Raw genomic sequence first — 72,089 nt, 5'->3', positions numbered from 1 at the left:
GTGGTGAAAACGGGAAACTCTAGAACAGTGTTCCCCCCCCCCCCCCATTAGGTGTTTCTGGGAAGTATGGAGAGGGAGTGTGATGTCACAGAACCATGGACACATATGGCATTTGTAACTATTTAAACTTAGTGCTAAGTCTCATGATGGACACAAAGACATCCTAGAGGACTATCACTATGGAAGCATGGGCTCATTTAGGTGTGTGTATGTGTGTGTGTGTGTGTGTGTGTGTGTGTGTGTATGTTTGTATGTTTCTTCCTTTACAACTAACAAGACTTAGTTGTTCAAATTTCTTTTGCAGGCAGAGAAGCTCAGCAGGGAAAGGGACTTTTATGGTGAACCAATTCAACCTGATCTTGGCCCTTCTACACCATCCTCAACAAGTGCTCACCCAACTTCAGCTTGAAGATATCTAACAACATGTTCTGATGCTTCCTGTCTTCTGGGACATCCTATTCCATTGAAGGATTACTCTAGTTATTAATAAGCTTTCCTCCCTTACACTGAAGTGAAATCTCTGTAATTCCTAATCACTGATCCTAGCTTTCCCTTTCTGGGATTAAACCCAAGGCTAATTCCTCTGATCAAATGCCTGGTGTACTCTTTCACTGTCTAGGATTCATGGTGGTTCATAGATTTAGAGAAAGAAGGAAGCGATTAGTTATTTAGTGCAACTCTCCCATTTTACATTTGAGGAAACTGAGACCTTTTTCAAGGTTACACTGATAGTCAATGGTGAAGTCAGGATCTGAACCCAAGCTGTTTGCAAATCCAGGGCTGTTTTCACTGCACCTCACTGCTCTTTGCTGCAAAGCTCCCTCTTTACTTTTCCCCTTGAACCTTTTTCCCAGTAAAACTAGGTGTCGACTTCTTACAATTAGAACACTTTAAATCAGCTAGTTGCCCTACCCATCACTGGAGGTCTTTAAGCAAAAGTTAAATGACCATGTGCCAAAGGCATTCTAGGAGGCTACCTTGTTCAGGTAGACCAGATGGCCTCTGGGGTTCTTTCCAACTCAGCAAATCCATGATTTAGTAAAGTTTTCTGTTTCTCTGAATGCCTTACCATCTTGCTCTCTGTGGTCATTTTAATCTTTTCCGCCTTCTAGATTAAAGAGAGACCCAGTGCTTAGGGATTTCCCATAACTGAAGAGTGTGATGACTAGTGATCTCAGTAAGGGAAATGAGTGGAATCATATGTCAAGGTGGTGTCTGTGGGAGAGCCAAGTCACAGACTGTGGTATAGAGTGAAAAGGAGAACATCAAAAAGGAAAAGTTCATTCAAGAATGATAGGATCATAGATTTATGTCTGGAAGGGACCTTATTCCAAACCTCTCACTTGATAGTTCAGAGAAAGGAAGCCTAAAGAGACAAATCCATGGAAGTAACTTACCTTTGTCAAAGTATTACCCTAACTTATATGCCAGTCTAATGTGAAGTTTCAGCATAGCTATGATTAACATAGGTCAGACCCTGTCAACCAATGATATGATAACGATAGATTTGGGAAGAGGGTTCTATTGCATCTCCTGACCTTCCATGAATCCCAGGAGAGGATTTGGGCTGTCCATTGACTATACCTTGCTCTCTTTGAATGACTGACTCACAATTTTCTAGTCAAACATGGTTCAAGTCTTCATTTGTAATATGGTTCTGGTGGGTCATATCCACCATGCACTGCTCCACTGCTCATTTGGTGACATTATCAGTGCTTCAGACACTCTAATTCCATGGTTCAAGGTCACAAAATATCAACAAAATAATATTGGTGCTAAAAGAGGAGAGGATATTTTTTCAAGGAGAAATTTTCTCAAAAGCCAACTGATCAGACACACTGGGTCAATGCCAAATATACATCACCTATCCTCCCAGTGGCCGGGGACTATCTGATCAGAAAATAATGTGCTGAGTATATGTTTCTTCTTCTCTCATTGGTGTGTACTCTCCAGAACCTTCATTCAGGGGAAAGGCCTACACCAGGTCCTCCCATCTGTCACCCCCTCCCTCCACCCTGCACCCTTTTCAGCTCCTTTCATGTTGTCTTACCACATTACAATGTGATACAATCCATGATGACAGGGCCTATTTCTTTTTGCTTATATTTGTGGCCCCAGTGGTTAACACAGTTACCTGATATATAGTAAGGATTTAATTAATGTTTGTTGAGTGATGGACTGGTGACATTTTAAAAGTCTGAGAGACATAGTATCTGGGTAATCATTTTATTAGTAATGTCAGTATGTTTATTAATAAAAAGAATGGTCATTTGGCTGTCTCTCTTAGAACAAAGACCCCTCCTGTCAGTTGTCTCACAGTTTATAAGTCCTTGAAAGAGCAGGTGTTTCTGAGGGCGCACTCAACTCTCATAGGTTAACAATTAGTGAGAGAATAGTTATTACAATGAGAGGTTGAACTATACTACAATGGGAGTCTTGGGGCACATGAAATTGAATCACCCAAATCTTGATAAAAATCTTGGTAAAAGGAGATTTTTCAATTTCTATATTACCTGTCTGACAAAAGGGAGGATCCACATTTTCCCAGATCTGTCTGGGCAAACTCAAAGAGCAGGAATGCACCCATTAGCCTAACTTAGAATTTCCTCTAGTATCTTTGATTAGATCTCAGTTGTCCTGGCTGGGTAAATCTTTTAGAAAGATTTCCACCACTGGTTGATTTTTGAATGATTAAGTAGAAAAGGAGAAAAACCTTGGTCTCAATACAATAATTTGTTCTTAATACAAGAGAGAAGTAATCATTTCTCTCAGAATAACTGTGTTCACCCTTTAAGCTAAAGCTGTGAGGGATACAAGAGAAGTAAAAGACCTGTTCAGTCCATATCCTTAAGAGGCCTGTGCCCTAGTTTGGGAGAGAAGAGCCACAGTTCTGAAACAATGGCTACTTTGCTATGTTGATGGATATATGATCTCATCTATGTGAGTAATTCCTCTTTGGAGCAGATTGCAATGCATCCATTCGTATTCATCTTGTGTGACTCCTGGCCATGTCCTTTGGTAGACATAAAGCCATAATCATTAAGAAAGATTTTTCCTGACATAAAGTCTGTTATATGGCCTCTTTGCTGGTCCTGATGAATATCAGGCCCCTGGACCCAGATGGCTCTGGAGGAGAACATGAGGTTGGTGACCTTGCACAGCCCTCCCTCACTCAAATCAAAGTCAACTGTAAGTCATGTCATCATCTTGTTGTCATGGTCCTCTTCCAGAACAAAGGACAAACACAACAATGGTCTCTTTGCTCCATCCTTTTATTGTTTTCTGCTTCTACTGTCTGGACCTGAGCAGAGTAAATCTAGCATGTCTTAGTTTGCCAGGGACTAGGGTGATAGGCCTCTCCATTTTCCAGAGTGACTCAGTGTTTCTTTATGCCCCTCTATCTCCTACTTAATCTTATGTGTTGATGATCTTTCTTCCATCCTCTTTTGAAAAAATACTTGACCCAGCCTCTGGTTGAAAGCACCTGCAAGGAACTCAAAGATACTAGGGGCAGAGGGCTCAGTGGGCTCTCTTGCCCTGGCCTGGAGCTTGATCCTTCACCTGGGAGGAACATCTCCCTCCTCTAGCTTCCTCTTAATGTCTTATGAGTTTATCATAATCTAATTTAGATTCCAGTTCCTTGTGCCCTTGTGTCAGCTCATTCACTAGGGTATGAGACCCTTGAGGGCAGAGAGCAAAGCTTCCTTAAGCTTTTAAACCTTGGGTCCCAGTCCAGTGCCATCTTAGTAGGCACAATTTGTGGGATGAAACATTTCTCCTCCGATTCCCACCTACAAGGACCCTCCCCAGGAAGGAAGTCAGACCTCAGGCTGCTTCAGATTTGGACTTAAAGCTTCTTCCATGATGCTCGTCATTACCACATGTTCTCCCCAACATGGTCCTCCAAATCCCATCCTGAGGTCATACTCCATATTCTCTGGGTGAGTAAAAACTCACCATCTCTAGCTACCTACACTGCTACGCTCCAATCATGTTCTTACCATAGAAGTTGTCAATTGGACAAGAACTGGCCTCTAACCTGTTGGTGGCCAGAGTCAAACAAACAGAGCAGGCTAGAAACAGGAGAGTCAGGACAATAGAAGTTTAATTAATTTCAGAATGAGGACAATGACATTTACAAATAGAAGCCCCCACCTAAGAAGGAGGGTTTAATGTAGGTCTTATATACATCCTGAACTGAACCATGACAAAATCATTTTTGGTCCTGAGTTACTATTCCCACAGCCTGTGTGGAAGTGTTGTCTCAAGAATTTGAGGTTGTGCCCACCCTTCAGAGCAAAGAACCAGAGCTCTGTGATGGGAACAGAAGTGTAGTACCTGTTAGTGACAAGGAACAGGGATTCTGAATCTGTGACGGATGGCCCTGGGAAACTGGGGGAACTACATCCCTCACTGACCACCTGGTGGTGGTCCAAGCAATGCAGTTTGCCAGAAGGTGAAGTCATGCTGAATGCAAAGGATTATGGTTATGCTGAGCTCAGGACATAATTTGCCTGCTGGGTCTTAGTTCTGGCAAACAGGGTATCTCCAAAATATTTTGACAAGGGTAATACCTCACCGCCTTCCTTCATTCCACCTCTTGGTTGGGAAAAGTAATCAAATTAACACTGTCCATTCTCCACCAGCTACATTTCTTGGATGGATTCCACCATGGCTCCAGGAAACTCAATATCTTTAGAGACTACACCGGCTTTGGTATTCATACCTCATTGGTACGCTTCATACCTTCTGTCCCTCTGACTAAGGAATGACAAGTGGAACAAAGAACTCCTCCCAAAGTCTCCATTTAAGAAAGACTCACAGGTCAGCCATGTTTTCATCTCCCACCAGCTACATTTCTTTGAAGTGGACTCTATGATGCTCCCATGCCTAGTACCTTCTCCCTTCCCATTGCCCACCTTTCAGCTTCCCTGTGCGTATTGTCTATCCCAATAGATTGCAAACTCCTTGAATGTAGAAATTACCTTTCTTTTTCATATTTGTATCCTCACCACTTAGCACAGTGCCTGGCAAATAGAAGGTACTTAATAAATGTTTGTTTTCATTCCTGTTGATCAGTTGGCCTATGACTCCAATTTCTATCCGTGAAATGCCCCAGATCAAAGTCTCCTTTTCTACCTACCATTCTCCTATGTGTATTGTTTTCTTTCACTGAAACATAAACTCTTTAAGGGAAAGAGATTATATTCTTTCGGTATTTGCATGCCCAGTGGTTAGTAATGCCTGACCCATAACGAACATTATTAAAAAGATATTTTTCATTCATTAATTAATTTATTCCTGAATCATCTGACACTGGAGTGTATTTTCCTAAGGCTGGGGTTTTTCTTGGGGAGACTGATGGTAGTGCCACCTCATACCCAAGTGTCTGTCACCTTCTTGCCAACATCCTTGGGCAAATCATTTACTTTCCTTGTGCCCACTTTCATTGCCTGTAAAATGAGGGGGTTTGACTAGATGATCTCTAAGGTCTCTTCCAGTTCTCTATTACTGCTCCTGAAGTTTATGATGTCAAAGGGAAATCATTTCAAATTAGTCCTATGTGGAAGAGCAAGGTGGAGAGTTGACCTGAGCCAGCAGCTCTGCACTCTGTTTCAAGAAGCCAGAATGGGGAGGGGTACAGAATCTGGACTGAGCCTGCACAGGAAATCAAAGGTCAGCAGTTCTTGGTCTAAGCCCTTCCTTCTCTTAATCAGTTGCTGAGATCAGAAATAATTTAATAGTAGGAGAAAGGGGAAGTGGACAGGGAGGGAGGGGAATTCCATAACCTGCAGCTTTCTCCAGAATTAATAGGTTTTTATTCAGAAAGTCAACAATGACAGAGGCTGGGAAGTAAGCCCATTCTTTCTCCCCAACACTCCTTCACAATCCTCAAAATCCTCCTGTCTTAACCTGAGAGAGCTTAAATTTTCTCCCTTCTCCTGATCTACTCTTTTAACTATAAACTCCTTCCTCCCCAACCTCCTCAATTCTCCACATTTTCCAGGGATTCTGAACAACTCTTTCCTTGCATCCTACAAGTTTCCTCCTTCAGAATCACCAGTTGTTTCCCCCCTTGCTCCCAAATTCACAAAGATCCTGCCTTTATATATTTTCATTAAATTGAATTGTAGACCTGAGCCTTCTCTATTTTTCTTGCCCTGTCAATATGCAACTGCCTTAGCATTCCTCAGTAGGGTAACCACCTACCAGAACTCCATTCCTCCTTCTCTGGCCCTCATTGGTCAAACTGAGGTCTTGCCTTGGAATACATGTTCCCTTCTCTGAGGGTCTGGCTTTGTCCTCTATGAAACCTATTACTTTATTCTCAAATGCTTTGTGGTCCTTCTACATCCCTTCCGCCTCTATGTCACATTTTTCCAGATTCCAAGAGCTTGAAAAAGGTCAGAATTGTCTTCTCTTTTTTATGGTCTTTTTCATTTTTTTAATCCCCCAAGTCTCAATATGTCCATATTCTGTATTTACTTTAAGTAAGTTCATTCTTGATTTTTCATGGAATGCTACTATGCTATTACAAATGATGAGCTCAATGATTTTAGAAAATCATGGGAAGACTTGCATGAAATAATGCAATGAAATGATCACAACCAAGAGAACACTGTATACATTAACAACAATATTGTTTTAAGAACAACTTTGAGTGAATAAGTTATTTTGTCTATTGCAAATATCCAAATTAACTATAAAGGATACATGAAGAAGGTGCTATGTGCACTCAGAGAAAGTCCTGATAAGTAGAAGAACGTATAGAATAATTTATTTGTGTCTAATGATATCCATCTCTAGGGTGGGAGGGAAGAAAAAGATTTGCATGAGAATTTTGTTGTGTCTTTGAAAGGAATGGCAAGTTGTGCATAGTAGCATTACAGTTTCATGTGCAATCATCTTTTTAGTACATTTTGTTATGGAAATGTTTGTTTTATTTCATAAGTTAAAAATAAAATGTTAAAAAAAGGAAGCAATAGATGCTGATTTTGCCCAGTGGTGTGAAGAAAAGGAGGAAAGGAAGGCAAGCTGAAAAGATGTTTCTTTTTGATTGGGACTAAGATCTAGGGTCAGGATTCCAATAGCTACTGTAACTAGCTTAAATACATCTACATATGCCTACTGACCTTTGCTTGAACTTGTGAAAATAATAGTTATCTATGATAAGCATGACATTCAGCTGGAAAGTCATTTGAGGAAGACCTATCCATACCTTTGCTATGGCATTATCTAAGAAGACTTTGGAGAGGAACAAGAAATGGTTTTAACAATTTGAAAACTATATTGAAAACTCTATATCCAGATAAGGTCTTGCTGCGAAATCTTGATATGCTGTGCAAGTCCATTATAGCACATTGCTAGAGAGCTATCCCATACTAAGTAGTGGAAAGAGTAGGTATTTTACCAAGGTACAGAATTATTTCAGAAAATGATCTAGACCTTTCAAATATTATAGATTTCAGTTATCTGTTGTCTATGGAAGAATGTCAACTTTACACTTACCAAGCCAGTAGAGCTACAAGAATAGAGGAGATACATAACTTATATAATGCGGTTACTGCACAATTGCCTTGTACTCATTCTGAACATAAACTCCTTGAGTGCATAGACTGTTCCATTTTTATCTTTTATCTTCAGGACCCAGCATGAAACTTAGTATATAAATGGCATTTAACAAACATTTTTTTCTTTTTTTTTCCTAGGTAGGAGGTGGGACAATCGAGATTAAGTGCCTTGCCACATAGCTACTAGTTGTCAAATGTCTGAGGCCAGAATTGAATTCAGGTCCTCTTGACTCCAGGGCAGCATTTTATTCACTGCACTACCCAGGTGCCCCTAATAAATGTTTATTAATTGGATAATTTTGTAGCATTGTCATTCACCAAAGCACTTTCATATGCTAAGCAGAACCAAGAGAACACTGTGTGCAGTAACAACAGCATTGTGGGATGATCAACCATGATAGACAACTCTTCTCAGCAATATAATGATCTTAGACAATTCTGAAAGACTCATGGTAGACAATGCTATCCATATGCAGAGAAAGAATGATGGAGTTGGAATGCAGATCAAATAACATTATTTCACATTTTGGGTTTTTTTCATGGTATTTTCCTTTTGTGCTGTTTCCTCTTTCTTAACATGACTAATGTGGAAATATGTTTTGCGTTATTGCACATGTGAACATATAACATTGCTTCCTGTTTGGGGAGTGGGGAGGAAGAAAAATTTGGGATTCAAAATATTTTTAAAAATGAATGTTAAAAATTGTCTATGTATAATTGAAAAAATAAAATACTATTTTTCCATCTTTTCTCCAAATTTATTAATTTACTTGTTTTCAGTTTTCAATGATTATTTCCATAAATTCCAAATTTTCTACCCCTACCTCTCCCTCCCTCTCTCTCCAAGATGACATGCAGTCTTATATGGGTTCACAGGCATTCCTATTAAACACATTTTCATATTAGTCACATTGTATAGAAAAATTAAAATGAATGGGAGAAACCATGAGAAAAACAAAACAAAACATAACAAAAGAGAAAATAGTCTGCTTCATTCTGTGTTCTGGCTCCATAATTATTTCTCTGGATGTGGATGGCATTTTGCATCATGTGTCCTTAGGAAATGTTTTAGGTCCTTACCTTGCTGTGAAGGGCTGAGTTTGTTAAAAACAGTCCTCACGTCTCAGATTCAGTCCAGCTCAGACTCTGTCTAGCTGGGATTCTATCTGGCCCGCTTGTGAATATAAGTGTCACAAATGCTTGGGTTCCTTAAGAGCCAACCCAAGATGGTGAATCTTTAATAAACTTTGTTTTCTTTGGCTTTAAGAAGGCTTGAGTCGAATTCATTCAAGCATGATCTAGGTATTTTGGGGTCCCCATCACCCCTAAACTTGTCATTTATGGTTCTCTGACCAGGAAAAGCTGCTAATCTCAAGTTCTTCTGCTAAAACTGGAAGGTAAGTAAGCCTCCCCCTCTCCCTATCCCCTTCTGGCTCTCTAAGCACCTTGGAAAGGGATTTTCGGACCTGGCTTCAGGTCCCAGTATCAGGCAAAGTCTCTGAACTTCCTGGGTGCTAGGGAGTTAGAGACTCAGGTTGTCAGTCCAGTGGTTGTGTTTGAGGCAGTGGACCTGGGCATACCCTCCAAAAGTGGGTGCCCAATTCTCTGGATTTCCTGGGTGCAAGGAAATCAGGGAAAACTCAGTTACTTTTTTAGTGTGTGCCTAAGTCTCTGAACTTTCTGGGTGCTAGAGAGTTAGAGACTCAGGTTGTCGGTCCAGTGGCTGCGTTTGAGGCAGTGGACCTGGGCATACCCTCCAAAGCACAATTCTCTGAACTTCCTGGGCCTAGGAGGTTAGGGAAACGTCAGTTAAGTGGGTGCCCAATTCTCTGGATTTCCTGGACACAAGGAAATTGGGGAAAACTCAGTTATTTTCATCCTCTTTCTTTTTTTTCTCAAGGCTTACTCCCATGTCCTCCTTTAAGGAGGGGGGGGGGGACTTCCAGCCCCATGTCAAGTAATGGGTCAAACTTCATCAGTTCCAAAAAATTCCCCTTTGGGTTGTCTTTTATAAAATTGGAAAAAATTTAGCTTCTCTAAAGAACTTAAAAAGAAAAAGTTGGTGTTCTTTTGCAACACACTTTGGCCTCAGTATCACCTGAAGAACAACCAAGTGTGACCCATGTTTGGGACCTTACAATGTAATACCCTTTTACGTTAGAATTATATTGTCTTCAGAAGGAAAAATGGATAGAAACACCTCACATAAAGGCCTTTGTCAAACTCTCTCAGACCCCATTCTCAGAAAAGATTGTAAGAAGTTTATAGCCAGAGCCACCCCACAAAGGGACAATGGGGGTGAATTGGAAGTTAGGGTCTTGGCCTCACCTCCTCTTCTGTCTCCGTTCCCAATCTCCACTCAGTTCCCAGTCACAGGGCTTGCTGAAGTGCCTCCCTCTGCAGCCCCTCTGGCTGGGGCAACATTCACTCAGGCCCCAGGCCCTGCTCCCATGGCACTCTCTGGGGGATGTCCCCCTTCTACTCCTACTCTTCATCAGGTACCAGTGGATCTTTCCCCTTGCCAGTCAGATGTCCTGGCCTTGCAGTCCAAATCAGTTGAGTCAGCATTCCCCAGCCCCTCCTTCACAAGAAGTGGGACTTCCTATCTTCCTCCACAAGCCCCTGTACCCATTGTGCCATCAGGGCTCTTTCCCTTGAGAGAAGTGCCTACCCCACGCAGTGGGACAACCAGGGTGCATGTTCCATTCTCTCTTTCAGATCTCACCCAGATTAAAGAGAAACTGGGGAGATACTCAGAAGACCCCACCAGGTTTACTGAGGTTTTTAGGGACATATTCCTACAATTTGAACTTTCTTGGAAGGATCTGCACATTATTTTCTCTGTCCGTTGTACTATTGAGGAGAAGGGGAGAATTTGGGAACATGCCCCAAAGTTTGGGGATCATATGGCTAGCAATAATCCCATAAAATACCCCCAGGAGCAGCTGCTGTTCCCAATAGTGACCCAGGATGGGATTATCAAAAGAGTGAGGACAGGGGGAGGAGAGACCTTATGGTAATTTGCCTGTTAGAAGGCCTAAAAACTGCATATCAAAAACAAGTAAATTTTCAAAAAATTAGGGAAATTACTCAGGAAGAAGAGGAAAACCCTGCCCTTTTTCAAGACCAGCTAGTAGAAGCTATTAAAAAGCATACAAATTTGGATTCTGACTCCATAGAAGGGGTAGCAATCCTTAGCATGTATTTTATTAATCAATCTGCCCCAGATATTAGGAGGAAACTGCAGAAATTGGCAATGGGACCCCAAATACCTCTGGCCCAATTACTGGAGATGGCCTTTGGAGTATAACAACAGAGGCTTCATTGCAGCAGAGGAAAGAGAGAGGAGGAGAAGGGCCAGGGCCAGGGCCAGGGAGCATGCTCAATTCTTGGCTGCTGCCTTGGCCAGGAAAAGACCCAGGGAGCACCCCTCCAGGGCGCCCCCTTGGAGGAAGCCTGGCTACTTGGGCAGTGGGGAAATCTGCTTTCATTGCCACAAGGAGGGTCACTGGTCCAAGGAGTGTCCCTCCAGGGTGCCCCCCTAGAGGGAGCCCCAGGAACCAATGCCTGTGGAACCATGCCCATGTGACCAGGAGGGATATTGGAGGAAAGATTGTCCCTCAGGTTGGAAAAGTGGTGGAGCCGCTCCCAGTATCCTGTCCTCTAGTCTTCTCAAGACTTGGAACTATGGGAAAGCTTGGGTGCTGGCAGTGCTCCCACTTTCTCCACCTCTCTCGCCAACCCCTGGGCAAAAACGAAGGCTGAAGGTAAGGTTACCCACTTTAGCATGGGTAAGTTCTCTGCTTTAACCAGTTACTCTGGCCCTAACCACCCCTTGAGCCCTCTGGTCATAGGCATTGAAGGGGAAACTAAGGAATGTCTCCAGACATACCCCCTCCCCAGCCTGCTTGAGGATCTGTTGTTTAAACACTCCTTCCTTATGCTGTCCTCTGACCCTGCCCCCTTGTTGGGAAGGGACCTGATGATGAAATTGGGGAGCCAGTTCTCTCTAGTTAAACCTCTCATCTCCCTTTTGCCTCTGTTCGCTACATCTTCCCCGGTTTGCTTGAAAGTATGGGAGACGGTCAGGACAAATATTTGGGACACTGGAATTTCAGAGAAAGCTACTTCTGCCATCCCAGCCATTGTTAGTCTCCGGGTCCCTAAAGTGCTCCCCCATCTCAGCCAGTATTTGATTAAGTCTGAGACCTGGGAAGGACTACAACCTTTAATTGAAAAATTCCTTAAGTATAGAATCTTTGCCCCTTGTTCATCTCCATGCAACACTGCAACCTTTCCCACAAAAAAGCCTAATGGAGAATACTCACAATTTATTTTTGCTTTTAAATGTACTTTTCCTGGGGAATCGAGTCCATGTCAGCTAACATGGACAGTCTTGCCCCAAAGCTTTCGAGATAACCCTCATTTATTTGGCTAGGCTTTGGGAAGGGATTTAAGGCACCTGAAACTAGCAGGTATTAGCTTAATTCAGTAAGTGCATGATATTCTTATTTGTAGCCCCACCCAGGCAGGTTCTTTGGCTGCTGCCACAGAAGCCCTTAATTTCTTGGGTACTCAAGGCTATAGGGTCTCTTTGAATAAAATCCAGAGAGCATGCCAGTCCATAAAGTAACTGGGTCATGAACTCACCTCTCTCTCCTTAACCTCTGAGAGAAGAAGGACAATCCTGTCTATCCCTGTTTCAGCCACTAAGAAACAAGTTCAGTTTTTAGGCATGACTGGATTTTGCAGACTCTGGATTCCTAATTTTGGTTTTATTACTAAACTCCTTTATGACCCTACTCAGAGCACTGACTCAGACCAGGCTAAAGCTTTTGAGACGCTGAAAACTAATTTGACCACCACCCCATCACTAGACCTACCCAGTCTGGGAAAACCTTTCACTCTGTATGTTGAGGCTTTGGGAGCCTTAACCCATTCCTGAGCCTAGGCCAGTTGATGTTTTCATTTCATTTCATTTATTTATTTAATCAAAATATGCTTTCCTTGTTCTACATGCCTATGGAGCAATCTGGAAAGAAAGGGGATATCTGACAGCAAAAAACTCCCCTATCAAACATGCCCTTCTATGTTTTGGCCTTGCCATAGTCATCTTTGATTCTGTCCAGAGAAATTTTCTTTTATGTCAGGGAAATTGGCTTTTCTTTATACTCCTTTTGTGCTTGTTTGGTGTGTGTTTGCCTAACCTCCTTGCCAGGTTTGTCTTTTCCAGAGTGCAAGCCATCAACTTCCAGATGACAGCCCAGGCTATGTACCAACCTCTGTCTGAATCCAAGGTCTCCAGCCCACTGGACCTGGCACCACCCAGGTTCTGAAGTCTGACCCCTTGAACAGGATCCATCAAGGCAGGGACAGCTCTAGGCCCCTTGCAAGCAGGAAGCAGTTTCAGAAGCTGAGACCTTCACCCTTTACCCCAAAAGAGTTTGGGTTCAATCTGTTTGAGGGGGGAATGATGGGGTTCAGACTCTGAGAACTTCCTTGAATTCTCCTTGTATCTCCCCACTTAACCTGGTTTTTCATACTCAAATCTGTGGCCATTGTCTGTTACCTCTTGATTGCCCCACCTGCTTCCCACCTAGGTGCTCCATAGCCTGATGTCTCTTGATTGCCTCCAGTTGTTTCCAGCTTTTGATCCTCCTGGGATTCCCTCTTTGAACTTCTTCTCAGGATCCTCCCTAGACCCCTTCTCTCATCACTCTAGACTACCAGACCCCTCCCTCCCCATCCCTCTTGTAGTCTTTTCTGTATTTAAGTTCCATCTCGCCTCCATGAAGGTGCTCAGACTCTGTCCAGCTGGGATTCTATCTGGCCCTCCAGCCCAAGATGGCAAATCTTTAATAAACTTTGTTTTCTTTGGCTTTAAAAAAAACAACAACAAAAAAACTGTTACCGTGCATAATGTTCTCCTGGCTCTGCTCACTTCACATGGAATCAGTTCATATATATCTTTCCAGATTTTTCTTGTCTGCCTGTTCAACATTTCTTATAGCACAATAATATTCCATTACATTCATATATCACAACTAGATCAACCATTCCCCACCTGAAGAGCATCCCTGTGACCTTCCTCTTTGGGATGGGGGTCTTGGCCAGCAAGACCCCCATGCTGTTCTCAGGACGCAATGTATGAGGCGGGAGGCAGGGTGTAAGGCAACTCCATTTATTATCAGTAAAGCAGCATTATTTATAACATAATAGCCTCATGAATTACACCCTTCAACCAATCCCTTTGAGGGTCAAATCTACTCCTCCAACCCCTGCTCCACATTCTCCTCGTGTCCAGCTTTGGATTACCCACTTTCCCCAAACTCCAGGAGAAAAACAAGGGTGGTGGTTCTGCCTCAGATGCCATTAGTTCCAGGCACCTTGGGTGCGGTCCTACAATGGCGTCCGAGAGCTCCTAGCCCCCTTACACATCCCCTCAATTTCTAGTTCTTGGCCACAATAAAGGAGTTGCTATAAACAATTTTGTACATGTGGGTGCTTTTTCCATTTTTATGATTTCTTTGGAATGCAGCCTTAGAAGATGTATTACTGGAACAAAGGGTATACACATTTTCATAGCCCTTTGGGGCTCTCCAGAATGGTTGGATCAGTTCACAGCTCAACCAACGAGTTCGTGTTTGAACTCTTCCACATCTTCTCCAAAATTTATCATTTTCCTGTTTTATCATGTTAGCCAGTCTGATAGGTGTGATGTGGTACCTCATAGTTCTTTTGATTTGCATCTCACTAATCAATAGTGATTTAGAATATTTTTTCATATGATTGTAGATAGCTTTAATTTCTTCCTCTGAAAACTGCCTATTCATATCCTTTGACCATTTATAAGTTGGAAAATGGCTTGTATTCTTGTAAATTTGCCTCAGTTCTCTATATATTTTAGAAATGGGCCTTTATCTCAGACACTAGTTGTAAAAATTCTTTTCCAGTTTTCTGCTTCCCTCCTAATCTTAGTTGTACTGGCTTTGTTTGTGCAAAATCTTTTCAATTTAATGTAATCAAAGTAATTCATTTTGCATTTCATAATGTTCTTTATATCTTGTTTGGTCATAAATTTCTCCATTCTCCATAAATTTGACAAATAAACTATTCCTTGCTCCCCTAGGTGTATCCATTTGGACTTTATTCTGGTACATAGAGTCAGATATTGGTCTATGCCCAGTTTCTGTCACACTATTTTCCAGTTTTCTTTGAAGTTTTTCCCAAACAGCCCACATGCCAAAAAAAACCCCAGGAGCTATATGAACACAATTAAAAAATACTTTTTACACAAATAAAGTCAGATTTAAATAATTGGAAAAACATCAGTTGCTCATGGGTAGATCAAGATAACGTAATAAAAATGAGATTTCTATCTAAATTAATTTATTTATTCAGTGCCACACCAATCAATCTACGAAAAATTATTTTATACAGCGAGAAAAAATAATATCAAAATTCATGTGGAAGAATAAAAGGTCCAGAATATCAAGGGAATTAAGGAAAAGAAATGCTAGGGAAGGTATCCTAGCCATACTAGATCTTAAATTGCATTATAAAGCTGCAATCATCAAAACCACTTGGTACTGGCTGAGAAATAGAGAAGTACACCAGCGAGGTACAAAAGACACAGTAGTCAATGATTATAGCAGTCTACTGTTTGATAAACCCAAAGACTTCAGCTTTTGGGATAAGAACTCACTGTTTGACAATAAAATACTATTTAAAAAGACTATACACATTATCATTTTGTGATCCTCACAATAATCTTGTCTGTTAGGGAAGTATATTTTTTTCTTGGCCTTGTGATTTCATCAGTGTAAGGAACTGCTCCCAGTGGAGATAGAAATTGTCCTGCCATTTAGAGAGTTCCCCAGGGCACTGGACAGTTAAGTGACTTAGCCAGGGTCACAGAGCTAGGAGATGCCAGTTTCAGAATTTGAGCTCACGATCATCCCAAGATTTGCCATTTTCCTCTACCCTTTATGTTATCCCTATCATTGAACTTCACTTTGAAGCAATTAACTCCCTGTTCTTCCATGATATCAGAGATCTGCTTTATAAACTAACCAACAAACCATTATCTGTCCTCTTCTTTTACCATGGCTACTGTATTTCAGTGCTTAATTGTATTAATTACTCCCATCTGCTCCTTCTCCACTTTCTTCCTTCCTTCCTTCCTTCCCTTCCTTCCTTCCTTCCTTCCTTCCTTCCTTCCTTCCTTCCTTCTCCTTCCTTCCTTCCTTCCTTCCTTCCTTCCTTCCTTCTTTCTTTTCTTTCTTTCTTTTCTTTCTTCTTTCTTTTCTTTCTTTCTTTCTTTCTTTCTTTCTTTCTTTCTTTCTTTCTTTCTTTCTTTCTTTCTTCTTCCTTCCTCCTTCCTTCCTTCCTTCCTTCCTTCTTTTCTTTCTTCTTTCTTTCTTTCTTTCTTTCTTTCTTTCTTTCTTTCTTTCTTTCTTTCTTTCTTTCTTTCTTTCTTTCTTTCTTTCTTTCTTTCTTTCTTTCTTTCTTTTCTTTCTCTTTCTTTCTTCCTTCCTTCCCTTCCTTCCTTCCTTCCTTCCTTCCTTCCTTCTTCCTTCCTTCTTCCTTCCTTTCCTTCCTTCCTTCCTTCCTTCCTTCTTCCTTCCTTCCTTCTTTCCTTTCTTTCTTTCTTTCTTTCTTCTTTTCTTTCTTCTTGCTTTCTTTCTTTCTTTCTTTCTTTTCTTCTTTCTTTCTTTCTTTCTTTCTTTCTTTTCTTTCTTTCTTTCTTATGTTCTACAATCACTACCCATAAAACTTAGATTTTTTATCCCCCCTACCTGCCCCTGTCCACCTCCCTCCCTCCCCAAGACAGCATACAATTCTATATAGGATCTACACATACTTTCCTGTTGAATACGTTTTCACTATAGTCATGCTGTGTAGACAAACTAAAATAATGGAAGGGAATCATATAACAAATCAAAACAACACATAAACACACAAACACAAATGATCTACTACATTCTGCGAATGAATTCCATAGTTCTTTCTCTGAGTGTGGAAGGCATTTTGCCTTAGAAGACCATTGGTAATTTTTTTTTTTAAGTCCTTGTGTTGCTACGAAGTTCCAAGTATACCAGAAAAAACTCTCTCACACTGTGGTCATTGCTGTGCACAAAGTTCTCCTGGTTCTGCTCCTTTCACTCAACATCAGATCATATAAGTCCTTCCAGGCCTCTCTGAAGTCTTCTTGTTCATCATTTCTTTTGGCATAATAGTACTACATTACATTCATATACCATAATTTATTCAGCCATTCCCCAATTGATGGACATCCCCTTGATTTCCAGTTTTTGGCAACTACAAAGAGTGCTGCTATAAATATTTTTGTACATGTGGGACCCTTTCCCACTTTCATGATCTCTTGGGGATACAGTCCTAGAAGTGATATTGCTGGGTCAAAGGGTATGCACATTTTTGTAGCCATTTGGGCATAGTTCGATACCGCTTCTCAGAATGGTTGGATGAGCTCACAGCTCCACCAACAATGAATTAATGTTCCAATTCTCCCACATCCTCTCCAACATTTATAATTTTCCTGTTCTGTCATTTTTGCCAATCTAATAGATGTGATGCAGTACCTCAGAGTTGTTTTGATTTGCATCTCTCTAATCAAAAGTGATTTAGAGCATTTTTTCATATGATTATAGATATCTTTAATTTCTTCCTCTGAAAATTGCCTGTTCATATCCTTTGCCCTTTTATCAAGTGAGGAATGACTTGCATTGTTGTACATTTGACTCAGTTCTCTATATATTCTAGAAATGAGCCCTTTATCCCCGAGATTAGCTATAAAAATTCTTTCCCAATTTACTACCTCCCTCCGAATTTTGGTTGCATTGGGTTTGGTTGTGCAAAAACTTTTCAGCTTAATGTAATAAAATTATCCATCTTGCATTTCATAATGCTTTCTATCTCTTCTTTAGTCAAAAACTCTCCTCTTCTCCATAAATCTGATAAATACACTATTCCTTGCTCCTCCAGTTTATCCACGGTATCAATCTTTATACCTAGATTGTGTACCCATTTGGACTTTATTCTTGTGTACGGTGTCAGGCATGGGTCTATGCTTAATTTCCGCCACACTGTTATCCAGTTTTCCCAGCAGTTTTGTTCTTATCCCAGAAGCTGGGGTCTTTGGGTTTATCAAAAAGAAGGTTGCTATAATCCTTGCCTACTGTGTCTTGAGTGCCTAGTATATTCCACTTGTCTACTCTTCTGTTTCTTAGCCTGTACCAAGTGGTTTTGATAATTGCTGCTTTATCATACAATTTGAGATCTGATAGTGCTAGGCCACCTTCCCTAGCATTTTTTTTCATTAGTCCCTTTGATATTCTGGACCTTTTGTTCTTCCAGGTGAATTCTGATATTATTTTATCCAGCTCTAGAAAATAATTATCTGATAGTTTAATTGGTATGGCACTAAATAAGTAAATTAATTTAGGTAGAATTGTCATTTTTATTATATTAGTTCGGCCTACCTGTGAGCGACTGATGTTTATCCACTTATTTAGATCTGACTTTGTGCAAAAAGTGTCTTGTAATTGTGTTCATATAGTCCCTAGGTTTCTTTTGGCAGGTAAACTCCCAAGTATTTTGTAGTATTTACTCTAGCTTTAAATGGGATTTCTCTTTCTATCTCTTGCTGTTGGACTTTCTTGCTAATATATAGGAATGCAGAAGATTTGTGCAGGTTTATTTTGTAACCTGCAACTTTGCCAAATTTGCTTATTATTTCAAATAGTTTTTTTACTTGAATCTCTGGGATTCTCTAAGTATCTCATCATATCATCTGCAAAGAGTGATAACTTAGTTTCTTCTTTGCCTATTCTTATTCCTTCAATTTCTTTATCTTGTCTAATTGCTACAGCTAACATTTCTAGTACCATATTGAATAATAATGGTGATAATGGACATCCTTGTTTCATCCCTGATCTTATTGGAAATGCATGTAGCTTATCTCCATTGCATAAAATGCTTGCTGAAGGTTTTATTTTATGGAAAATTCCCTTTATTCCTGTGTTCTCCAGTGTTTTTGATAGGAATGGGTGTTGTATTTTGTCGAAAGCTTTTTCTGCATCTATTGAGATAATCATGTGGTTTTTGTTAGTTTTGTTGTTGATATGATCGATAATGCTAATAGTTTTCCTAATATTGAACCAGCCCTGCATTCCTGGTATGAATCCTACCTGATCATAATGTATTATGCTCAAGATAAGATGTTGTATTCTTTTTGCTAAAATCTTATTTAAAAGTTCTGCATCTATATTCATTAGAGAAATTGGTCTATAATTTTCTTTCTCTGTTTTGCCTCTTCCTGGTTTAGGTATCAAAACCATATTTGTATCATTTTGTATCATTTGTATCATTTGTATCATTTTCAAAAATAGTCCATATAGTATTGGAATTAACTGTTCTTTAAATGTTTGATAGAATTCACTTATAAATCCATCTGGCCCTGGAGATTTTTTCCTAGGGAGTTCATTGATGGCTTGTTCAATTTCTTTTTCTGAGATAGGGTTATTTAAGTATTCAACTTCATCTTCTGTTAATCTGGGCAATTTGTATTTTTTAAAATACTCATCCATCTCATTTAGATTATTGAATGTGTGGGCATAAAGTTGGGCAAAGTAATTTCTAATTATTGTTTTAATTTCCTCCTCATTGGAGGTGAGTTCACCCCTTTCATTTTTGATATTAGTAATTTGATTTTTCTTCTTTCTTTCTTTTAATCAAATTGACCAAAGGTTTATCAATTTTATTAGTTTTTCATAAAACCAACTGTTGCTTTTATTTATTAATTCAATAGTTTTCTTAATTTCAATTATATTAATCTCTCCTTTGGTTTTCAGTATTTCTAATTTGGTATTTACTTGGGGATTTTCAATTTGTTGTTTCTCTAGCTTTTTCAGCTTCATGCCCAAGTAATTGATCTCCTCTTTCTCTGTTTTATTTATGTAAGCATTCAAAGATATGAAACTTCCCCTAAGAACTGCTTTTGCAATATCCCATAAGATTTGGTAGGTTGTCTCATTATTGTCATTCTCTTGAATGAAGTTGTTGATTGTTTCTATGATTTCTTCTTTAACCCACTCCTTCTTTAGGATTAGATTATTTAGTTTCCAATTGATTTTTGATTTATCTTTCAATGGCCTTTTATTACATATAATTTTTATTGCATTATGATCTGAGAAGGATGCATTGATTACCTCTGTCTTTCTACACTGGATTGTGAGGTTTTTATGTCCTAGTACATGGTCAAGTTTTGTATTTGTGCCTTGTACTGCTGAGAAAAAGGTATATTCCTTTCTATTCCCATTCAGTTTTCTCCAGAGATCTATCATATCTACCTTATCCAGGGTTTTATTTACCCCCTTAAGCTCTTTCTTATTTATTTTGAGGTTAGATTTATCTAGTTCAGAGAGGGGGAGGTTGAGGTCCCCCACTAGTATAGTTTTGCTGTCAATTTCTTCCTTCAGCTCCCCCAACCTCTCCTCTAAGAATATGGGTGCTATACTACTTGGAGCATACATGTTTAGTAATAATATTGCTTCATTGTCTATGGTGCCTTTTAGCAGGATATAGTTTCCATCCTTATCTCTTTTGATTAGATCTATTTGTGCTTTTGCTTTGTCTGAGATTAGGATTGCTACTCCTGCTTTTCTTACATCAGCTGAAGCACAATATATTCTGCTCCAACCTTTGATCTTTATCCTGTGTGTATCCCCCCATTTCAAATGTGTTTCTTGTAAACAACATATTGTTAGATTATGGCTTTTAATCCATTCTGCTATCCATCTCTGTTTTATGGGAGAGTTTATTCCATTCACAGTCACAGTTATGATCACAAACTGTGTATTTCCCTCCATCTTCTTTCCCACTATTTATTATTTTAGCTCTCCCATCTCCCTTCCCCTCCTCAATAGTTTTCACTTTTCACCACCACCTCCTGCAGCCTTCCCTTCCTTCTTTTAGCCCCTCTCCCTTTTACTCCCTTTTACCCTTACTGCTTCTTCCCTCCCTTTTAGCTTCCCTCCCCTTTCTTCCCCCTGCCCCTCCTACTGCCTATAGAGCTAGTTAGGATTATATACTTAAGTTTATTGTTCCCTCCTTGAACCAAATCAGATGAAAGTACCTCCCAAACAATGCTCATCTCCCTCCCCTCTTTCCCTGTACTATAATTTTGTACTTCTTCCTGTAATGCAATTTACCATTTTCTACTTCCTCCTTTTCATACTTCCTGTTACAATCCTTTTGCATACTTAAATCATATTGTTAACATGACATCATTTACTTTATACCCATTTCCTCTACGTATATCCCTTTTATATTTCATAATAGCTGCACAATTCTCAACATTAACAGATATCATCTTCCCTTATAGGGAGGTAGACAGTTTGCCCAAATTGAGTAACAAGTTCTTTTGTTTGTCCCCCACCCCACCCCCCAACTTTACCTTTTTATGCCTCTCTTGAGACCTGCATTTGAAGATTGAATTTTCTATTAAGTTCTGGAGTTTTTGTCAGGAAGGTCTAGAAATCCTTTACTTCATTGAATGACCATCTCCTTGCCCGAAATGCTATGCTGAACTTTGCTGGGTAGTTGATCCTTGGTTGTAGTTCCAACTCCTTTGCTTTACAGAATATTGGATTCTAGTTCCTTTGATCTTTTAATATTGAAGCTGCAAGGTCCTGTGTGATCCTGACTGTAACTCCTTGATATTTGAATGATTTCTTTCTGGCTGCCTGTACTATTTTCTCTTTCACTTGATAGTTCTGGAATTTGGCAACGACATTTCTTGGGGTTTTGAGTTTGGGATCCCTTTCAGGAGGTGAACGATGGATTCATTCGATGATTATTTTGCCCTCTGGATCTAGCACTTCTGGGCAGTTTTCCTTGATGATTTCCTGGAATATATTGTCTAGACTCTTTTTATCATCATGGCTTTCTGGCAGGCCAATAATTCTTAAATTTTCTCTCCTGGATCTATTTTCCACATCAGTTGTTTTTCCAATTAGATATTTTACATTATCTTCTGTCTTTTCATTCTTTAGATTTTGTTTGACTGATTCTTGCTGTCTCATAGAGTCATTAGTTTCTACTTGCTGATTCCACCTGTTGCTGTCTCAGGTTTCCTGGGGCCCTCCTGCTCTGCTGGACATGCTGTGCTATGGGCTCACCCCTGTGGAACAGATCCTTCCCTTGGACCTTCCAGTCTGTCCTGGGCTTTGAATCTGCCACAGTCTGTCTCCTATTGGATTCTGCACCTCCAAAATTTGGTCAGATTCTCTTTTTAGAGGTATCCGACGGAGTTTGTATAAGAACTTAGGTGTGTTGTTGCTCTCACTCCGCCATCTTGGCTCTGCCCCCAGAGCAAGTCTCCTTCTGCAGCTTTCTTACTCATTCTCTAAACCACTAGTTTGTTTTTCTAGGAATTACAAGAAGAAAGGACAAGTACAAATTCACCAAGATAAGGTGACTGGAAACTGGTCACACCCATACTGGCATGATCAAGGTCCTAAGTTATTCTTTCTTAACTACAATTCCCCAGTTTATCTTGATCATGGTATTCATAGGTAGAGAACATCTGCCTCCCTTATGAACTCAAGAAATGGACATAAACAGGTCATCCTTAGAGACCCCAAAAGATTACCCTTAACAATATTGGATACTACAAGGTTCCCTGCCTTTCTGTGACATCAGTATAATAGCTCACATTTCTATCTTGCTTTAAGATATAATTTCACAACTACTCTGTAGGTAAGAAGGGAAGAGACCCTCATCTCTATTTGATGAATGAGACTACTGAGGAATAGAGGTAAAGTCATTTTCCCGAGGTTATCCAGGTAGTAAATGTCAGAGCTAGGATTCATATTTAGGTTCTACTGACTCTAGGTCTAGGGCTCTTATTATTACATTACCTTTCAACCCCTATTACCCACCTCCTGTGAACTGTACAATGCAGATCTTTGTTCTCTGAGAGATTGAGACAGCTGTATATGAAATGAAAACCATCTTGCTGTGTATGATCAGGAGTTTTGCTTCCTAGATGAGAAGATGGGAAATTGGATTGCCTTGATGCCTGAGGCTCAACCTTTCAAACCTATTTTGAGAAGTACCTTGAGAGCACACAGAGAGAACAGTCCATGCAAAGATATTGTATTACCGCCATGAAAAAGTCCTACAGCACTCAAGTATAAAGAATAATGGTAAGTATTTGGTCTTCCAACCCACTTCCCATCAAGAAGTCCAGACCAACTTTTCCTATCTTCTTGATAGTGGCCAATGTCCTGGTGTGTGCGAAGTCAAAAAATGGTCCTGACTTCAGCTCCAATCATTATGGGAAAAAAACCAGCACCAGAGACAAAGAGAATTATTATTCTGTGTGACTATGGTCATTTTTTTATGTGAAGATGACCCTGATGACTTGAGGTGACCCTGAGATCTCTAGTTCTATTCCTACTAAGCACAAGTTGTGCTTGGTCTCATTGTGTTAGAGAAACCAAGGCCCAAACACAAAATGTCTCCTTGTCTCTGTCTCTTTCAATAACTAATCCAGCTAATGGTAGAAATGCCCATCATCAAAAGGGAGGGGGAACATCCTGTTATGATGATGACAATACTTGCTTGCAGCAATGACTCATGAACACTCGTCTTCCAAAGCAGAGAAATTACTTTTTAACCATGCCTTTCTCATCTTCTCTAATGAACTTGATTATATAAAGGCATTTGCATTAATTCATATTGAATTTTACCTTGTAATATTCAGTCCAATGTTTTAGCCTGTCCAGGTTTTATTAGATCTTGACTTTGTCATTCCATGTGTTAATTATCCCCCACCCCTAACTTTGTTTCTTATTTAAATATGATGATCATGGCTTTCTTCCAAATCATTGATGAAAATGTTAAACAACAGAGTCCATTTTAGGTTCCTAGGGCAATACTCTGGAGACCTCTGGCCAAGTCAACACTAAACCATTCATACAAATTCTTGGAGTTTAATGTCCTTTCCCTAGTACTTTCCATGTTGTTTTCCCCATTAGAGTGTAAATTCATTTAGTTCAGGTAATATCCTTTCACCTCTCCTTGTATCCCCAGTGGTTAGCTCAGTTTGCAGCAAACAGTTAAATAAATGCTTGTTGAATTGACTTGAGTCTGACCATTTAATCAATTCCTAATCTATCTATTATGTAGTTGACCTTGATGCTGTGTTCATCCTCATTGAAAGCATTTGTCAACATGGCTGAAAACATCATGCTAAAAAACCCTGGGAGTAAGCACTACTTTCACTCCATTGTTTCACTCCATTGGTGACTGGGAAGGCACAAGAGCATTGGCCACGTTGTTTGAATGCAAAATGTATTCTTGCCAAAAAGCCTATTTTATGGAGAACTCACATGGGGCAGGTGATCACATGGTGGCCAGAAGAAATGATACAAGGACACTCTCAAGGTCTCTCTTAAGAACTTTGGATTTGACTGCAACATGGGAGACACTGGCACAGAACTGCTCAGCGTGTCGTGCCCACATCAGAAAGAGTGCTGTGCTCTTTGAGCAAAGCAGAATTGTGTCAGCACAAAGTAAACACAGGATATTTCACTTTATCATGGTGATGTCATTTTGATCCTCTTCGAAGATGAAGGACAACAACCAATCTGTCTATTGTAATCTAGCTCCCCTTATTCCATCTTTTCTGCAAGTATCACATGTTACTTTCTTAAATGCTTAAATCTGGGTAAACTATATTCAAATAATCGTCTCATCTACTAGCTTAGTAGATGCTTGCCAATCTTGGCAATAAAAAGTGAGGTTGGCCTGGCATGACCTGCTTCTAATGAAGACTAGCTGACTCCTTGTCATCACTGCTTCCTTTTTAGATATTTGTGAATCATCTCTTTAATGAATCATTTTAGAATCTTCCCAGGAATCCAAGTCAGGCTTGTTGGTTTGAGTTGTCAGACTCAAAAAAAACCCCCTCTTTTTAAAAAAAACCAGAGCAACATTTACTTTTCTCTAGTCCTGTAATACCTGCTCCATCCTCCATGATCTGAGAGGATTCACTGTCAGTAAGTGAGCGATTCCTTTTGTTCAGTTTGTTGTTTTCTTTCTCCATTTCATTAATAGATGGCTTTAGCTATATGCAATAATAACCATGTTGTTATCAATAATTATATACTATGTAGAACATATGATATATTAATTGTATCATGTGTAAATATATATTAATTGTATATAACAGTTATTTTTTAGGAACAAAAGTTACTTCACAGTTATTTTCACAACCCCTTGCCCCCACAACATACCTGGGAAGTCAGTACCATTATTAAGTGACTTTCCCAGGGTCACATAGCTAGTAGGCTTCTGGGGCAGGATTTGAACTCATGCCTCCTGACTTCAGGTCCAAAGTTCTATCCACTTGCCAGTTGTTTTTTTCCCATTATTATCCTTTTCTTTAATATAATTATTGTTCCTATGATTTCTTCTTTGACCTCCTCATCATTTGAGGGTATCAATACCTAGTTTATATTTAGGTCTTTGTCTTTCATACATCCTTCATTTTAGTTTTGTTTGATCGTTGTCTATAAAAGATGTGTTCATTACTTTTTCCACTTACAATTTGACTCTTTTGAGAAACAAATTTTTTTTATTACTTGTCCACTCCATGCCAGGCAATATGCCAGACACTGAAGATACAAGACAGAAATCCAACAGTCTCTGCATTTAAGGAACTTACATTCTATTAAGGACAACATAGACATATGAGAGTATTTACAGTAGATATATACTAAATAAATGTGAGACCTCTTCAGGAGGAAGACACTATTCTCTGGAAGATTTCAGGAAAGACCTTATGAAACATTTATGATTTCTCTATACCCTAGTACATGATCAACTTTTGTGATGGCACTATTAGAATGCTTAGATGCTTATTAGAATGCTTATTAGAATGCACCGTTTTGAACCTACTCTTATTCAGAAATTACAGCAGGTCAGTCCAATATATATATATATATGTGTGTGTGTGTGTGTGTGTGTGTGTGTGTGTGTGTGTGTGTATGTCCCCCAACAGTTTGTTTAACTCTATATTTTCTTTCTTATCTGTTTGCTCAATTTATTCAGCTCTTAGAGAGGAATATTAAAATCTCAAATTATTATTATGTTACTATCAATAAATGACTTTTTTTGGTGCAAATTACTAAACTTTGATTTTGAGAGCTTAGAACCTATGCCTTTTGGTTCATATATATTTATTGTTATTATTGTTAGTGTTTTCATTTTTGTTTTTTGAAATTCTCTTACTCCTTCGGGTAGGAGACACAGTGGTCACTCACAGGTCTGATTGGCATTCAATGCCAATCCATTCCATTTTTCTGACCTTGCCCCTCCTTAGGCATCCTGGTGGTCCTCCACTCCTGGAGTCTCATCATATTATATACTGGATTCACTACAGTGATCCAGTACACTTTATCCCTTTTGTTTAATCATTTTTGAGTCACATTTGATTTTTTGTGATCCTATTTGGAGTTTTTTTTTTTTTTATCAAAGATACAGGAGTGGTTTGCCATTTCCTTCTCCAGCTCATTTTACAGATGAGGCAATGGAGATAAGCAGGGTTAAGCAACTTGCTCCGGATCACATAGCTAATAAATGTCTGAGGTCAAATTTGAACTGAGGAAGAATCGTTTTGATTTGAGGCCCAGTGCTCTATACACTGTGCCACCTACCTTCCCTACTGAGACACAGAACCAAACCCAATTCTCCCACCAGCCTCTCCCTCCTGATAGCAGGGCTGATTAGTTTGGGCTAACATGTCTGGCTGGTGCATATATGTAAAGCAATTTAAAATATTTTCTTGGGCCACTAGGTGATGCAGTGGATAAATGGAGAGTGATGCATTGGCCCTGGAGTCAGGAGGACCCGAGTTCAAATCCAGACTCAGACACTTGCTAGCTGTGTGACAAATCACTTGACCCTAATTGCCTCAAAAATATTGTCTAATGCCTTTAAGCATACTGCAGTGTTTTGTTTTTGTGCTTGATATGACATTTATGTTATTGCCTTATTTAGATAAATGGCTGAAATTCCTGATTTTTCCTTCCCTCTAAAGCTAAGCTTTAGTTTTATTTCCTTGTTTCCACCCATCTATATTTAAAACTTCTTTTCTTTTAAATTTCCCTATACTACAAATGCAATAATCAACAACCAGCATGAGCATTTCAGTATGTCAAGAACCTAAAAGAGGATCTGTACAAGGAGGAGGCTGGACCTCCTACTTCCTACTACTTCCTCCTGCTTCCTCCTACTTCCATGTCAATTCAAAATCTCTGGTCCTATGACTGTAAAAATATGAACTCTGAACTATAAGATATGATTTGTTTTAAAGTTCATATTAAATTTAGCCCATCAGTGACAAAATTACTATTTGTATTTGTCTACCTTTGAACTTTTTTCCCCATCTGTGCATTTTTATGCTTTATTGATGCTTTTTTTCCTTTTTTTAAACCTCTACCCATTAACTTGCCCTCCTTTCTTCTTCCCTTTCCCTTGTCCCCCCCAGCAGAAGTCTTCCCTTGTGTCAAGCAAGCACAGCCAAACCAAATCATTCACCATATTCGTCATGCTTAAACGTGGATGACCATCACTTACCCAGAAGTGGGCAACAGATCTCATGAGTAGTCTTCTGAAGTCATAGTTGCTCAAGGCATCAGTCACTTCTGTAGTCTTTCAAAGCTGATTTCCTTTATGGTATTATGGTCATCATGGAAATAGTTCTCCTTTCTTCGATTTTGTCTCTTGAGAACCACCTCCTCTTCTTCCTACACTACAATGACTTTAGAAAGAATCTAGTATGGTTGATAGATATGAGAAGCTTTCTTCCTTTCCCTCTTTTCAGTTAAAGCCTTTCTTGATTAGGTTTTTTAAAATCCAGGCAAATACATTCATACAAGTCCTTGTTAGGTGGGTTTCAGCCCTGTAGTGCTTGTATTTTAAAATAGTCCAAAGACCAAGGTCCTTTGTTCATATACCATCTTTTTAGTCAATTGTTTATTTTTCATCACTTCCTTTCTCACATGACTCTTTTGCCTTCCATGGGTAGCAATGACAAACAAACCAGCTGTACAACCAAGGTCTTTTTCAAATAAATTGGCCTTTATTAAACACCTACTTTGTCTCAGGTACTGAGCTTAGTGTTGGGAATACATAGACAATCCCTGTTCTCAGGGTGATCCCAATCTAATGGGGGATACATCATGTACCCAACAATTATGTACAAAATATATACAGGATGAAATAGAGATTACCATGAATGGAAGCCATTAATAGTAAGGAGGACCAGGAAAGTCTACTTCTAGAAGGTAGGATTTTAATTGGGACTTGAAGGAGGCCAGTCTAACCAGGAGAAGGAGATGAGGAATGAGAGAGATCCAGGCAGGGGGGAGAATCAGAGAAAATGTTCTTAGCAGACAGATGGTGTGTCTTGTTTGAAGAACAATAAAGAAGTCAGTGGCACCTTCCCAGGGTGTGCCAATGCCTTCTAAGTTCATGTCAGCCGTATGGTTTATGCCTATATGAATGATCGGTAGTGTGTAGTGGTTGGTCACCCAGTTATGCACATGGGATCTGAAGGTTCAACTATGAGCAGATTTATTTACTCATATCAGAGACCCTGGGAAATAGTAACCACCAGCAATACCCTTGTTTGTTAAGAGACCAGTGTAATTTCAGTCACTCTCCTTCACTGCACAATTCTTAAGGGACTTCTCCATACTTGCTTCCTATGGAGACATTTCAATTGTCTTTCAACTGAATTGTGTCCCATGTTCTACCTCCTTTTCTGTGGTTCTCATGATCTTCCACTAGATGGCGGCCCATGTCTTCTTAAATTGATAAAAGGGCTGCTATCAGTCACTGTGTAACATCAAGGATTCAGGTATACACAGGAGGGCTTGCTGTATAGATTCTCAGATCTGCTTTTCTAAAAGGAAAGCAACTTTTGAGGGGTCAACAATCTATGTTAATGAAGCACATACATCATTCACTTAGTTCAGGGGAAAAAGTTAGCACCCTGAACTTAAGAGAAGCAAAGATCCACAGACAGGGCTTCCAAATGTCTGACCATAGATAATACATACATCGTTACCAGAGAGAGAAGCACCAACATCTGGGCTTTCAAAACTGGGGGGCTCCTTAATGGCAGCCCAGAGTCTTGTCTGGCCCAATCACACCAGCACTCTTCCAATGATTTGAGCCCCAAAGAAAAGCCTCACCTCAGAGTATACATACACTTTTCAGAGGGGGAGGGCAGGACTCTTGTGACCCAGTGCCTCATTACAAATTAACAAAAGGTGTGGCCCTTCATGTAAAACAAGCCTCCCTTAATCAAGCCTCCCTCAGTAGCCCAACCTGAGGCCTATCAATGGGCAGGGACGATTTTTAACTCCCATTACACACTGGTGTTTCAGTTCAGTGACAAAGAGTGTGTGTGCTTGTATGCATGTGTGTGTGTGTGTGTGTGTGTGTGTGTGTGTGAGAGAGAGAGAGAGAGAGACAGAGAGAGAGAGAGAGAGAGAGAGAGAGAGAGAGAGAGAGAGAGAGAGAGAGAGAGAAGAGAGATCTGTGTGTGTAGAGAATGGGAAAATGATGAATTGATGAATGCTTCTAGCCTCCCTTTGTCTGGGCCAGAGTCCCTTCCAAGGTTTTATTACATGAGTATTATTAAACTGAGTCCCATGCAGTAGGTAATAGTTACTCCTGCAGAAGGTGTAACTAAGGCTTCTCTTCTCTAACTTAGAATTTTCAGAGTTGCGTTCGCCAAAAAGTTCATCCCCTTCACCTAACTTTGTGATGAACCTCTCTGGAAAATACCAGATATTGTTCATCATTGGACCAAACTGGGAGCCTCTATAGTTTGGACGGACTTACATTCTAACGTTTAGCCTTCAAGAACCCAGGAGTGCTTTTATGTTATTACATAACTTTGTTATTACAAAGTTCTGGAGTGCTATATTCAAGTACAAGAGCAGTGTGACACAATGGATAGGGAGTTAGCCTCAGAGCTAAGGAGACCTGGGTTCAAGTGCAACCTCTAGAAAGTATTGTTTAGTGCCCTTGGACAAGTCAATTAACTTTCACTGCTCTAAGTCAACACTCCAATACCAAACCACCAAACAGGTGCTGACATAGATTAATAAAGGAAGTTATTTGCATTAATGAAATCACAAAGTTCTGTCCCTATTTCCATATACACTCAGTAGATCTTATTGTTCTTTATAATGTGGAATCCCAGAAATAGAACAAAACACACGCAAAATATTAGTGTTGGATAGAAATGGAAGTACGTGAAAACTAGGGGAAAGATTCCTGAGTTCATTAATGTTGTTGGGAGAACAACATGGTAAAACAAGAATTTTGGTCCTTGCACCATAAGCTCCAACACGTCATCTGGATCTTGAATTAAAAATATAAGAATGAATCTTGACCAGGTTAGAAGAAAAAAAAGAATAATATATTTATCTTAATTATACAAGACCAATTCCTTTTTAATTATTAAGCAAAGAGAACACATCAGAGCAGATGAAGGCTGATAAGTTTATTGGATAAATTTACAAACTTCTTCATGGCAACAAATAATTATCAAGATCAGATTTGAAAAATGTGCATCAAATATAAAAGATAAAAAATATATAAAATTTATGAGGAAAATGAATATTTGAGTGCAATGCTCAGTCACCACTGAAAGACTCTAAAATGAGTGAACAAAGAAAGTACAGCAGAGGATATTGACTAGGACTATTTTTCTATAATTAAAGGTTTTTTGATTTGCTTGAGTGGGTGAATACTTATTCCACTGACACAATTACAACTTCTCTATAAATTAATAGTTGATCTTCACCATTGCTGTGAGTAAAAATTGGCTTGTGCCAGTGGGCCCTTGTTCCCAAAACTTTATAAATTCAGGGAGACTGGTATTGGAACAACAGTCATCTTATCCCATAAATGGGGCTTCTTGACCTGGGTAGGACCTGCTAGAGCTTGTGCTCCACAGGGAGAGCTTGGAGAATCCTAGATCACTAATGCTATGATGAGGCATCAGAAGAGGACATTAGTGAAGGAGGACAAAAGCACAAAAGAAAAAAATGAAAACCTAAATCAAAAAGATGAAAAGATCCTTTGCATGATTTTTTTCATTTAATCTTGCATGTATATTTTGTTCCCCACCCTCTCCCCTCAATGGAAAGTAAGAATTTTCAGAACAAGGACTTTCCTTTTTTGTATTTATTTCCCAGATACCTTAGTACATAGCATATGTAATAAATAACAGTAATGTTAATAATAGCTAGCACTTATAAAACACTTCAAAGTTTTGAAAGGACTTTACAAATATGATCTTATTTGATTGTCAAAATAATCTGGAAGATAGGTTTGGGAGATATGAATCATTTCTTAAAAAAATAGTCATGAAATTGAAATACAGTAGTAACAACACTACCATGCTCCTATCTTCTGTGTTTTAAGCTGATGCATTGGCACCCTGGTGTCTTGAGTGCTGGCACCCTGCCCCCCTTTCTGCCCTCCTCTGTTTGTTTTTGTGAGGTAATCAGGTGAAGTGATTTGCCTATGGTCACACAGCTAGCAAGTGTCGAGTGTCTGAAGCTGGATTTGAATTCAGATCCTCCTGACTTTAGGGCCAGTAATCTATCTATTATTATCTCCACTTCACAGTGACAGAAAATGAGACAAAAGTGTCAGAGACTGGATTTGAACTCAACTGTTCTTGACTCCAGGCCTAATCCTCTGTCAATTGAGGTACATAGGGGCCTTTAAAATGCTTGTTGAATTGAAATGAATCAGGAATAAACTAATGCACTTTTATGGGCATATTATACAAATGAATTTGTTATTAAGTGTAAATGTTTCTAAGTGCATGTTTGTGCTTGCTATTTAAAAGAAAATCCATAATAACATTTTAAAATTAGATTTTTCTAACCTATTACTTTTCAAAGAATTTTGCCTTGGCACCCTCATGAAAGGACAAAAATCTTTCAGGTAAAGAGTTGCCATTCAGGGACAGCATTAAGACTGATGTTTAGGGAACTCCAAAGAAGACAGTGCCTGGAGTTTTGTCTGGGGTATGTTCCATTCCTCTAGTGTGGTGGAGGAGTAGGAGAAGCAGGAGAAGGAAGAGATCCTTCTAGCTGATGTGCTGAACCTGTAAACAAAGGTCTCTAGGTTACTTTTCCCTCAGAGTCCCACGTCAACTCAGCCATCCATGATACCAATAGAAGTTAAAGAAAGATAATTCTGAAACTTCTTACTCTTAGATCAAACCATACGTTCTTGCTGCTTCCCAAAGGAGTTGATTTTCGTTGACTTTTTTCCTTTCCATCCCACCCCATACCCTTCACCACTATCCTCTGTATTCCCATTGTAGTTCATACATTCTTCCAAACAAGTAATTTTTCAGAAGATGCATACTCTGTTGAAGAACTTGAGAAGTCACTTATTTCATTTGACTTCCTGTCTCCCAGCAGGGCCACTCCTGATCTCACAACCTGAGCTCCTAAATCTGACCAGGGTTCCTCAGTTTTAGAAATCTATTTGCCCTATGTGCTTTTCCTGTCACTGTGGGCAATACCCAATAAACTCTCCCTTAAACACTTTCCTAGAAGTGCCCTTTGCCTCCAAATTTCCCATTATAATGATGATAATAACAATCAGACAATAACAGCAACAATAATAATGGAAGATAGTAGGATAGTGACTTGTTACAAGACCACTTCTATCTGAGCCTCACTAGGAAAGAAGAGAATAAGAAGACAGCCACAGCACCAATGAGGGGAGCAGCAGAAGCTCTCTCTTTTTCATGGACAGACAAATAATAAATCCATATACTGAAAGTATAGATCTCATAATATTCATGGCAACTCTACCAATAAATGGTAATAGAATGATAGTAGCATGGCCACAGATCAAATGGTTGGCCATAATAACCTGCAAATAACATTGATTCATAAAAATTTAAATAATGTCTTTAATAGATGTCATTATGCTGCATCATAGCTTCTGAACTATGTGGAATGAGAAGCATGAAAATATAGCCACGGAAGTGGAAATTGTATGGGAACAAGATGAGGTACCTGTCACGTTTGTCCTGTTTGTTATTGGAGTCATTTAAGTGTTCACTCAGTGAACCTCTAGGGGATGACCTGATACCCTAATACTTTCATTCAGCTATAATTTGTAGTTATTTTAGTCACTTGTGTAGTATTCCATTGAGTGTTCATTATAAAAGAATAATATATTCTTGCTAACTGTTGTAGTACCAATGTAAAATTCACAGCGCCCATGGCAGCCATGAATGTCGCAGCACGATTCAGAATCGCAAAATACCAGATTCTCCACATGGAAGGCAGAACCAAAACATTTATTCAGATACCAGAAAACCAAATCACAGCAACAAAAATCTATACACAATGACAATGCAGAGGACAATAACATCCCCAAGCCTTCCCCCTGTGAGGCTTCCCACAAACCAGCTCCATTAAACAAAACACAAGCAGGCTCCCTTAAACACAATCACAAACAAGCTCTTTCGCTCAGGCTAGCTAGCACCTTGCATCCTTCCTAGCTCTGACTGCTCTCAAGACTAACTTCCTCTCAGATCTGCTCTGTCTCCACCTCTTCTTGCTCCACCCATTCAGCAAATTCCTCCCACCACAGGCTCCAAGTGATGGAGACTCATGTATCTCAAGCTTTCATATGATCCAGTTAAGTTACATGGGCCTATTAATGAATATGAAAGATTTTCCATTTAAATTACCATTACAGTTGTTCCCATCAACAATTGTTCTAGATAATCTTCATTGAGGAAGATAAGAAAAAATAACAACAGCATTCCCTTAAGTCAAAAGGGTAGTCTCTATGCTGATGCAGAGGACAGTCTCTCCCTGCCTTAGTAGACAGATTTTTCATGAATTCCTTTGGCCAAGGGAAATCATCACCAGGTGTCTTTGTGATGCCATGAATGGGGGCCATACTTGGAGCCTTTCCCACTGGGTCGAACATAGCAAAGCTTACACCTTTTCATAACCTCTGAGAAATCCAGGTCACCTCCAGATCCCAGTGTGACATGAGAACAGGACTTTCATGAAGAAATAAGAATAGCTTACTTTATGTAGAACCTTACGGAGGCATATCAATATGATAAGGCTCAGTTAGTTAGTGCATGATGTCAATTCCACCATGGCTAGAGGTGTAAGTTCTAGATAGGACAGTTTATTAAGATGAGGATGTACTCATCTAGAAACTGAAGATTCCATGGGTCTATGTGCTCATGGAATCTTAGAACTGGAAGGGACCAGAGGGACTGTCTAGTTCAGCCCTTACAAGAACTGAATTTCTCTTGATAAAATTCTTGCCAAGCAGTCATGCAACTTCTTCTTGGAGATGTCTAGTAATGCAGAATGAACTATCTCCTGAGTTAGCCCATTCCTTTTTTGAACAGATCTAATTTAGGAGAACTTTCTTATGAGGAACCTAAATGGGCATCTCTGTAACTTTTACCCCTTGCTCCAATTTCTTTATCTTTTCTGGAGATAAGAACAAATTAGATCCTCTTCTTTGTGCACATAAACATATCATATAACCATGCATATAAACAATATAAAGTCCTACCTAAGTTTTCTCTCCTCTAGGATAAACATCTCTGATTATTCTCAGTGACAAAGCATTTTCATTGCTACTGCTTGAGAAGAGAAATATAGCAGAAAAATATTTTTATTTCTGGGCCATATTTTCAGATACAAAAATAATGGGCTCTTGACTAAGAATGGATGACATTTAATGAGGTCTGGTGAAATACAGTTGCTTGGAGTTTGGGGGAATCAGATCAAAGGGGCTTTAAATGCAAATTGGAGTGGTAAGGAGAAAAATGCTAACATATTTCCTCAACTATTCAGAAACAGCACAGAGTAGTAGATATGATCTAGTAAGTAGAATATTCAACATTTTATAGGAGGCAATATCCAAGAAGAGAAGAAATAATAAAGCCAGTGGTCTCACATGATTATATTCAAGGGATTAAATATGAGTTAAAACAATTATACATGTTAATGGTATTGGTAAATATAATCCTCCATTGTGGAGCAGTAGAAGAACCCTGAGAAGGAGAAGAGACTTCTAACTGACCTCTTAAACCTGTAGGAAAAGGTCTCCAGGTGAATCTCTATTCATATGTCCATGTTCAACCTGGGTATACACCATGCTCATGGAAAAAGTAGAGGCAAAATAGATAAGAGTTTTGGAATTTCTCATGTCAAGAAAACCAAATACTTACAAGGAAGCAAATTAGACCTTATCAACATTTTAGTGTAAAGAACTTTGGATTTTGATTAAAAACATGTTCTAATGCTAGATCTATTATTTATTGCCTTTTTTTTTTACCCTTGGACAGTCACTTTCTCTTTCTAAGTCTCAATTTACTCAATATTTAAAATGAGGATGCACTGGATTATTCCAAAAATCTCTATGAATTCTAAATCTTATGAATATAAGGATATCACTGAGATTTGGAAGGATGTGGTTCATATCTGCTCTAGAAGCTAAGTCTGATTTAAAAAGAAAGAAAATCTACAAGATTCAGTCTTGTGGTGAAATTCACAATTGGGGGCAAGTTTACAAGCATCTGGGTGATGACCAATGGTGGGAAAAACACAAGGAGTATCATGGTGGGAGTATACTATTGACCATACAGCAAGAAACAGGAAACAGATAATCTGTTTGAGAAATGGAATATAAATGTGGCAAAATGTCATGGTATGCTACTGAAGGGGGACTTTATCAGGATAACTATTGGAGATCTTTCTGCTAAAATCATAGCAAGATATGATATTCTTGCCTTGTTTTTAACTTTTTTCTCTTTTACTTTTTCTTTCTTGATTTTTCAGTGTATGTGATATTCATTCTGTCCGTAGTCTTCCAACTTGCTACATAAAAGAGTGAAATAGTTTTAATTATTTGTTCCTCAGGTCCAAGTTTGGTCATATTTTCAGCTTTATGTAATTCATTCATTTTACAAAAATTTTATGTCATTAATATCCTTCTCATTGTGTTGAATTATCATTAACATAACTGAAGAGTTGAGGACCATCAGACTGTGGTACTCTCTAAGCAAGAAGGACTCTGGCACTTTCATCAAAAGAGCAATCATGCATTGAAAAATGATGACATACTTTGAAGGAGTTGTAATCTCTTTGATGTCAGTTATTCCTGCACTGATACCTTTTCTAATTCTTCCATGGTCTTTCAAAGGTCAGAGGAACCTCTTCTGCATTCCAGATTCCGATGATTAAATGAGACAAAATTGATTATTGCAGTAAAATTCATAAGGATCTTGGGAGGCATTGATGACACCTTTCTAGCATTTGTGATGGATAAAGAAATGAAAGTGAGACTGTTTCTGATGGTATCATAGATTTTGAGAGAGTAAATGATAAAGGTTTCAGAGAAACAATAGATAACATCCCATGACCCACAATTCTACTAGGAAAATTCAATCAAGGGACATGAAATTCAGTCTTAAAGAACACAATTATGGTGAAGAAAAAGAGAAGATCTTTAAAAGATAAACATGGCTGCACAGGATACTCATCTCCCCACTTAGTTTTTCCAAACATATTTGTAAAAGATGGAAGAATCGGATAACTACAGGTGAATGTAAAAGAGATTGTGTTTTTAAAAATTATTAAATTATTTTTTTCAGTTTTCTACAATCACTTTCATAAGTCTTAGATTTTCTCCCCCTCTCCCCTCTCTCCTCAAAATGGTATATAGTCTTATATGGGTTCTACACATACATTTTTATTAAACATTTTCACATTAGTTATGTTGCATAGAAGAATTAAAATGAATGGGAGAAACCATGAGAAAAACCAAACAAAACTAAACATAACGCAAGAGAAAAATATTCTGCTTCATTCTGAGTTCCATTTCCCTAGTTCTTTCTCTGGATGTGGATGGCAGTTTGAAAAGAGGCTAATGTCAGATAAGGATGATTTTAGTGTCACTGAGTTGAAGCTAATAATGAATGCTCTACATGATCACAAAGAGCTTTTTACTTTTTAAAGCCACATTTGACAAAAGAAAAAGCTCAAAGGAAGAAGGGGACCACTTTTCAGAATGAATGGAATGATGCAAAGAGAAGGTATAACTACAGCTAGGTCCCAATCAGTATGACTAAGAAGTCCCGTGAAGTATCACATTATTCAAATTTCATTGCATATTTCTGTAGCACTGAAACCTAAGGCCATTTTATTTTATCTTATTTTTTGAAATTTAAAAATTTGTTTTATTTTCTACTGGAAGCAGGGGAAGGAACAATAGAACTGTTTTCTCATTTGCTACCCACTGTATACCCACAGCCACACACAACACACTTGTGAACACACAAAAATCCCTCAAAGCTGCACCAATACTTCTTATTTTGACCAAAAGAGTAGATCCTTGGAGAAGTGCAAAATGCAAAGTCAACTCAATAAACAGCATCATTAATATACAAAATATTTATATTTACATTACCGAACTATTAACAAGTGTTATCTGTCACTGTACATCTCTTGGAGTCACCTACTCCTTTCTCCAACATAGTCCATGCCGTCAGACAAGAACCATCAGATTCTAGTTTGCTTCATTCTTTGATGCTTTGTCAAAATTTTCTATGAGATCTGGCACATTGTCATCCTCTTCGTCAATGTCTTCAGGCCTGGGTGCTTTGCTATCCAATACTTGCCCTGGGAACTGTTCAGCTAACTTCATAAGACTCGTTAAGCTGTCAGCTCCAAGCTGGTTTAATATTCCAGGAAGCATTTCTGTGATTGGCTTTGCCTCTGCCTGGCAAGTGATTGCAAAGGTATTACAGAGAGGGAAGCCTGGACTTTGGGATCATTGAAATGAATAACCATCTCATAATCTTTAATCATGTTCACCTTTTCAGTTATTATTCAATATTATTCACATATTATCCACAGTATTATTCACATCCCACAATATTATTCACATATTATTCACAATATCAATCAATGTTATTCACAGCCATTGTTTGGAGAGAACTCCGAAGTTTCTTATCTGCTATGACTCTTCTATGCACCACCTTTTTTCTGTGTGCTGTGTCCTTGCTTGCCTCCTTTCCAGACCTGAGCCTGAAGCTTGGCTAATTTCTCTTGATTGATGCTATTGGTGGATCTGCAGCTGAGGAGGGGACTTTCTGCGATGGCAACGTGCAGCAAGCATAATTATGACTCCAAATGGTATGAAAGTGTTTCTGTTGTCTCTACCAAGAAAAATGATATTAGAACATGGAGATAAGGCACAAAAATGATGAACAAAGAGTGAAAACCTATGTAAGCTGGTAATTAGAGAGTTTCTGAGTATCTTAATGAACTTAAATCACCAGATGTGTATTAAGAACATCTCAGGGTAGTAAAAACAAACAAACAACCAAACAAAACTTGATGACTTATTGCCAAGCCACTGACAGTAATCTCTGAAAAATAATGCTGAATGAGAGAGGAACTGCCAGTCTGGAAATGGACATATGACACAATTTTTTAAAGAGAAGGTCATGGACACTTTATACCAGAAGTCAATGAACTGAATTTCAATTATCAATACAATTCTATTAAGCATTACTAAGGTAGACAATCCCTCCCCCACTTTTTTGGTCCCAATCCATGCTTTCATGGGTGAAGGAAAAGCCCACTGAACAAATCCCTTTACCAGTGAAGATTTGAACTCTCTACAATTATGTCTTACAGAGTTTCCTGGGGATCTGAGAATGACTTGTTCAGGGTTACCCAATCAACATGTGTCATAGGTAAGACTTGAATCCAGATCTTCCTAACTTCAAGATAGGGTCTCCTCTATTCACTATAACAAGCTACTTCTTACTTTGATAATGACAAGTATTTAATATATATTTGTGGTGATTAGTTGAAAAGGATGAGTGACTGATTTGTGAGCATCTAGCAAGGGAAGTTTGATCACTAAGAGCTTGGATGAAGCCATAAATGGTGTGCTCATTAAATATGGAGACTATTCAAAGCCAGGAAGCATAGCTAATGCCATTGAATAACTATAAATAAAGCCAATGACTCAATTAGATTAAAAAAGATCTTTAAAGGGCGGAACAACAGGCAGAATATAATAAGATGAAACTTCATAGAAATTTTGAGTGTTGTGTCACTGCAATAGAAGCAAAGCTCAATGAGAGTAGGGACAATTTTTTCTTCTTTCTCTGTGTTACAAGAGTCTAGCTATGCACTAATTGACCCTTGACAAATGCTTTCCAGTTGGAACTGGATCAGATTGCAATATATGTAAATGCTGTCTCATTGTTGAATTAAAAATGGCAGTAAGTATAAGACATATGAATACACACACACAATGTTTTCCAGGGAAAAAAGTTATAGGGCATTTGGTAGACTGAAAGCTTAATATAAGTCAACAGTGTGACTTAGCCTCGGTGTGACAGAAAAGAAAGGCCAAAGTAGTTTCCTACTGTGGCATAATTAATTAATGATCAATAATGATAACCAAAATAATTACCAGCATTTGCATAGCATCTCAAGGTTTGACTAGCCTTTTACATGCATCATATTACTGTGAGGTAAGTGCTATCATTATCCTCCTTTTACAGATGAGCAAACTGAGGCTTTGAGAAGTTGACTTGCTCAGGATGTTATCGAGGAGTTTTTTGATCAGGTGTCCCACTTTGACCCTGAGATTCTGGAATTCTTTTCTCAAAATATTTTCCCACAACAAGTCATTGAGGTTGCTATAATAGTAACTCCTGTCTCCTTGGGATCTCCCCTTCCAATACCTTTCTGTCACATCTCTCTCATCACATCCATACCTGATTTCTTCTTCTTCCATTTTATGAAGGCCCTAGCACAGCTTAGCAGTAGGATGACAGCCAATACAATGCCCAGTGCCAGGGTCCAAGGCTTCTTCACTGTGGGATTTTCAGGCACTACATGGAGAAAGAGTAGAATGTAAGTGCTGAGTACATTCAATGAAAGAAGGGGGAAAGGGATGGAACTACACTTTGGAACCTGATGTCATTGAGGATGTGATGAGAGTGCCTGGATGAAGCACTAACCTGGATACACAGCAGGGGTCTTCAACTCAATGTGTTCCACCACACAGGTATAACCCATCCCTGAGTCCTCTGGTGGGAGCTCCAAGGTAAGTTGGAGGTAGAAGGTGTTATCCATATTGGGCAGGATGCCAGTGGAAGTCTCCTTTCCCCATATGCCTAACTTCCCATTTTTCTCCCAACGCAGTAGGATGGACTGAGGGTAGAAGCCTGTGGCTGTGCAGGAGAGAATGATGCTGCCTTCTGGGCTGACATGGCGAGAGACGGTCACCTCAGGGGGCACTGGAGCAGAGATCAAGAAAGAAGACCTCATGTTACAATCTCTGTGAATGTTTAATGCTTCCCTTGCCTCTACCTTTATTGATGTCCCCAGTCTCCTTAATGCAGCATCCCTTATTCTGCAGGTCCTTGAGTAGCATGGTGGCTTATACCCATTTGTATCTCCTTGTGCACCCAGAAGAGTGCTAGATAAACACTAGCTACAGAGTTAGCATCTGTTGGTATTGATGACCGTTTCACCAGCAATTTTCTAAACTACCTTCAAGTAGTTCAGTCTGCTATGATGGAATGAGAAGAGAATCTTCTTCATTGGGTCAGTATTCCATATGATTCATGATTTCATCACTATGGGTCCTTCTAATGGTGAATATTGCAGATAGTCCATGTTTACTAGGCTAGCCTTCATGTGTTTCTTTCACTGCCCTCCTAAAACCCAATAAAATAAAAATTAAACATTACCTGGTGACCAAATTCCTTGTCATGATGTTCTAAATTTGGATAGATGACGCCCTAGACAGAGGACACACAGTCCGTCATTCTTGGGACTATACATAATGTTTTTCCAGCTTGGTAGGACACAGTTGTCATAGCCTTTGAGCTCCTAGGGTCACTATCATTCCTTGATGAGGCAGGCAGGAGGAGATTAACTTGAGAGAAAGAAATAAAGATGGAAGGAAAGACAGAAAAAAGAAGGAAAGAGAGAAAGAAGGGAGGGAAGGGAGGAAGAAAAAGAATGGGAGAAATGAAAAGAAAAGAAAGAAGGAAAAGTATAAAGGTAAAAGAAAGAAGGAAAGAAGGACAAAAAGAATAAAAAGGAGGAAAGGAATGTAAGTAGGAAAGAAAGAAGGTTGGGAAGTGAAAAGGGAAAAACAAGGAAATGAGAAAAGAAAGGAAGAGAAAAGAAATAAGGAAAAAAGAAAGAACCTTAACCTTTCTCACATTCTCTGATTTTCCCATTGTAAATTGCAGCTATGGTCAGAAGCTATGGATCCTGCATGTTTCTCTAGGACTCCAGTTAATATATAGAAGGATGGATATGACCTGGACGTCCTGGGAGGAGATGGGAAAAAGCAAGCACTCACCATTATCCCTTAAGCTTGAGTACCCAACGATTTTCCTCATGAGGTCAACACAAAATTGATTCATGTAGAGTTTCCTTAGATTGGTCCATATGGGACTCTCCAGAATGTGCAGGTATTTCTTGAATTCAGGCTTTAAGAGCTCCCATTGCCCAATTTCTTCATCTATCCTGTAATATTCCTCTCCATCCCAAATTAAATGGATGTGGCTCTTTACAGTGATGTCCTTGTCTATTTCACAGTCTGCAAGGAGCTGCCCTGTGTGGTTTCCTGTGGAAGGACATTAAGGTGGGTTCTTCTGGGACTGGTGAAGAGAGGGAGATCAGTATCTAGGTTCAACTTTAGCCCATCCCTAAACTTAGGGCTTACAAAAGGGCATCGAGCCCCCAGCCTCCGTGTTAAGAAAGTTTGTAGAAGAGTGATAGTTCTTGGGATGGAGGCAGAGGTGTCTTAGAAGGATTATAGAAGGAGATAATGACCCAGGATGTTGAATCTAATGGAAGAAGCCTAAGTCTCAAGGATGGATTCTTTAATGCTTCTTCTCCAGGTTAGTAAATAACAATGGACTGGGGCAAGGGCATCCATTTCAGTGGATGATCTACTGGGGATAGATGTATAGGACTTAGAAAAGAAAGAGACAAGGTCTGACCAAAAGAGGGAAAGGGGAGATGAGTCTGACTTACTGTTAGGGTTAGTGTCATTCTTTGCTAAGTAGTGCATCATCCAGCTGACATGTCGCTCATGGTATATCAACAAATCGCGAATCTGGGTGATGGAATCGACTCCCACTGCTTTGGTGGCCCAGGGTATCTTGGAAATAATTTGCTTTTGTATATTGTTATAAGATGCCAGTTCAATATCATCAATGAAGCTAATTAGAGTTAGTTCCATGAGAGAGTGGGTTGTGCCCACTGCAGTGAACTGAGCTATGTGCTTGTGGTGAGCTGAATTATTAGAAAAAAAGGAAAAAAAGAGAACATGGTGTTTCAGGTTACCAGAGGACCAGTATTTTCTCCAATTCATTCCTTTGCCCTTCCTCTGCCCCCCACCGTCAGTAATAGTAACTATACAAATGACCCCCAAACTCTAAATATCTAACACTAACTCTCTCTCTCTCTCTCTCTCTCTCTCTCTCTCTCTCTCTCTCTCTCTCTCTCTCTCTCTCTCTCTCTCTCTCTGTCACCACCAGAAAGGTGGTGCAGTGGATAGAATGCTGTGACTGTAGTCAGGAAGACAAGAGTTGAAACCCAGCAAGCACCCACTTATGCTGTGTAACCCTGGACAAGTCACTTAAGCTCTTCAGTTTGCTTATCCATAAAATTGGCACAATTTTGACACGTGCCTCTAAAAATTCTTGTGATGATCAAATGAAACCTTTGTAAATCATGGACAGCAGTACCTGGCACAGACTACGGGGCTTAACAAATGCTTATTTGAAAAAAAAAAATAAAAACCTTTTCTTTTGAACATCTCCAACTAGATTGCGTATAGGTAGCTGAAACATACCATGTCAAAAACAAAATTCATTATCTTTCCCTCCAAACCCACTTGTCTTCCTAACTTTCTATTTCTGTCAAGAACACCACTAATATTCCAATGATTCAGGTTTGTAATCTCAGATTCATCCTCCAATTTTCCCTCTCTCCCTCTTCCCCCAATGTCTGACCAGTGACCAAGAGCTACTGATTCCACCTCCACAACTTCTCTCAAATTCATTTCTTTCTCTCCATTTACTCAACCCCCACCCTAATCCTAATCCTATCCCCTCTCACCTGGACTTTTGCAATTTCCGTCTAATTGTTTTGCTTTCTTCGGATGTCTCCACTGTCCAACCAGTCATCCCCAGTCTTCCCATTTTCTATTCTTAAAGCTCATCACTCCCTTTCTCTAAATAACTCTAGTGGCTCCTAAAGGCCTCTAGGATAAAATACAAACTTTTCCAGATAATTGCATTTAACACCACTCATTGTCTGGGCACAGTTTGCCTTGGGAGAATTATTTGATAGAGTGCTCCCCTTAATATTTTCAACATTTCAGCCAAACTGAACCACTTATCATCTTTCACATCCAACATTCCATCCTGTAGGTCTTTATTGAGACTGTCTGCCCAGCCTGGAATGTAACCTCTTCATCACTTCCAGCTTTGAGAATACTCAGCTTCCTCTAAACTACAGTTCCAGCTCCACTTCCTATAAGGTTTTCCCTAATTCCTGCAGCTGCTGGTGCCCTGACCTAATCAGAAATTAATTTGTATTAATTTATGCATTTAATGATTATTTATTTCCAATCATACAAGTTCCTGTCACACAGTGGGGAATTTATGTGAAATAGCATAAAAAGCATTGGCTTTGGAATCGGAAGAATTAGGTTTGAATACCATTTCTAATACTAATTGTGTGATTTTAGAAAGTCACATAATCTCTCTGGGCCTCAGTTTCCAAATTTGCAAAATGATAAGGTTGGTGTATCTGACCTTTCAGGTCCTTCATTGTTCTCCTCTACATCTGATCCTCTTACCTTATAGCCCTTGACCTTAATTTGGGCTCTCTTGCAGAGTGCCCATGATGGCCTCCTCACTGGTCTCCTTATCTCAAGCCTCTTCCCTTTTCCATCCACCTTCCCCTCAGCTGCCTCCATGAGTTTTCTAAAGCATTGCTTTGACTCTCTCCCTCTCCTAGTTAATAAACTCCATCTCTTTTATCTCCAGGATACAGTTCCTTGCTTAGCATTTAAAACCTTTCAGAGCATGAATACGTCCAGCCATTTGAGTTGAAAGTCTTACACTTTACTGCCCTCCGCTCTTTTGACTACCCAGTCGCAGCTTTCTGACTTCCCCACACCTACACACTCTACCCTGCCCCCCAACCCCCACCTTTGTCCTGTTTCCTGTACTTGGAATGTTCTCCAACCTTACCTCCACCTCCTCACTTCCCGGAATTCCTTCAAGTCTCAGATAAAACGCCATCTTCAGGAAGCCTTTCTTGGTGCTCAGAATTGCCACAGCTTTCCTCTCCAAAGTTATGTTTCATCTACTCTGTATGGATCCTGTAGGCACCTTTTAATTTACTAGCTTTCTCCCCATTAGAGGGTGAGCGGCTTGGATGCAGGGACCAGGCTTTATTTGATTTATTTTTTGTAGTCTAGCACTTAGAACATTAGCCATAGTATGCAAATTGTTCAGTAAATGCCTGTTGACTGACTGCCTGGCTTTCCTGAGCCCCTTGAATACAGTGACTGAGTTTCCCCATCAGACCCAAGTCTCCATGGTCTCTCCCCTCTCTACCTAGTCTGTTTCCCCCTAGACTTACCTGCCTGGGTTTCTCTCAAAGCAAATACCCCCAGAATGAGAAGCCATGCTGGAGAGAACCATCTCCACCTCCTCTGACATTCCATGATCTTCAGAAGCTGGCTACCCAACCACCTTGTCAACCACACTCCAGCTGGAGGTTTTAGACCCCACATCCTGTGTCCCAGGCACTGCCTAAGAGGGAACTGAGGCTTCCTATGTACAAATCATGGCTTCCTCCCTCCATCCCCACCCAGGCTGGGGCTGGTTCTGCTGAGGCACTGCCCTCCTCTCCTCGTCATCATCATCGATTTTGTCTGTTATGAGGTGAGAACTTTTTCTGCCTAGCAGGTATAAAAGAGGGAGAACTTTCCTTGCCTAGAAGGTGTGAAAGAGGAAGTGAAACAGTGTGGTGAGGGCAGGGCCCCAAGTGTTGTTTCAGAGGCCCAGACATGACCTAGTTCAATGCCAAACACCCAGGTGTCTTTCCTAAATGTTTGTTGAATCTAAATAATTTTAAGTCTGAAAGGATAACCAGGGAGACTTTATTCTGGAGGAAAGATACAGGGAAGAGATCTTCTTCCCCCTTTTCTCATACTGCCCTCAGGGAACACCCGGTTTAATGGGAAGATAGAACCCCTGTCCTCATTGAGCCCTGAGTTTATGGGGCAGATTTTAATGAAGCTACCAGGCTTAAAGTATGTAATTGACCATAACAGTGACTATTACCCCTTAAGTCTGGAAAAGGGCTTCATATATTGGATTATCCCATTTGATTCTCACAACAATGTGGGAGGTAGATACTATTATTATCCTCCTTTTCCAGATAAGGAAACTGAAGCTGAGAGAGATTAAATAGCTTTTCCAGGGCAACACCACTAGTGAAAGTCTAAGGAAGACTTGAAAGAGAGGTTACCCTGCCTTTACTGACATTCTTGACAGCACTCCACAGTGCCTTTCAAGGCTGTTTAGTTGTATCTCCTCTCCATGTGGCCTGCAGACCACTGGGTTCTTTTCCAGGATTAGGGCACTGAATCTCAGCTGGAGCCTTCCACTGTTTGTAGACTCACCATTTGGGTGTCTGGCTTGTTCCATTGTGACTATGCAGTGTGTTACCCTGGCTCATCCCTGACTCTGAGGCTGTGTATCCCCAGTGTATTGCATGTCACTTGTCATGCAGTATGTGTTTATCAAATTGTTGTTGACTGAGTGAACATATATAGTGTAAAATCTGTGAGGTCATTGCTGATGGCTTAGGGGAATGTAGCAAAAAAGTTGTCTACTGACTTTCCAGAGTCCAAGGCAGAACTATTAATTTTTCTCCCCAAACCCTCCTCCGTTTCCACTCTCATTATTACTGCTGAAGGTACTTCTATCTTTCAAGTCTCCCAAGCTGGAAGCTTCAGGGTCATCCTTGACTCCTCCCTGGCATTTACCCCACATCTCCAATCTGTTGTAAATACTGGCCATTTTTACCCTCTCTACATCTCCTTTGAATCCTCTTCTCCCCTCCATACACCATAACCCTTAAACATTTCCTTATCACCTCTCACCTAGATCACTGCAGTAGCCTTCTCATTGTCTTCCCTGCCATAAGTCTGTCCACACTATATTCTATCCTTCACACAAGTTCTACCACTCATTTCTGAGTAACTAGGAGTGAGAAGTGATGACCACATATCTGTGTGTTATGTTCGGGATTCTTCCTCAAATTTGGCTTGGTCGAGGTGGTAACAGAGGCTTCTTCTAAATCTGAAAGTCTATGATTCTATAAAAGGAGGAGTGAGCCTGAGTGGTCCTATTTATAGCAGAGTAGTGCTCATGTGGAGACTCTGGTGTCCCAGGATATTCCAGGATGGTTTCCTCTATGGGTCCATACTTGTGATTCTTTATTTTTTGTAAGTCCCTAGGAAATCCTTCTGAGTCAGTACTTGCTCCAAGTTGCCTGAGTTCTTCATGAGAGAATATCGATTGGCTTAGAAGAGAGAATGACACTGGAAATCCTAGTTAGAGTGAAGGTTTTAACAGAGCCTTTGGACCTTTCCATATATATATAATCTGGAGCATTCCTTTGTCAGATAGAGGTCACAGGACTTTTCCTTTGTGAGATCAGAGTAAGCAGACTTTGTGTGCTAAAGAAATTGCCCTGGGTTAATTTTTTTGATTTTTTTATGTAACCCTCACAGTAGTTACCTTGGAACTGGTGCACAATGGGTGCTCAAGAAATATTGGATTAATGTGTGATCACAGTGCTGAGGGAGAATCAGTGACATACACCAAGAGTTAGAGCCCATGGAGTTTGTTTCTATACTTCTCTGGACTGAAATGTTCTCCCCTTGAGTCACATACCCAGTATAACTTGAGGAGAATGATGAATGCTTCATGCAAAGTGGGGGAAGAATAAGAGATGATTTGGTGAGAGGGGGAGGAAGTATATCAGACTAAGGTTTGCTTCTACTCCTATATCCTCTTCACGCTAAAACACATAGAAAAGTCTGTATGATCACCAAAGAAAGGACTTTGTACCTTCAATTTTTTTCTCAAGTGCCTCAATCTCAGAAAATTGCCCTGACATTTGAGATCATTTCCATTTCAAACTTCTTTGCCTTGTAGTCCCTGGAAGCCTGGTCACCTTTCCCAGGAGAGGGTCAACAAGTGCGCACTGTCATCATCATCAGGGAACAAAGTCCTACGTCAAGGAGGTGTCTGGGAGTGAACCTAGCCACAGAGTGAAGTTCACCGAGGGATTAAGGAACATCAAGGAAGAGGAAGTATTAGTTCATAAAATCCATACAGGAAATCTTACCAGTTCCCCCACCTTCCTCCCACCCCTTTAAGTGATAGAGTCTCTGTACCACTATGTTTCAGGCACCCATCCCAAAATGCAAGATTTGTTGGCCTATCTCCTAGATTTGTCAGTTTTTAACAAAGTTTGGTTCAAGTACCACCTTCCACATTAGGCCTTTCTTGGTCTCCTCCCTCCTCGCCAACTTGTTGAGGGCAGCAACTTTCACTTCCCTCTCTGTTTCCTCATTACCTAGCATAGTGCCAAGCAGAGAGTAGGTTTTCAATTTATTGATTGATTAATGACTTACACTCTACTCACCTACTCCATCTTCTCCCCAACATCCCAACTGCCCTTTCTGAACTACTCAGAGGGTCACATTCTATAGTTGTAGGACTGAAGGGAAAATACTTCCGATTTTCTCCCCAGTCATCCTATTTGGGATTTGTTGGGACTGGAAGCTCAATTCCGTGTGGACAGTCTCGGGCAGGTAAAAGTGGGACTTCTAAATCTTAGAGTCTTATGAGGCCCTCCATGAACAGCGGGGGTTCGAGAAGGTCAGACCGAGCTAGCTCGGCTAGCTCGGGTATTTCCGCCTCTCCCCCGGAGATACCTGATGGGTGGAGTCTCCCTGCCCTCGAGGTCGTCCCGGATTGGAGCACACCTAGTTACCTAACAGCACGGTATTGAGATGCAAACTGTGTGGCTGAAGATTAAGTAGGATTGAGGAAGCCTAAAAGCGCTTAGCACGTGTGGAGCCAAAGAGAAAAGTAGGGCTCCGCTTCTTTTCTTTCCTCTCTCCCCTCCCCCTCTCTCCCCGCTTGTACTTCTACTTCCATTCCCTTAAGCTTAGCCTTCTTAGGAAATCTCCCCCTCTTCGTCCTAAGAAAGAAGACCCCCTGCACTTGTAACCGAAACCCTGTAATAAAGCTCAACCCCTGTTTGACTCTGGAACGTCCTTTCTCTCATATGTGCATCCGGCGTGGCCAGCCGAAGACCTGGACAGGTAAGAAAGACTCGGGTAGCCCAATACAGGCCTCTAGGCTTGGCAGGGACTAATACAAGACACTCATGAAATGGAGCAACCATAGTGTGATGAAGAGAGAGACAGAGTGGTCAAGGCTCTAGTCTTGTCTTTGCCACACATTTACTGTATGACCCAGGCAAATCACTCTTGGCACTTGAGGGAATTATCTGTGCCTATAACTGAGAAGGTGCCAATCTCCACTGGTGGAATGTGTGTTATTTTAAATTACTCTTTCTACCTCTTGCTGCTGGGCTTTGTTGTTCATTCAGATGAAATTTATGTGGTTTTATTTTGTATCTTACAATTTTGCTAAGGTTGCTAATTGTTTCAAGTAGTTTTTTAGTTGATTCTCTGGGATTCTCTAAGTACATCATCATATAATCATTCCCCTGCCCAATGTGGATATGGGTTGAAGTGAAATACAGTTCAGCAAAACTGCCAACATGCTGAAAAAGTCTGACATTATCAATTCTTATTCACATCTATACTTCCCCACCTCTTCAAATGAGAGGAGGGGATAACTTCTAATGCTACTTCTTTCCAGTTTTCTGAGCAGATTTTGTCAAATGTTGACTTCTTATCCCAGAAGCTGGAGTCATTGGGTTTATCAAACAGTAGATTACTATGGTCATTGACTACTGTGTCTTGTGTATCTAATCTATTCCACTGATCTACCCCTCTATTTCTTAGCCAGTATCAAGTAGTTTTGATAATTACTGCTTTAATATAGTTTTAGATCTGGCATAGTCAGGCCACTTTCTTTTGCATTTTTCATTAATTCCCTTGACATTCTGAACCCTTTGTTCTTCCAGATGAACTTTGTTATTATTTTTCTAGTTCTACAAAATAGTCTTTGGTAGTTTGATTGGCTTAATACCAAATAGGTAAATTAATATAGGTGGAATTGTTATTTTTATTCAATTTGCTCAGTCTACCCATGAGCAATTAATATTTTTCCAATTGTTTACATCTGACTTTATTAGTATGAAAAATGTTTTATAATTGCGTTCATATAGTTCCTGGGTTTGTCTTTGCAAATAGATTCCCAAATATTTTATATTGTTTACAGTTATTTTAAATGAAATTACTCTCTCTACCTCTTGCTGCTGAACTTTTTTGGTAACATATAGAAATTCTGTTGAAATTTATGTGGTTTTTTTTTTGTATCCTACAACTCTGCTAAAATTGTCAATTGTTTCAAGTAGATTTTTAGTTGATTCTCTAGGATTCTCTCAGTATATCATTATATTATCTGCAAAGAGTGATCATTTTGTTTCCTCGTTGTTTGCTCTAACTCCTTCAATTTCTATTTTTTTCTATTATTGCTAAAGCTAACATTTCTAGTAAAATATTCAATAGTAGTGGTGATAATGATCTTTCCTGTCTCTCTCCTGATCTTATTGGGGATGCTTCTAGCTTATTCCACTTACATATAATGCTTGCTCATGGGTTTAGATATACACCACCTGTAATTTTAAGGAAAACTCCATTTATTCCTATGTTCACTAGTGTTTTCAACAGGAATCAGTGCTGTATCTTGTTAAAAGCCTCTTCTGGATCTATTGAGATCATCCTATGATTTCTGTTAGTTAATTATGCTGATAGTTTTTCCAATATTGAACCAGTCCTGCATTTCTGGTATAAAACCCACTTGGTCATAGTACATTATCCTAGTGATAAATTGTCATAATCTCTTTGCATTAAATAAAATTAAGTAATAAGATATTTTGTTTAAAATTTTTGCATCAATATTCACTAGGGAAATTTGTCTAAAATTTTCTATGTTTTGACTCTTCCTGGTTTAGGTAGCAACACCATATTTGTGTCATAAAATGAACTTGGTAGGATTCATTTGCCCATTTTCCCAAATGGTTTATGTAGTATTGGAATTAATTGCTTTTTAAAATCTTTGTTAGATTTCACTTGTAAATCCAACTTTCCCTGGATACTTTTCTTAGGGTACATCAATTGTCTTTGACTTCTTTGGAGTACATATGCCTAGCAGTGAGAATCTCTGTGTCAAAGACTAGAGAGTGACTGTAATCACTTTATCTACATAATTTCAAATTACTTCCCATGATGGCTGGACCAAGTCACAGCTCCAGCAACAATGCATCAGTGTCCTTTGCTTTCTCAGAATCTTGAAGGCTGATTCTTTATTCTTGCCCTTTGTACCAACATTTCTTTAATGGCTGTGAAGACTTAAGCACCATGTAAAACAAGTCTTCCTTTGGTGCTTCAAGGATTACCACTTAATGGGTATTGATTCTCTTTACCTTGACACAGATTTTAACCCTGCAATGCCTTATCAGATAACTTTTCAGTTTGGTTGGCTCCAAAATTCATCCCCTTTACCCAAATTTATGATGAACCTCTCTGGACATAGCTTGGTTGACACTACACATGGTCTATTACTGCTCAAATTGGAAGCCTCTACAGTTTGGAAGGACTTGCATGTCATTGCTTATGCTTCAAGAACCATTGGGTTCCTCTATGTAATAATGAAGCTACATATATGTTTAAGAACAGTGGCATAATACTTAGAGTGTTTGCCTCAGAGCTAAGAAGACCTGGGTTCAAGTCCAGCAAATATTGTTTAGTGCCCTTGTACAAATTCATTAACTTTTCACTGCCCTAAATCAATTCTCCAAGATCAAATGGCCAAACAGGTCCTGACACACATTAGTAGAGGGAGTTACTTATATTAATGAAATCACAAGTTCAGTCTCTATCCCTCTATACATGTCAGTTGCCTTTACTAATGTGGAATCTAAGAAATGGAACCAAACACACAGAAAATATTAATGTTTAATAAAAATGTAGGCAAGTGAAAACTAGGGCAAAGATTTTCACATTTATTAATGTTGTTGAGAGAACAACAAATTGAAACCCAAATTTTGATCCTTGACACATAAGCTCCAAAAAATTCCATTTGGTTCATTGAATTAAAAGTGTGAGAATGAATCTTCAACAGCTTAGAAGAGGATAGTTTATTTATCTTAATAATATAAAACTGATTCCTTTTTAATCATTAGCCAGTAGGGCAGATTGAAAACTGCTGAGTTTATTGTAAAAAATTAAAAACTTTTCCAAAATAACCAATAATTTTCAAGGTCTGAGAAATGTGCATCAAATATAAAAGATAGATGCTTAATACATAAACTATATAAGGAACATATATGAATATTTGAGTGCAATACCTAAACACCAATGAAAATCTCTAGGACAGGTGAACAGTTTGCAAGCATAGCAGAGGTCACTGATTAAAATTGTTCTTCAGTAATCGAGGGGTTTGTGATTTGCTTTGGTGAGTGGGCACTTCACTGACACAAACCACAATTAATAGGTAATCCTCACCACTGTTATGGCTAAAAATTTGCTTGTGCCAGTGGACAACCTGGTGGTGAATCTTTATGACTTCAGGGAGGCTGGTGTCGGAACAACAGCCTCCTCATCCATTAAATGAAGCTTCTTGAGCTTGGTAAGACCTGCCAGGGCTTGTGCTCTACTGACAGAGCTTGGAGAAGGCTAGGTCACCAATGCTATGGCGAGGCATCAGCAGAGACGTTAGTGGAGGAAGACAACAGCACAAAAGGAAAAAATGCAACCCTAGATCAAAAAGATGAAGATACTTTGTCTGTATTTTAAATTTAATCTTGCATGTATATTTTGTCTGCCTTGCCCAATGCAAAGTAAGATTCTTGAGGGAAAGGAATTTTCTTTTTCTCTATTTATTTTCCAGATGTCTAGCATACAGTAGGAATATAATAGGAAACAACAATGATAATATTAGCTAGCACTGATAAAATACTTTAAAGTTTTCAAAACACTTTACAAATACAATTTATTTTATCCTCACAACAACCTGGGAGGCAGATGCCATTATTATCTCCATTTCACAATGAGACAAAAGTGTCAGAGGCTGGATTTACATTCAATTGTTCAGAACCTAATGCTCTGTCAGTTGTGCTATATAGGAGCCTTTAAAATGCTTGTGTAATTGAAATGAATCAGGAACAAACTAATGCACTGTTATGGGCATATTATGCTTATGAATTTTTTATTAGGAATAAATGGTTTTAAATACATATTTATGTTTGCTGTTTAAAATGAAATGCATAGTAATGTTTCAAAATTAGATATTTACAACCTATTCCTTTTCAAAGAATTCTGCCTTGGCTCCTGTGTGAAAGGACAAAAATCTTTCTAGTAGAGGGAGATCAGACAGGGACAGCATTAAGGCTACTGTTCAGGAAACTCCAAACAAGACAGTGATTGACTTGCCTGGAGTCTTGCCCTTCATATGTTCCATTCCTCTACTGTGGTGGAGGAGTAGGAAAGGCAGGAGAAGGAAAAGATCCTTCTAGATGACCCGTTGAACCTGTGAACCACAGTCTCTAGGTTGCTCTTTCCTGAGTCCCATTCCAACCTAGTCATCCACCATGCTAATAGAAGTGGAAGAAGAGACGATAGTTCTAAAATTTCTTATACTCAGATAAAACCACATGTTCTTGTTGCTTCCCAAAGGAGGTGATGTTCATTGATTTTCTTCCTTTCCAACCCACTGCATACCCTTTATCACTATCCGCTCTATTCTTGTTGTAGTTCCTACATTCTTCTAAACAAGCAGAGAAATTTCAGAGGATGCACACTCTGTTGCAGCACTGGAGAAGTCATTTCATTTGACTTCTGCCTCCAAGCAAGGCCACTCCTGATCTCAGAACCTAACACCTTAAATCTCCTCAGTTTTGGAAACCTATTTGACTTATATGATTTTCCTGTCACTGTGGGCAATACCCAATGAACACTCTCAAACACTTTCCTAAGTGCCCTTTGCCCCTAAATTTCTTATAATAATAATAACAACACAACAAGAGCAACAAATAATAATAATGGAAGCTAGAAGGATAATAACTCATCTCCAAGTTTATATATAACTCACCTCATTTCTACGTGAGCTGCACCAGACAAGATGAGAATAATAAGAAAACCACAACACCAAAAATTAGAGCATCAAAAGTTCTCTTTTTTCATAGACAGACAAATGACAAATCCATATGCTGAAATGACAGACCTCAAAATATCCTTGAGAGCTCAACCAAAAATGGTCGTATACTGATCATAACATGACCATGGATCAAATGACTGGTCATAGTCACCTGGAAAGAACATTGATCAATAGAAACATTTGAATAACATTTTAATAGTGATCATTATGCCACATCATGGCTTTTAAGCTACATGGAATGAGAAGCTGTGAAAATATAGAGACCTAGCAAAGGAGATGGAAATTATGTGGGAAAAGGATGAGGTGCCTGCCATTCCTGTCATGTTGTTTGCTATTGGAGTCATGCTAAATATTCCCTCAGTCAATCTCCCAGGAATGAAGTGACATCCTAATAACATGACTCAAATATAAAATGCTGTTATTTTAGTCACTTTTATAGTAGTGTACAGAGTGTTAATTAAAAAAGAATAATATATTCTTGCGAATTGTTACAAGGATTATTTCTATACAATCTTTATCAAAGAAGACAAGAAAAAATAACAATCCTTTAAGTCGAAAGGGTAGTCTTTGCACTGATGCAGGGCACAGTCTTTCCCTGCCTTAGTAGACAGAATTGCTGAATTGCTGAGGTCAAAGGAAATCATCACCTGGTCTCTTGGTGATGAGGCACTCCACTTGCATCTAGAGTAGTACTCAAAGATCAGAAGCACAGAATATCACTGTGGCCATACTTGGGGCCTTTCCAGTTCGGATAGCTAATGGCCTGCTTGAATAACCTGTAGGAACTCTGGGTCACCACCAGATCCCAGTGTGACATGAGAAGAGGACTTCCATGGAGAAATAAGAATAGCTCACTTTATGTAGAATTTTAGGATGCTATGTAACTATGACAGGGCTCAATTAGTGCATAGTTTCACTCACATCATGGATAAAGGTTTGATCTCTAGATAGGACAGTTCATTAAGATCACAATGTACCCATTCAGAAATTTAAGACTCTATGGGTCTATGTGCTCATGCAATCTTAGAACTAGAAGGCACCGTAGGCACCATTTAATTCAGCCCTTACCTGAATTCCTGCCAATGAGTCATTCAACCTCTTCTTGGAGACTCTAGCAATGCTGAAGTCACTACATCCTGAGTTAGTCCGCTTCCCTTTTGAGTAACTCTAATTTAGGAAGGTTTCCTTATAAGGAACCTAAATGTGCATCTCTCTGACCCTCTACTTCTTTCTATCATCTGGAGGTAAGAACAAATCAGATCCCTCTTCTGTGTGCCATGTATACAAACAATATCAAGTCCTACCTAAGTCTTCTCTCTTCTATGACACATGTCTCTCATTATTCTTAGTGACACAATCTTTAGCATATTCATTGTTACTGCTTGAGAAGAGAAACATAACAGAACAATATTTGTATTTCTGGGTCACATCTTCAGATATAGCAATAATGGGCTCTTTGCTAAGAATGGATTATTACATTTGAGGAGGTCTGGTCAAATACACTTGCCTGGAGTTTGGGAGATCAGATCAAAGGGACTTTAAGTGGAAATTGGAGTAGGAAGGAGAATGATGCCAACATAGTTTTCCAATCATTCAGAAACTGCAGAGAGTAGCAGATATGATCTACTAAGTAGAATTTTCAGTGTTTTATAGGAGGCAATATCCAAGAAGAGAAGAAATAATAAAATCAACAGTCTCGTATGACTATGTTCAGGTGTGGTAAACATGAGTTATAAACAATTAGAGATATTAGCAGTATTGGTAAACATAATTCCTCCATTGTAGAGCAGTATGAGAGAAGATACTTCTCACTGACCTGTTAAACATGTGGAAAAAGGGCTTGGTAAATATGTTTTTATATCTCCATTCCCAACCTTGCTATTCACCATGCTTATGGGAAAAGCTGAGACAAGGATATGAGTTCAGGAATTTCTCATGTCAGGATACCACACATCTACAAGGAGGCAAATTAGATCCCATAGACATTTTAGTGTAAAGAACTTTGGATTTTGAGTAAAAAAATGTCCTAATCCTAGATCCATTATTTATTGCCTTTTTTAAACCTTGGGCAAATCACTCTTTCTAAGCCTCAATTTACTCGCTTTTATTATTTATTAATTAATACTCAATTTACTCAATACTTAAAATGGGGATATACTTGATTATTTCTAAACTTCTATGAATTCCAAATCTTGTAAATATCATGATATCACTGAGACTTGGAGGAAGGTGGTAAATAGAAGGTAAATCTAATTTATAAAGAAAAAATATAAAAGAGACGATAATTTAGCATTACAAATCTAGAAGATGCAGTCTTGTGGTGAAATTCACCATTGGGAGAAAGCTTAGAAGCATCTGGGTGATGACCAATAGAGGGAGAAACAGAAAGAGTGTCATGGTGAGATTATACCACAGATCATACAGCCAGAAACAGGAAATAGATAATGTGCTTGAGAAATAAATTATACATGTGGTACACTGTCATGATATGCTACTGATAAGGATTTCATCAGGGTAACTGTTGGAGATCTTTCGGCTAAAATCACAGCAGATGAGAAATTCTTGCCTTACTGACAATTGTTTTCTTTCTTGATGTTTCATTGTATTTGATAGTCAGTCTGTCCACAGTCCCCCACCTTGCTACTGAAAGAAGGGAAAGTTTTAATCATTCATTCCCTGGGGTCAAGATTATTAATATAATCATTTTTTCCTGGAAAAAATTTTATGTTATCAACATCCTTGTCATCTTTGTTGAATTATTATATCATTACCCAAGAATTGAGGGTCATAAGACTGTAGGTATTCTCTAAGCAAGAAAGATTCTGATATTTTAATCAAAAGAGCAATCATGGATTGAATAATGATGATACACTTTAATGGAGCTATGATCTCTTTGATGTCAATTATTTCTCCACTGATGCCTCTTGCCACTTCTCCATGAATAACTTCTTTCAAAGGTCAAGGGAACCTCTTCTACAGCCTTTATTCTGAGCAATAAATAAGAAGAAATTGATTGTTGAAGTAAAATTGATGAGGACCGTGGGGGGCAGTGACAACACCTTCCTAGCATTCATGATAGATATAGAAATGAAAGTGAGACTATTTCTGATTGCATCATAGATTCTGAGAGAGTGAATATGAAAGGTTTCAGAAAAACAAAATATATCTTGTCATAGACCACAATTCTACTAGGAAAATTTGATCAAGGAAGATGAAAGGTACTCTAAAACAAACACAAACCATTGGGATGAAGAAGAAATGAAGAGAAGCTGTTTAAATGATAAATGTGACTGCACAGGATACTCATCTCTCCTCTTAACTTTTCCAAAGATGTTTCTAAAACACAGAAGAATCAGGTAACTAAACATGAATACAAATGAAAGTCAATGTCAAATAAAGATAGTTTTAGTGTCACTGAGCTGAAACTGATGATGAGTGCTTAGCACAAACATAAAGTGCTTTCTACTTTTAGAAACTACATGTGACATAAAAGAAAGCTCCAAGAAGGAAGGGGACCATTTCTCCTATTGAATAGGATGATGGTAAGAGAAGGCAGAACTATAACTAGGAACCCATCAGTGTGAATAAGGAATCCAGTGAATTATTGCACTATTCAAATTTGCATTGCATATTTCTGTTGGGCTGGAACAAATGGCCATTAAAAAAACATAATTATGATTTCAAATGATATGAAAAGGTGTCTGTTGTGTCTACCAAAAAATGATATTAGAACATGAAGGTAAGGCACAGAAATGCTTCCCAAAGAGTGGAAGGCCATGTAAGATGGTAACTAGAGAATCTCTGAGTATTCTTAATAAACTTATCACTAAAGTTTGATTAAGAACATTTCAGCATACCAAAAATGAAACAAACTTTGATGATTTATTGCTAAGACACTAATAGTAATCTCTGAAAAATAATGGTAAATGAGAGAGGACTTGGAGGTCTGGAAATTTTTTTAAGGGAAGATGGTAGATGGTGGATGCTTGATGCTATAAGCCAATGAACTTCAATTATCAATATAATTCTACTGAACATTTCTAAGATATACAGTCTTTTCCCCTCTGTCCTCCCCTCGTTCAACTCATGTTACCATGGGTGTAGGAAAATCCCAATGAAGAATTTCTTTTACCAGTGAGGATTTGAGTCATCTACATTTAAGTCTTAGAGAGTTTCTTGGGGATCCAAGAATGACTTGTTCAGGGGGAGAAAATCAATATGTGTCACATTGAGACTTTCTAACTTTAAGACAGCATTTTGAATATATAGTCATTATAAATTGCTACCCCTTACTTTGCTCAGAAGTACTTAATGAATATTTGTGGTAATGAGTTGAAGGGATGAGTGACTGATTTCTGAGCATCTAGCAAAGGTTTTTTGATTGCTAGGAGCCATAATGGTTGATGATAACTTGGATGAAGCTATAGATGGTATATTCATTGAATTTGGAGGTGACTCAAAACCAGGAGAGATAGCTAACACCATTGGATGAGTACAAATAAAAACAATGGAGCAACCAGATCCAAAAAAGATCTTGACAAGGCAGAACTACAGGAAGAATAAAATAAGATGAAATTTCATAGGAGTTTTGCATGCTGTGTCACTGTAACAGAGGGAAAAGTTCCGTGAGAGCTGGGACTATTTTCCTTCTGTCTTTGTGTTACAAAAATTTAGCAGTAGACTAATTGCCCCTTGACAAATGCTTATTAGATTAGGTTGGATGAGATTGAAATATAAATAAATGTTAAGTCCCATGGCTGAATTAAAAATAACAGTAAGTAAAAGACAGTCATTCATATATACATATATATACACACAGTGCTTTTTGTGAAAAAGAGAACTGGGGATTTTAGTAGTCTGAAAGCTTAATACATGTCACCCATGTAACTTGGCTTTTGTGTGAAAGAAAAAAAGGCCAAAGTAGTCTCCAACTGTATTAATAATTAGCTAATTAGTGATCAGTAATAATAACCATAATTAGTAATAATTATTGATGTTTATATATCACCTCAAAGTTTGACTAGCACTTTATATGCAACATGTTACTGTGAATTAAGTGCTAGTATTATCCCACTTCTATAGATGAGCCACCTGAGGCTTGGAGAGGTTGAATTGCCCAGGATGTTATTGAGGAGGTATGGTTTTTTGACCAGGTGTGGTTTAGATTTCATTGCCTTTGTATCCCACTCTGACCCTAAGATTCTAGGATGCTCTTTTTGGAATGCTTTCCTACAACCACTTATTGAGGTTGCTATGATAGTACTGTGAGAGCTAGCCCAGTGTTTGGGAGGCTCTGAAGGAAAGTATGGGAGAGAAGAAGTATTAGACTGACTACCAAACTGAAGGTCTACAGAGTCATTGTGCTGACCTTATTGTTGTACAACTATGAAACCTGAACAGTGCCATGCCAGGAAGCTGAATCACTTCCATTGGAACTATTTCAGGAAGATTGTGAAGATCACTTGGCAGAATGAGGCACCAGATACTCTGAGGTTCTTCCTTGAACTAAACTGCCAAACATTCAAACTATGCTTCAGAGAGCACAACTCTGATGGGCTGTTCAAATGCAAAATGTACGCTTGCCAAAAAAGGCTATTTTATGGAAAATTCATATAGGGCAAGTGTTCACATGGTAGCCAGAAGCAATATAAGGACACTCTCAAGGTCTCTCTTAAGAATTTTGCAATTAATCGTGTGACATGGAAGACACCGGCACAGGACTACTCAGCATGGCGTGCCCACATTGGGGAAGGTGCTGTGCTCTGTGAGCAAAGCAGAATTGAAACAGCTCAAAGGAAATGCATGATATACAGATTTAGAGAAGACACCTCAAATATTCACACGAACTATCAGTGTCCAATCTGAGCTAGAGCATTCTGAGTTCATGTTGGTCTGATCAGCCACCATCAAACACACTGAAACGACTCTAGCATACCGATGTCATTTGGTTCTTCTTCAAGAATGAAGGACAACAACCAACGAACCAATAGCAATATCTCCTGTCTGCTTGGGAGCTCCCCTTCCAATACTTTTCTGTTATCTGTCTCTCATTACATGCTTATCTGTCTTCCTCTTCTTCCATGCAATGAAGGGCCCAGCACAGCTCAGCAGTAGGATGGCAGCCAATACAATGCCCAGTGTCAGGACCCAAGGCTTCTCTATTGTGGGCTTTTCAGTGACTATATGGAGAAACGGCAGAATATAAGTGAGTGTACATTCAATGAAAGAAGGGGAAAGGAAATGAATCTATATTCTGGGACTTGGTCTCCTGCAGATGCAATGAGAATACCTGGCTGAAGTACTAACCTGGATACATAGTAGGGGGCTTCAGCACACTGTGTTTCACCATACAGGTAGAACCCATCCCTGAGTCCTCTGGTAGGATCTCTAAAGTAACTTTAACTGAAGGTAGAATGTGGAATCTACATTGGGTAGGATGCCACTGGAAGTTTCCTTTCCTCACACACCTAGTTTCCCATTCTTTTCCCAAAGCAACAGGATGGAGTGAAGGTAAAAACCTGTGACTGTGCAAGAAAGAATGATGCTGCCTCCTGGGTTGACATGGTGAGATATGGTCTCCTCAGGGGGCAGTGGGAGCAGAGATCAAGAAAGAAGACCCCACAATCTCAGCAAATGTTTTATGCTTCCCTTGTCTCTACCTTCATTGATGTTCCCAGTATCCTTAATGTAGCCTCCCTTATCCTGTTGGACCCAGTGGACCCATCAGATCTTTGAGAGTAGCATAATAGTTTATACTCTTTTGTATCTCCTCAGTCATATAGAAGAGTGCTAGGTAAACACAAGTTATGGAATCAACATCTGTTGATGTCAATGATCATATCACCAGTAACTTTCTAAACCATCTTCAAGTAGTTTGATCTACTATGATGGATAAGAAGAAAACCTCCTTCAACAGGTCAATATTCCATATGATACATGACTTTTTTAGTGGAGGTACTTCTAATGATGACAATTGAAGGCCCCCTATACTTACTATGCTATCCTTTATATCTTTCTGTCACCGCCTCTCTCAAACCCCAAGAAAATAAAAATCAAACATTAGCTAGTGGCCAGCCTCCTAGTGATGATGTTCTAAATTTGGCTAGATGGCTCACTAGATAGCAGATAGAAGGCCCATCATTCTTGAGGATATGCATAAAGTTTTTCCAGTTTGGTAGGACATGGCTGAGTATGTATTCAGCTATCATAGCCTTGAACTTCCCAGGGTTACTCTCATACTTTGATGAGGCAGGCAAGAGGAGTTTAACTTAAGCAAAAGACATAAAGAAAGATGGAAGGAAAGATAGAGAAAAGAAGGAAGGAAAGAAAGAAGAAAAAATAGAGAAAAAAGAAAAAAGGATAAAAAGAGAAAGAAGGAAATGAAGGCAAATAGTAAAGAAAAAAAGAAAGATGGAAAATGAAAAAAAGAAAGAAGGATATGAGAAAAGAAAGAAGGAAAAAAGAAAGACCCTCAACCTTTCTTACATTTCTCTGATTTTTCCATTGTAAGTGGGAGCTATGGTCAGAAGCCAGGGATCCTGCCTGTTTCTCTAGAGCTCCAGTTACTGCACAGAATGACAGAGGTGACCTGGACCTCCTGGGAGGAGATGGGAAGAAGCAAAGACTCACCATTATCCCTCATGCTTTTGTACCCAATGATTTTCTTCATGTCAATACAATATTGATTCATTTAGTGTTTCCTTAGATGGGTCCAGAAGAGACTCTCCAGAATGTTCTGTCATTTGACCTCAGGAATTTTGCTTTCCCAGTACCCAACCTCTTCATCTATCTTGTAATATTCCTCTCCATCCCAAATTAAATGGATGTGGCTCTTTACGTTGGTGTCATTGTCTATTTTACAGTCTGCAAGGAGCTGTGCTGTGTGGTTTCCTGTGGAGAGATATTAGGATGGGACTGGTGAAGAGAGGGAGATCAGTAACTAGGATCAACTGTGCCCATCCCTAAACTTAGGACCTGAACAAGGGTATTGAGCCCCAATCCACTGAGTTCAGGTTTATTGATTAAGAAAGTTTGAAAAGTAGTGAAAGTTCTTGGGATGGAGGCAGAGGTGTCTTAGAGGTGTCAAATTAAAGAGAGATAATGACCCAGGATGTTGAACCTAATGGATGAAGCCTAAAACTCAGGGATGGATTCTTTAAAGCTCTTTCTCCACATTAGTAAGTAACAATGGATTAGGACCAAGAACGTCCTTTTCAGTGGTATGATCTATTGGGGATGGATCTATTGGATTTGGAACAGAAATTGATGAGGTACAGTGAAAACAGGGATGGGGGAGATGAGTGGGTCTGGCTTACTGTTACGGTTAGTGTCATTGCTAAGAATTGGACAATCAAGTGGAAATCTTGTTCATGGTCCACCAATAAATTTCACTTCTGGTTTATGTAATTGCCTCCCAGTGCTTTGGAGATCCAGGGTAACTTGATGCTAATTTGGCAGTGTGCTTTGTCATACAATCCCATTTCAACATCATCCATGATGCTTATTACAGTTAGTTCTAAAAGAGATTGGATTGTGCCCGCTGCAGTGAACTGAGCCATGTGCCTATGGTATACTGAATTATAGGAAAGAGAACATGGTGTTTCAGGTTTGGGGTTACCAGAAGACCAGTGTTTCCTCTTATCCACTCCTTTACCCTCTTCTTTCCTCCCACTATCAGTGAAGGTAACTATAGAAATCATTCTAAAATCTAAATATCCAACTCTTACTCTTTCTCATACTCCAAGCATCACCAGTTAGATGGTTTTGTGGATAGAGTGCTGTGCTTGTAGTCTGGAAGACCAAAATTCAAATACAGTTTAAGCCACTTATGTTGTGGGACCCTGGAAAAGTCACTTAATCTCTTTAAGATTCAGTTTCTTTATACCTAAAATTGGCATAACAATGACACCTACTTCTCAAAGTTCCAGTGATGATCAAATGAAACATTTGAAAAGGATTTATTGCTGTGCCTGGCACAGAGTAGGGGCTTAATAAATACTTGTTTGAAAAAAATAAAACAGCTTTCTTTTGGACATCTCCAATTAGATTGCTATAGGTATCTGAAACTCTGCACGCCAAAACCAAAACTCATTATCTTTCCCCCCTAAACCAATTCATCTTTCTAACTTCCTATTTCCCTTGCCAAGACCACTGATATTCCAGTGACTCAGGTTTGTAATCTCAGATTCATCCTTCATCCTTCCCTCTCCTCTTTCCCCCCCAATATTCTCCCCCACTTGACCAGTGTCCAAGTCCTATTGATTCCACTTCTAGAACTTCTCTCAAATCTGTTCCTTTCTCTCCATTTACACATTCCGTAGTTCAAATCCTTATTTCCCCTCACTTGGCATCCTGGACCATCTCTGATCATCTTGATGACTATCTGGCCACTGGACCCAAATGACTCTGGAGGAGAAAGTGAGGTTGGTGACCTTGCACAGCCCTCTCTCACTTTAATTAAAGTCAACTGCATGTCATGTCATCATTCCCTCATGTTATAGTCCTTTTCCTGAGCAAAGAACAAACCCAACCATCCCCTCTCACTCAGATTTTTGCAATTTCCTCCTTCCCTTCTTCAGATCTCTTCCTTCTCCATTTAGTCTCCACAATCTTCCCATTTTCCATTCCTAAAGCTCACCATTCCCTTTCTCTAAACAGCTCTAGTGGCCCCTTATTGACTCTAGGATAAAATAAAATCTTTCCTAGCTAATGGCATTGAACACTATTCATAGCCAGTTTACCTTTGGTTTGCTTCTCTCATAATCTTCCCCTTAATATATTCATTGCTTCAGCCAAACTGGCCCGCTTATCATTCTTCACACCCAATATTCCATCCTGCAGGTCTTTGTTGAAACTCACTGCCCAGTCTGAAAAGCGACCCATTATCACTTCCATCTTTGAGAATGCTTAGCTTTCTCTAAACTACAGCTCCAGATCCACCTATTAGAAGGTTTTCCCTAATTCCTGCAGCTGCTGGAGCCCTGACCCAATCTTGTATTTACTTATGCAAGTAATGATTATTTGTGTCCAACCATATACAAGTTCCAGCACATACTAGGGAATTTGTGTGGAATGGTGGAAAGAGCATTGACTTTGAAAACAGAAGAACTAGGTTTGGATCACATTTCTAATACTAATTGTGTGACTTTGGGAAAGTCACATAACCTTTCTGGGCTTCAGTTTCCAAATCTGTAAAATGATAAGTTTGGATTATATGGACCTTTTTCTCCTACACATCCTGTCCTCTTCATTCACACAGCCCTGATCCTAGAATAGGCTCTTTCACATCACACTTACAATAGACTCCTCATTGGTCTCCCTATCGCAAGTCTTTTTTCTTTTTTCTTTATTCTCTCCTCAGCTGCCAATATGATTTTTCTAAAGCATAACTCTATCTCAGTCTCCAACATCTCTGTCTTCTCTCCAGGACAAAGTTCCTTGTTCAGCATTTAAACCGTTTCAGAGCATGAATACTTCCAGTCATTCTAGTTAAGTCTTGCACTCCACTCCACACATTCAACTACCCTACAGGAGGTGGCTTGCTGTTCCCCTTACATGATGCTTTACACACTTTCCTTCTGCCTTTGTCCTGCCTGTTCCCCATGCCTGGAATGTTCACCATCCCTACCTCCACCCCCTGGTTTCCCAGGATTCCTTCAAGTCTCAGGTAAAATGCCATTTTCAGGAAGCCTTTGCTTGTGCCCAGCCTCTCCAAAGTTACCTTTCATCTACTCTGCATATATATTGCAGGCATCTTTTACTTTACTTGTCTCCCCCATCAGAGTGTGAACTTGTTGAAGGCAAGGCCTGGATTTCATTTTATTTATTGTTTTGGTATCCTTAGCACTACTTCTTAGCATGTCACTTAACCTCTGTTAGCTTCAGTGTCCTCAGGAGACAATAACATACCTCTCAGGGTTGTTGGGAGAATCAAATGAGATATTTATAATGAACTTTGTACAGTGTCTGGCACATAGTAGGCTCTATATAAATGTCAGCTATGATTATCATTATTATTATATCATGCTGGCTTTATCTAAACCATATACAAAGTGGGATTTGAGAAGGAGAGAATATGGCGGAGAGGAGAGAGATCAAGAAAAGTCTAATGTGGAAGATGGTACTGGAACTCATAATCTTGTGGAAGTGGTGAAAACTCAAAATAAATAAATAAACTGTGATCCTAAATGTATCAGCATTATAATTTGCAGATAGAATATAAACTCCTTGAAATCAAGAGACTTTTTTTGTCTTTGTATGTTCTGGTAATTTGTAAGCCTTTAATACATGTAACATATTCATTGACCATTTTTGTTGACTCCAGTAAGGGGATAAATCCTAAATTGCTGTAATATTCTTGCCAGCATGGACAGATAAGTAGTGCCTCAAAATGAACAGGCCTTACCAATTTGTTTCATTAACTAACCTTTAATAAGCACCTACACCATACAAGGCAGCCTTTGAGGTATATATGTGTACGTGTTTGATCTCTCTATATCACTGAATAGATTTTACTTCAGTAAAACTGAGACCTATTAAGGCCTTTAGCTTAAAAGGGCCAAGTTTCCCCACTACATCTTGGGCCATCTCCAGTTATCATGGTTGATATTTGGCCACTGGACCCAGATGGTTCGGAAGCTGAAGTGAGATTTGTGACTTTGCACAGTCTTCCCACACTTAAATCTAATTCGCTTGCATGTCATAGCATCACCTCCCTGAAGTCATGGTCCTCTTTGAGAATGAAGGACAAAGAAGCAGCAGCAATGCATATATGAACATATATGTATATCGATTTATATGTATATATATATATTCCTTCCCCCCACCTACACACGCTCATATACTATTCATAGGGGGATGTGAGTTGCCCTTCCAGTCCCTTAGTTGAATGGAAGTCAAGCTCACTGGTCCAACACATGAAGATTCTGTTCTTCCTCTTTTGGAAACTGAGGCATCATTTTTCACCATCTCCAGTCCTGCAGAACCTGATGATGGAAGATTGCTGTAAATGGTTCCCAATAGAGTTTGTCATTTCTTTCTTTACTAAAAGATGGTGTCCATCTGGATCAGGAGACCTGAGTTTGTCAAGCTCTTCTTCTGTCTTTGCTATGCTCCTTCAAGGAAACCAGTTCTTCAAGTCACTGAGTATGTGGCCAATCATAAACACCCACCCTGGGCTTCAGACTCACCCTACTTCTGTCTTAGAGAGAAGAGAGAACTTGGCTCATTTCTCAGAGTTACTGTGTACAACTGCTTCTTACTGCCCTTCCAGCTTAGTTGCTCTGGTTTCCTTCATGTGGTGACAGTATTGTTACCATGGAGCGATGCCATAGAATGTAGTCATAGAAAGACAGCTAAGAGTCAGAGATTGCTAGGAAGCATCTTACTGAAGCCCAAAATACTGCTCCTTTAGGCATCACAGTTCAACCAGTTTGCATACATATATCCATCCACAGACACATACAATACCTAATACGACTGTGCACACTATGCATATCTACATATATATATATATAACATGTAGGTCTATATAAATATGTAACACAAATATGAATATGTATATCTATAGATATTTATCTTCCAAACTACCTAGCTAGCTATTCATCCTTTCAGTTAACTACCTTCCTTCTTATCTATCTGTTTATCAAGACTAGAGTGGAGGGAGAGTTCATGCATGATTTTCTATTTGTGGATGATTGTGCACTCAATGTAGCCTTGTCGTAGTATGTACTCTAGCACGCCTAGGATGCCCTGCTAGCATAGCTTCTTTGATCTGCTTTACTCAAAGAAAGAACTTTTAAAGAGGTCAACAATCTTACTTTAGTTACGTTCACTCATTCAGGGGAAAGGCCAGAACCCTGAATGTGGAGAAAATAAAACAGAAAAAATACAAACAGGGAAATTAGCACATTCTCTGGCATCAGAGCGTCTAGGTTCAAATTCTACTTTTGATGCTATTGCCTGAGTGAACCTAGAGAAGTCATTTCACCTCTCTGTGCCTCACTCTCCTTATTTGTAAAATGTGGGGATCCATTTCAATTCAGTTAACATTTATTAAGTGATTACTGTGTATCAAGCACTGTGCTAACAGCTGAGGTTACACAAAGAGGCAAAATAATGTTCTTGCCCTCAAGGACCTTACAATCAAATTCAGGAGGCAACATGCAAACTTGTATATAAAAACTGAATATATGATAACTGGGATATAAAAGCATTGGGATAAAGAGGGATGCAGAAGGCTTTCTGTAGAAAGTAGGATTTAGTTGGGACTTTAAGGCAGGCAAGGAGGTCAGTGGGTGGAGCAGAGAAAAGGGGGTGTTCCAGGGACTAAATGACCTTGAGAGCCCCTTTAAACTCTAGATCTTGGGTCCTTGGATCCATTCCTTAGTGTGCAGCTTGAACAGAGAACAGAAATAAGTTGATTAGTCAGCTGGGCATCAGGCCTCATGGATCCCAAGCAGGGGTATCCTGGCTAATGTTTAACTATTGGTTCTCTGAAAAATAAAGCACAAAGTATAAGCAAGACATACTTTTAAAAAAAAAAATTATTTATTTATTTAACTTTTAACATTCATTTTCACAAAATTTTGGGTTCCAAATTTTCTCCCCATTTGTCCCCTCCCCCACCCCAAAACACCCAGCATTCTAATTGCCCCTATCACCAATCTGCCCTCTCTCTTATCATCCCTCCCTTCCCTTGTCCCCATCTTCTCTTTTGTCCTGTAGGGCCAGATAACTCTCTGTGCCCCATTACCTGTATTTCTTATTTCCTAGTTGTATGCAAGAACAATACTCAACAGTTGCTCCTAAAACTTTGAGTTTCAACTTCTCTTCATCCCTCCCTCCCCATCCATTCTCTTTGGAAGGCAGGCAATTCAATACAGGCCATATCTGTGTAGTTTTGCAAATGACTTCCATAATAGTCGTGTTGTGTAAGACTAACTATATTTCCCTCCATCCTATCCTGCCCTCCATTGCTTCTATTCTCTCTTTTGATCCTGTCCCTCCCCATGAGTGTCGACCTCAAATTGCTCCCTCCTCCCCATGCCCTCCCTTCCATCATCCCCCCCACCCTGCTTATCCCCTTCTCCTCCACTTTCCTGTATTGTAAGATAGGTTTTCATACCAAAATGAGTGTGCATTTTATTCCTTCCTTTAGTGGAATATGATGAGAGTAAACTTCATGTTTTTCTCTCACCTCCCCTCTTTTTCCCTCCACTAAAAAGTCTTATGCTTGCCTCTTTTATGAGAGATAATTTGCCCCATTCCATTCCTCCCTTTCTCCTCCCAATATATTTCTCTCTCACTGCTTAATTTCATTTTTTAAAGATATGATCTCATCCTATTCAATTCACTCTGTGCTCTGTGTGTGTGTGTGTGTGTGTGTGTGTGTAATCCCACCCAGTACCCAGATACTGAAAAGTTTCAAGAGTTACAATTATTGTCTTTCCATGTAGGAATGTAGTTCAACTTAGTAAGTCCCTTATGACTTCTCTTTGCTGTTTACCTTTTCATGCTTCTCTTCATTCTTGTGTTTGAAAGTCAAATTTTCTTTTCAGCTCTGGTCTTTTCATCAAGAATGCTTGAAAGTCCTCTATTTCATTGAAAGACCAATTTTTCCCTTGAAGTATTATACTCAGTTTTGCTGGGTAGGTGATTCTTGGTTTTAGTCCTAGTTCCTTTGACTTCTGGAATATCCTATTCCACGCCCTTTGGTCCCTCAATGTAGAAGCTGCTAGATCTTGTGTTATCCTGATTATATTTCCACAATACTTGCATTGTTTCTTTCTAGCTGCTTGCAATATTTTCTCCTTGACCTGGGAACTCTGGAATTTGGCCACAATGTTCCTAGGAGTTTCTCATTTTGGATCTCTTTCAGGTGGTGATTGGTGGATTCCTTGAATACTTATTTTGCCCTCTGGTTCTAGAATCTCAGGGCAGTTTTCATTGATAATTTCATGAAAGATGATGTCTAAGCTCTTTTTTTGATCATGGCTTTCAGGTAGGCCCATAATTTTTAAATTTTCTCTCCTGGATCTGTTTTCCAGGTCAGTTGTTTTTCCAATGAGATATTTCACATTATCTTCCATTTTTTCATTGTTTTGGTTTTGTTTTGTGATTTCTTGGTTTCTCATAAAGTCATTAGCCTCCATCTGTTCCATTCTAATTTTGAAAGTATGATTTTCTTCAGTGAGCTTTTGACCCTCCTTTTCCATTTGGCTAATTCTGCTTTTTAAAGCATTCTTCTCCTCATTGGCTTTTTGAACCTCTTTTCCCAATTGAGTTAGCCTATTTTTCAAGGTGTTCTTTTCTTCAGCATTTTTTTGGGTCTCCTTTAGCAGGGTGTTTAATTGTTTTTCATGCTTTGCTTGCATGTCTCTCATTTCTCTTCCCAGTTTTTCCTCCACCTCTCTAACTTGATTTTCAAAATCCTTTTTGAGCTCTTCCATGGCCTGAGCCCATTGAATATTTATTTTGCCTGTTTGGGATTTCTGTCTTTCCCTGATGGTAAGCATTGTTCTTCCTCATCAGAAAGGAAGGGAGGAGATATCTGTTCACCAAGGAAGTAACCTTCTATGGTCTTATATTTTTTCCCTTTTCTGAACATTTTCCCAGACAGTGACTTGACTTCTGAGCTTCCTCTTCACACCCACCACACCTCCAGATCCGCCCAGCCAGTGCTTGGGGTCTGAGATTCAAATGCTGCTTCCTAGCCTCAGGGCTTTGGGCGGAGGCAGGGTGCTATTCAGTGTGAGATTAAGTTCAGGTGCTCAGGTGGGGGGCAGGGCGGGCACACTGGGCTCAGTTCCCTCATGGGGTTTATGCAGAGACCTTCAACAAAGGATCCAAGCTCCTGCCTGCTTTGGGAGCCTTTGTCTGCTGCCACCTCCACTGCTGCCTCTTGAGGGGGCCTGAGTTATGGGGATACCCCACTCCCCTGTCAGCCACCCAAAAAGACTCTCTCACTGACCTTTGTCACCTGTGGGTGGAGGGACCTGTGCAGCTGTTGGAGATTCTGTCCCTGATGCCTGCTCAGATATGCTTCTCTCTGTGCCGCACGGCCAAGGCAGGGCTGGGCTCTGCTCTGGGTCTGGTGCGCGTTGGACCTTTCATGTCAGTTTTTCAGGTCTCTCTGGGACAGAAATCTCCTCCACTCCATTGTTCTGTGGCTTCTGCTGCTCCAGAATTTGTTGGAAGTTCTTCTTTACAGGTAATTTATGGGCTGTGGGTTTGGAGCTAGCATATGTGTGTTTTTCTACTCCACCATCTTGGGTCCTCCCCCAGCAGGACATACTTTTAAATTTAATTGGAAATTTTTATTATTTTCTTTTTCACTTTCATAAGTCTAGGCAATCAACAAAGAAATACATGAAGCCCTGATCTGTAATGATTTTTGAGATGTAAATCTCACACTGAAAATCAGTTGGTTTGAGCTGGTCCCAGGCAGAAGACTACGGGGGTCCAATACCAATTGCAATGAATTCTGAAAGGAAATCCAAAATCCTGTTCCTAAAGCACATAACCATTGATTTAGAGCTAGAATTGACCCCTCATTATACCAATGAGGCTTCAGAGAAGTCAGATAATTAGCCCAAAGACACATAGTAAGTTGGCCTGTTGGAATGCAAACCCAGGTGCTCTGACTAAAACCCTCATAGTCTTTCCACCACATTTTGTTGTTTTGCCATCTTGGGAGAATGATGAGCTTAAAGACTGACAATCAATCTGTTATAGGAACATGCCATGAGAATTGGCAAGAAGAGCAACATGACATACTGAATCGAGCAATGGACTTGGAGTCAGGAAGACATGGGTTCAAATTCAGTTGTGACATTTTGTTAAGTTATTTAATTTCTGTGAGCTATAGATTCCTGATGCATCAACTGGAGATAAGAAAACTGACTTAGTAGTCAGGTTTACCTGGGCTCAAATTCTGAAACTGACATCTCCTGGCTGTGTGACCCTGACTAAGTCACTTAACTGCTCAGAGGCTTAAGGAACTTTCTAAATGTTGGAACAATTGCTATCTCCATTGAGAGAAGGAGTTTCTTGTACTGATGAAATCACAAGTCCAAGGGAAAAAAAACTGAACTTACTTAGTAGACAAAACTGTTGTGAAGATCAAAAATGATAATGCATACAAAGCCTTTTAAAATAGTATTTTATTTTTTTCAATTACATGTAATAACAATTTTCAACATTCATTTTTTGAAAGATTTTGAATTCCAAATTTTTTTCCCTTCTTCCCTTCCCTCTCCCCTGTAATGGTAATTTAAATGGGAAGATTTTTCCCATTCATTAATAGGTCCATTTAACCTGCTTAAATCACATGGAAGCCTAAGTCACATGTGGTGGGAAGAGCTTGCTGAATGGGTGCAACAGGAAAGGTGGAGCAGAACAGAGAGGAAGTGAGTGAGAGTAGTTAGGGCAGAGAGAGAGAGTACACAGGCAAACAGACAGCTAGGCTCATGAGTGTTTGTGGGAAGACAGGGTGGGGGTTGGGGGGTGTGAGGCTTGGGAATGGTTTTGTCTCCTGCAGTGCTAATGTGTATTGGCTTCTTGGCTACTATGATGGATTTGGCTTTCTGGTATCTGAATAAATGTTTTTTTTCTGCTTTCTATATGGAGAGTCTGGTATATTCTGTGATTAAGAACTATGCCAGCATATTCATAGATACCACCAGTGCTGTGAATATTGCCTTGGTGATACATCCCCTCCTCAAGATGGCAAGCAATCTGATACAGGTTATATACGTGCAATAAAGTAAAATACATTTCTACATCAGTCATGTTGTGAAAGAAGAAATAGAACAAAAGGAAAAAATGAAATCTCCACCCCTAGGATGTGAAAATAGTATACTTCGATCTACATTCAAACTCCATTAGCTCTTTCTCTGGGTGTGGATAGCATTTTCCACCATAAGTTTTTTGGAATTGTCCTAGATGTTGCATTGCTGAGAAGAGCTAAGTCTATCACAGTTGATCCTTGCACAGCGTTGCTGTTACTGTGTACAGTGTCCTGTTTCTGCTCATTTCACTCAGCATGTGACTGTGATTTGGTGAATGACAATGCAATAACATTCAATAAACATTTATTAAATGCCAATTATTTACTGGTTCTGTGCTGGGTACTGGGGATACAAAGACAAAAATGAAATAGTCTGTGCCCTCAAGCACCTTATATTCAGAATGAGTACAAGGCAGTTGTGGAGTAATAGAATTATAAAATTCATGTATCTCCCATATTCTTGTCCCTCTTCTCACTTATTAAGGATAGGGGTGACCTTCTCCCATGGAAAATAGATAACTGAAAAGTATATTTGAAAGGTTCTCATCATTCTCTGGAGTAATTCTGTAGCTTGCTAGAATACCTACTCTTTCTATTACTTGGTATGGGGTGGCTCTCTGGCAAAGTGCTCTCTTTGGCTTCCCCAGAGCATCAAGTTTTCATACAAGACCTTATCTCTCAATATACTTTTCAATAGCTAAGCTGTTAAAACACCTTCTTGTTCCTTTCTATAGTCTTCTGAGATAATGCCATGGCTAGGTGATAGGTCTTCCTCAAATGGTCTTCCAACTGAATGTCATGCTTATCAAGGATGGCTATATCTTCAGAGATTCCAAAGCAAAGGTAAGTAGATGTACGTAGATGTGTTCAAGCAAGTCACAGTAGCTTTTGGAATCCTGACCCTAGTCCCAGTCAAAAAGCAGTATGATTTCAGTTTGCCCTCCTTTCTTCCACCTTTTCTTCTCATCACCAGGCAGAATCAACAACTTTTGCTTCTTTTCTAAAATTTTATTTTTAATTTATGGAATAAAACAATCATTTTCATAAACAAAGTACAATAACAAGACGATTGTTCATGAAACTGCAAATTTAC

General features: G+C 39.4%; 1 protein-coding gene and 2 pseudogenes across 2 annotated transcripts; all 3 read right to left on the bottom strand.

Annotated features, from left to right (window-relative positions):
* Window positions 1-37,138: 37,138 nt before the first annotated feature.
* On the bottom strand, window positions 37,139-37,665 carry LOC140521738 (transcription factor BTF3 homolog 4 pseudogene; annotated as a pseudogene).
* A 5-nt stretch (window positions 37,666-37,670) lies between these two features.
* Window positions 37,671-44,627, bottom strand: LOC140521737 (hereditary hemochromatosis protein homolog). Of its 2 annotated transcripts, none has more exons than XM_072637064.1 (6): window positions 44,411-44,627; window positions 41,786-42,046; window positions 41,106-41,372; window positions 39,748-40,026; window positions 39,502-39,618; window positions 37,671-37,920 (listed from the first exon to the last, which is right to left on the bottom strand). In XM_072637064.1, the coding sequence occupies exons 1-6, from the start codon at window positions 44,562-44,564 to the stop codon at window positions 37,883-37,885; spliced, it is 1,116 nt and encodes a 371-aa protein (XP_072493165.1). In that variant the 5' UTR covers window positions 44,565-44,627; the 3' UTR covers window positions 37,671-37,882. The 2 variants fall into 2 exon arrangements, with proteins under 2 accessions (XP_072493165.1, XP_072493166.1); XM_072637065.1 differs by having other exon boundaries at window positions 44,017-44,503.
* A 7,889-nt stretch (window positions 44,628-52,516) lies between these two features.
* On the bottom strand, window positions 52,517-63,090 carry LOC140520432 (H-2 class I histocompatibility antigen, Q10 alpha chain-like; annotated as a pseudogene).
* Window positions 63,091-72,089: the final 8,999 nt, after the last annotated feature.

Source organism: Notamacropus eugenii, chromosome 1 (genome assembly GCF_028372415.1).
Source record: "Notamacropus eugenii isolate mMacEug1 chromosome 1, mMacEug1.pri_v2, whole genome shotgun sequence".
Classification (NCBI taxonomy): domain Eukaryota; kingdom Metazoa; phylum Chordata; class Mammalia; order Diprotodontia; family Macropodidae; genus Notamacropus; species Notamacropus eugenii.
The sequence above is the reverse complement of the archived record's forward strand: the minus strand, read 5'-3'. Positions and strand labels throughout refer to the sequence as shown.

Bases quoted from the DNA above. Each gene is read 5' to 3' on its own strand.
- LOC140521737 (XM_072637064.1), bottom strand. From the start codon at position 44,564: ATGTGGGGTCTAAAACCTCCAGCTGGAGTGTGGTTGACAAGGTGGTTG. The intron at 40,027-41,105 runs GTGAGTGCTTGC...TCTCTGCTCCAG, and splicing joins CTCAAGCTTAAGGGATAATG to TGCCCCCTGAGGTGACCGTC. The intron at 37,921-39,501 runs GTATGGATGTGA...TTTTCTTGGTAG, and splicing joins ATGGAAGAAGAAGAAATCAG to AGACAACAGAAACACTTTCA.